Source organism: Ornithodoros turicata, chromosome 1 (genome assembly GCF_037126465.1).
Source record: "Ornithodoros turicata isolate Travis chromosome 1, ASM3712646v1, whole genome shotgun sequence".
In the NCBI taxonomy this organism is placed as follows: domain Eukaryota; kingdom Metazoa; phylum Arthropoda; class Arachnida; order Ixodida; family Argasidae; genus Ornithodoros; species Ornithodoros turicata.
The window spans coordinates 116,407,350-116,479,438 of NC_088201.1; the positions used below are offsets into that span (position 1 = coordinate 116,407,350).

Below are 72,089 nucleotides of genomic sequence, written 5' to 3' on the forward strand. Positions count from 1 at the left end.
TATTGTCACGAAGCGAAATCGGTCGTCGAGTCGTCGAATAAACAGCGACCGGTTTATTAGACTACTTGGTAGCAAAACACAAGAGTGATAGCTCTCTGAACATAACTGAGTCCAAAGAATGAATGCTCCAACTTGGAGCGCACAAGCATTTAAGCGTCGCGCCGAAAAGTCTAGAAACATCACGTGCGTTTGCCAGAGAGCAGGCGATGTGTTTGGAAGCTTCTTGCTTCTTGTTCAGCATGCGCCGGGATGAGATGTACCGTTTCGTGCCTGCCCTGGAAGTTTCGCGATGATGATTCGTGGCATTGTCCCCTCCGTAGACGGGGCATCGTCTCGATGCCGTTTCTTCTCCTTCTTTTTTTTTCATGTTGTTTCCTTCCAGCCAGTCTTCAGCGCTACCTGCTGTAGTACGGCTTGAGTCGAACTACGTGAACTATTTCAGTCCTCGAGGGTCGTCGAGAGGGAACGCTGCCCTCAGGTACCACTTCGTAATGCAGGTCTCCAATGCGTCGAAGTACTTTGTAGGGACCGAAGTACCGCTTCAGTAGCTTCTCGCTCAGGCCACGTCGTCGAATCGGCGTCCAAACCCATACCAAGTCGCCTGGACTGAAGCGTACGTCTCGTCGGCGCAAATTGTATCTTCTTTCATCGACGCGTTGTTGTTGACCAATCCGTAGTCTGGCCAGCTGGCGGGCTTCTTCTGCTCGCTGTGTGAAGTCCAGAGCGTCGTTTTCCACATCACTGGGTTCGTGGGGCAGCATCGCGTCCAGCATAGTCGATGCGTCATGGCCGTGTGCAAGGCGGAACGGTGTGAATCCCGTTGTTTCCTGCACAGCCGTGTTATAGGCGAACGTGACGTAAGGCAGTATTGCGTCCCATGTCTTGTGCTCGACGTCGACGTACATCGAAATCATGTCGGCAAGGGTTTTGTTTAGGCGTTCGGTGAGCCCGTTCGTCTGCGGATGGTACGCCGTTGTCCTCCGGTGAGCGGTGTGGCTGAGTCGAAGGATTTCTTGTGTTAGCCTGCTTGTGAATGCCGTTCCCCTATCGGTGATTAAGGCTGTCGGAGCTCCGTGCCGTAGTACGATGTTTTCGATGAAGAACTTCGCCACTTCTGTTGCTGTGCCCTGTGGAAGTGCCTTAGTCTCAGCATAGCGTGTCAGGTAGTCGGGTGCGACGATTATCCAACGATTTCCGGAATACGAACGTGGGAAGGGCCCGAGTAGATCCATCCCAATCTGCTCGAACGGCGCCGACGGCGGTGCGATTGGCTGAAGGTACCCAGAAGGTCGTACAGGCGGCGTTTCTCGTCGTTGGCATCCCCGGCAAGTCCTTATGTAGTGGTGTACGGTCTTGGCCAGTCTTGGCCAGTAGTACTTTTCCCTTATACGGGCCAGTGTCCGGCTGTATCCCAAATGACCTAATGACGGTTCGTCGTGGCAGGATTCAAGAATCTCGATGCGCATGTCCCCAGGCACAACCAGATGCCACGTAGCGCCTTGTGGTGCGTGGTTTTCTTTGTAGAGGACACCATTACGTAGGGAAAAACTTGGGAGTGATCTTCTGAAAATGGGAGGAACATTGTCGGCGCGGCCCTGCAGATAATCGACGAGTGCCTTCAATTCGGGGTCGTTATACTGCTTGGTAGACATGGTAGTCGCGCTCATTAGACCGAGGAAGGCGTCGTCGTCCTCGAGGCTGTTGTCCTGTCGCTGGAGTGGTGCACGGGACAGGCAGTCGGCGTCGTTGTGTTTTCTTCCTGACTTGTAAGTGACGGTTACGTCATACTCCTGTAATCGGAGGCTCCATCTCGCTAGGCGTCCTGAGGGGTCCCTTAAACCAGCCAGCCAGCACAGAGAATGGTGGTCTGTTACCACCTTGAACGGCCGTCCGTACAGGTAGGGGCGCAATTTGGTGATGGCCCATATGAGTGCAAGGCACTCTGTTTCGGTCGTCGAATAGTTCTTCTCTGCCTTGGTTAGCGGCTTGCGTAAGCGATGACACGTTCGACACCGTCGTGAAGTTGAACGAGCACGGCTCCTAGACCATCGTTGCTTGCGTCGGTGTGTATTTCTGTTTCGGCGTTTAGATCGAAGTGGGCAAGCACGGGTGCGGTCTGTAGACGCGTCTTCAATTCATCAAACGCCTGTTGCTGGGCTTCACTCCAGATAAACGTGGATCCGTACTTCTTGAGGGCATTCAGGGGTGACGCAATTCTTGAAAAGTTTGGAATGAACCGTCGGTAGTAGGCGCAAAGGCAAAGAAAGCTTCGAAGTCTTTCACGTTAGAAGGAACACGGTAATTTGCGATGGCCGCCGTCTTCTCGGGGTCGGGGCGTACGCCGTCGCTGCTCACGAGATGGCCAAGAAATCTGAGTTCCTCCCCAGACAACACACATCGTCCTTAGGATATCCTCGCATTCCCATCATGTCCGAAACGACAAGACGTCCCGCTGAAACTTTGTATGGATGTCCAATGGACATCTCAGCGGGACCGCATCTGGTACATCTCATACACGCCCTGCATCGGAAATGCTGGGGACAAGAGATGCATCATGTGGTGCGATCTTCACTTTACAATATCCACATGCCTGCGATAAAGCATTCAATGTGCGGTCACCGTCATTTTGATGGCGCAGCTGACGTGTAGCGGTGAAACGATGTGTCCAGACTCCAGAGGTATAACCGGAATCAGGCGGGCCAATCCGGTTGAAGAAAAAAGAAACAGAGAATAACTTATCTTTCATGAACAGATATTGGCTAAGCGTACTTAATTGTGCCGACTGTTTCCGCAGCGTAAATTTGCTTGCAGCGCGTACTACGCTTTCGGAGCGTTTAGCTGCACACAGTCCAACGACCTTGTCGTCGTACTTGGCGTTCACCCGCTTGGCCAATCCAATCCAGCATAGTTCTGTTGAACGCGGAGCGCGTAGAGGACGCGTTTTGTCAGGGAAGCTCACCATTTAAGTTAATTTTTATCTATTAATATGTTGTTTATTCATCTCTATAGCGGCGCCAAGGGTACGAGGATCTCGGAGGGGTCGCCGTCAGAAGTGACACAGCATCGGCGGAATCTGAGAATTCGTCTATTTAGAAGCGTGGTTTGTAGGGATTTTCATTGCCGACAGTGAACGCATGTAACAACATTGATTTGTTAAATGTGTCGGATTCGAAAGCTTGGACAACCCTAATTCGATTACTTCAAAGGTTGTCATAAAAATGTCTCGTTTTCGCGTCGATGTGTAACGTTAGTGATGTGGCGTCTCCCCCAGTTCGCATATGGTACAGCGTGTAATTCCCACCAAGTCTGAGCAAAGTCAACGTATGTGGGCAGTGTCTCTTCGTCTGTTGATCGCGGGGATATGAAAGCTCAAATGTTAATACGGAAAACATTTGGTTGCAGTGTGTCATCGTGGCGTTACCCTGGCATCGGTGACTGGAGCGCTCATCAAGTGCCGGCGTTCACTTTCACTGACCATGAGTTCGAAAGGTATGTCACCCCATTATTTCGAGAATGTCGCGAAGAATGGTAGGAAAAGGTCGTGACAACATAGTACTTGTTGTGTGATGTCACAGAATATACATAGAACATACACGCTCAATACATCGCACATACGCTCAATACACTCTGAAGCAAATGAGCGACTATGTAGCGCTGTTTCCTCGAGAACTGCTGGACCAGGGGATACCAAATTCCCAATAACCGAAGAAAAGCAGTGAAAGAAACCCTTATTGTAAATACATAAGTATGATTATGAAGAGCGTCAAAATAAAAACATCATGACGACTGAACTGAAAGTCCACACCTGACTCAAAACGATTGAACCCAATCTGGGTTTAGTCACGTGCTGTGTTTTTGAAGAAAGTTATAACTGTTATCTCTGAATTCGGTAAAAAAAGTAAAACCCGAAAAAGTCAGGCATAGTTATATTTTTCAGCAAATTTGCGGCAAGTATTACGCAATGTTTCTGCTAGAAAATTTGACTGTAATCAGGTTAAACAGTATGCGCAGGTGACGTGTCATTTTTCTAACAGCTGTGTCATAATTCTTCTAGGCATCGTGATGTCCAACCGGCTGCTTAAGAATGCCACACGCAGCGAAGTGGGGCACAACATAAAATCGTGGCTGAGGCACGCCAAAGAGCGCCACGACAGGGCGTCTAAATAAGTGGCAAGAGTGGAAGGACTAAATCACAGCAAAAGTGGCAGCTATGTACTGTTTTCTTGCGTGCCAATGTGGAATGCCTTCACAGTGTCTTAACTGCCTTGATGCATCAGTTATGCTGGTTTTGTACAACTACAAAATGCTTCAAGGGGTGAACATGATGAAAGAATGCGGAGTGTAACACTAGGACGGACATGCACGCACAAACAGCTTAATGTGGGTAACTTAGGCCAAGTCTCTCCTGAGTTCTTTCAAAAGATGATTTTCACAGGGAGGTAGGCCTATACAGGGTGTTTCACCAAGAGTCACAAAACATTTAACTGGCGATGTACCTGCTGGAGGACTGTGGGACTTTCGGCAATTACCTCCTCGAAATTTTGGCACCATTGAGGAAGTCTTTGGCCAATTTTTAATTGTGGGAAATTGATTTTGTCAATTGAACTACAAAAATCGCCACGCGAAAAAAGTGAGGTTCCCTTAGCAATTTTCAAAGTTCGATTGAAAAAAAAGTTGGATAATAAAAAATTGTCCAAAGCCTTCCTAAATGCAGGCAAAGGTTTCCAGAAGGTAATTGCAAAAAGTCCCACAATCCTCAGGCGAGTACGTCGCAAGCTGGAATTTATCATTTTAGGTGAAACACCCTTGTATAGTGGCTAACGTTACTCGCAGCCATCCCAATACAGAATAGCCCGTTCCATGACATGATGCAGAAGGGAGGCCATTACGCTCTTCCGTGTTGATGTGGCGGTAATATCGTTAGCCACCACTCACTAATCCTGATTCCAAGTGAGGTAATCTTTTCAAAGAGCTTGGGAGAGGCATAGGCTAACACATGTCAGTTAAAGTTGAGTGGCGTATGTGCGTGCTTGTCCGTTATAGTGTTCCTGTTAGCATGCCTTCATCATGCTTGACTATAACCAACACTCGGTTGTATACTTAGTTTTTAAGATATGGTAAGAGAACATCGCTCTGCTTTTTCGTCACCCTGCTGCTACGTTGTGGAGCTACCATGCTTTTCAGCCGCCTTTGAACCTCAAGTAAAACTTCACGGCCATTCTTACATGTAACAGCAGTGCGAATACTTGGAAAACTGTTCTCTTTTTATCGTAACTGTTCTCCTTCTCTTTTTATGGTAAAATTATTTCCCGTTTGGCAAACACTAATTGTTGTTGGAATAATATTGTACCCCAAATTTTGCTTCTACCCTTTTGCTGCGAACACATTTATAGTGCTCTTCACTAAAGGGACAGTCATGTTTCAGATCTATTTACTCATGTGAAGCTTCTGGTTTTTTGCTGCAACTGTTTTTGTGTGCCAGCTCACTGTGGCTGAAATAGCATCACCTAGTTCATGCCATATTTTCCAAACATTTACTTTTCTGCAAACGACTGTTTGCTTCAACCATTTCATTTTGGTGCCCTTTGTTAAAAGGGAAGTAATCATTTATCATGCAAGTTGCAACATTGGGCTTTTGTCTTCTTGCTTGCTGTTTACTTTAGTTTTTTTTTCTACATCAGCTGACCATGATTGAGATTGCATTAGCTTGTTCATTTCACGTTTACAAATCATTTTTAACCAACAACCCTTTCTTTTAAACTTTCCATTCAATGTTCTTCCACAGTTTGGGATATTCATCATTTCTAATGCAAGGACTCACGTGTAGTTCTTTCATGCAGCAGTTGTTCATGGGGTTTGTAGTTTTCGATGTTTGTTTTCAGTTGCTTTACTGCAAAATTATGTGTAAAATGCTCATGATGCACTAGATGCTATGCTCATTGATGTGATATTTTTCAAACCTATATAAAGCATAACGCGACTTCATACTTAACTAGAGAGAATATGTAAATATGTAAGGATTCTGGTTTTAGATTATGTACTTCAGAATGCAATTGCCATTTGTGTAAGTGGGTAAATGGCTTGGTGAATTGGCAAGCTGTGCAAGCACCTGTCCTCACATTACAAGTTTTCACTTTAAGTAACGATGCTTTACTCGTGCGTGCATGTGTTGCATACTACATCTGTTATTTGCAATAAAAAAGTGTCATTACAATTTGAATTACGCAACCGTCTTGCGTCATAATGTCTCATTTCCCACAATCAGGAAACCATCTCGGCACGCTTCAATGACAACATATTGAACGTTGCTGAACACCTAGCTACGATATAGTACGCATATCCCGACAGGTCCATAACATGTCCGTGACACGTCCCACACGAAGTCCATAGGATTGCCGTGGGACGTCTTCTAGCAGTCACCGGGATGTGACCTGGATGTCCGCGGGACATGGTGGGATATCCTCTGGATATCCCGCATTTCCCGCATGGATATCCATTGGACATCCACTGGACATCACTGTGTTGTCTGGGTCGTAGCCGAATCGACACTTCTGAGGCTTCAACGTCAGCCCTGCAGTTCTGATAGCCTCGAGGACTTGCTTTAGCCGTTCAACATGTTCTTCGAATGTTCTTGCGAAGACGACAACATCGTCGAGGTACGCCAGGCAGGTTTGCCACTTCAACCCGGCGAGAACTGTATCCATAACACGCTGGAACGTCGCTGGTGCTGTGCAAAGGCCGAAAGGCATAACCTTGAATTCGTAAAGTCCATCCGGCGTGACGAAGGCAGTCTTCTCACGGTCCCGTTCGTCGACTTCAATTTGCCAGTACCCCATCTTGAGGTCCATGAAAGAGAACAATTTTGCGTTTTGAAGGCGATCAAGCGTGTCGTCAATGCGCGGTAACGGGTAGACGTCCTTCTTCGTTATCTCATTGAGTTTCCGGTAGTCGACGCAGAACCTGAGTGTCCCGTCCTTCTTCTTCACTAGTACCACCGGCGATGCCCACGGACTGGTCGACGGCTGGATAATGTAATCTCTTAGCATCTCTTCTATTTGCGTTCGGATCGTTTCTCGCTCTTTGCAGGAGCCCCGGTACGGCATGCGGTGAATTGGACGGGCCTTTTCGTCGACGATGATGCGGTGCTTCGCAATGGGCGTTTGTCTTACTTTCGACGATGCAGCGTAGCCGTCACTGAAATCGTTGAGCATCTGGAGTAGGGTTTGCTTTTGAGTTGTATTGAGTTGAGGGTTTACGTCGAAATGTTCGGCCTCGTGTTCCGTGGTGACCGCGATGCGAGCAGTGTCCATCAGGCAAACATCCGTGGTGGAGTATTGGTCTACGATGACGGCTATCTTCGTGCCGTTCGCCAGGTGTTGTGGCTCCGGGCGAAAATTTGTGAGAAGGAGTTCGAATATTCCGTTTCTTACGGGCACAATTCCTCTTGCTATCCCAATTCCTCGTTCGAGGAGAAGTTGCGTGTTGCCTTCAGCCAACAAACAGCCAGTCGGTGCTCTCTCGCACGTAGCGGTCACAAGGACTGACGACAAGGGAGGCAGGTTGACGTGCTGAGTCATCACGGCGGTTACGTCCGTGTTTGCGCGTTTCTCCGGGGTTATTCGTGCCCACCACTTGTCTTTTGCTGTTTCCGGCGTTTTGAAAGAGATAACTCCATTTGTGAAGTCGATGATTGCTTCGTTTTCGACTAGGAAGTCCATTCCGAGTATTACATCCCGTGGGCAGTTCGGCAAGACGGCAAAGCTGACGACGTACTGGATGTCACGCACTTGTATGACTGCCGTGCATCGGCCAGTCGGTGTTACGACATGTCCACCAGCAGTGCCGATGTTAGGCTCATCCCACTTCGTTTGCACCTTGCGAAGCTTCTTAGCCAACCTACCACTTATAACAGAGTCGTCGGCTCCGGTATCGATTAACGCAATCATCTCATGGCCGTCGATGACTATTTTCAGGTTATTGGTAATTTTTTGAGCGTCGTGTTGGTGCTGCGTTGCTGTTCGTGGAGTTGGAGGAATTGTAACTTGTCGTCGGTCCGCAGCTTCACCTCCCGGAGCTGCAGTCTTCAGTTTTCCCGGTTAGGGCTGCGCCACACAGGTCGTCTTGCTGGTGACGGTGAACGTGCTCCTCCTGGTGACCTGCTGCTGTGGGGGACGCTCGGGGACAGGTCGCGTCGCGAGCCAGCAGAAGCATTCTGCTGCCGTAGATAGTCTTCAATTGCCGCGGGGCGACTACCGCGCTGGGGGCGGGGGGCGTCGGGTGAAAAACCGGGAAGGCCAAGTCGTCGGTAGGGACATCGGCGATAGACGTGGTTGGCCTCTCCGCAGTGGTAGCAGAGCGGTCTGAAGTCGGGAGTCCGCCAAACGTCCGTTTTGCGAAACGGCTGAGAGCGTGGCGGGACGCTCGGAGTAGGTTGGACAGGCCGAGGAGGCGTCCAACGGTTTCCGTAGTACGACGGACGAGTAGGTGGCACCTGTCTCACAGCGGCGGCGTAGGTTGGTCTCGGTACTTCGGCGTCGGGGTTGGCGGTTGACGATGTCTGGATTGCCTGCTGAACCTCGTCCTTGATGATCGCACCGATCGAAGACAAAGGGTGTTGAGCCTTCTCAGGACAGAGGACAGCTCGTACTTCTTCGCGTACCACCTCTCGAATCAGCTGTCTGAGCGATCCGACGTCGAAGCCAGAGGTCATGGAGAAAGCCTCGTAGCCCTGGTGTCGTTCGTTGACGGTAGCGCGAGAGAGCAGGGTCCTCTAAATGCGGACGGCTTCGTCCAGAAAAGCGTCGGTCGTGGCGGGTGGATCCCGGGACAGGGCGCGAAAAATCTCTTAATTTACGCCCCTCATGAGTCGCTGAACCTTCTTCTCCTCGGATGCTTTGGGGTCAGCTCGCCGGAAGAGCCGCAACACATCTTCGACGAAGCCTGTAACGCTTTCGTTTGGCAGCTGGATCCGTCTCTGGAGCAGATGTTCAGCGCGTTCAGCTCGTTGTTGAAAAGCGAACGCCTCGCGGAGTTTGCTTTTGATGACGTCCCAGGACGTGAGCGAAGCCTCCCGGTTCTCGAACCATGTCTTCGCGGTGCCTTCCAGGGAGAAATAGACGTTGACGAGCTTCTGGTCGTCACTTCAGTTGTTGAACTTGGCGATCCGCTCATAGTGGTCGACCCAATCGTCCACGTCGTCATAATACTCCCCGCTGAATGTCTTCGGCGACCGTGCAGGGGCTATGGGCGTGGCAACAGGTTGCGCCACTTGGGTACTGGTTTCCGCAGTCATCTTCTTCTTGCGTTTAGGGGGTTCTAATGAACCGAATTCTGCAGGCAGACCAAGCTGTCGTCTGCTTTGTCGCAGTTGGTCTTCCAGGCCGTTGGACAAGGAATGCCCCGCACCTCCACCAGAAATGTCACGAAGCGAAATGGGTCGGCGAGTCGTCGAATAAACAGCGAACGGTTTATTAGACTACTTGGTAGCAAAACACAAGAGTGATAGCTCTCTGAACACAACTGAGTCCAAAGAATGAATGCTCCAGCTTGGAGCGCACAAGCATTTAAGGGTCGCGCCGAAAAGCCTAGAAACAGCACGTGCGTTTGCCAGAGAGCAGGCGATGTGTCTGGAAGCTTCTTGCTTCTTCTTCAGCATGCGCCGGGATGAGATGTACCGTTTCATACCTGCCCTGGAAGTTTCGCGATGATGATTCGTGGCAATATTCAACGTGCTGGACATCTCAGTGTGCAACACCTGATATCTAATCAAAATCTGAGCAAGTATGGGCTCATGAACACACCGGTGTAACATGAGCAACAGTAAGGCAGACGACATGTCAACATGTTGTTCCATCTTGCACATTTGTCAGGCACATCTAAGTATTTGTGAATTTTTTAAACATTTCCACATCTTTTATATTCAACGTGCTGGACATCTCAGTGTGTAATCCCTGATATCGAATCAAAATCTGAACCAGTATTGGCTCATGAAGACACCGGTGTAACATGAGCAACAATAATGCAGAGGACATGTGAACAAGTTGCAGACCGCTGTTTCGTCTTGCACATTTGTCAGGCACGTCTAAGTATTTGTGAATTTTTTAAACATTTCCACATTTTTTATATTCAACATGCTGGACATCTCAGTGTCTAATCCCTGATATCGAATCAAAATCTGAACTAGTATGGGCTCATGAAGACACCGGTGTAACATGAGCAACAATAATGCAGACGACATGTGAGCAAGTTGCAGACCGCTGTTTCGTCTTGCACATTTGTCAGGCACATCTAAGTAGTTGTATATTTTTTTCAACATTTCCACATCTTTTATATTCAACGTGCTTGACATCTCAGTGTGTAATCCCTGATATCGAATCAAAAATCGGAACCAGTATGGGCTCATGAAGACACGGGTGTAACATGAGCACCAATAATGCAGACGACATGTGAACAAGTTGCAGACCGATGTTTCGTCTTGCACATTTGTCAGGCACATCTAAGTATTTGTGAATTTTTTTAAACATTTCCACATCTTTTATATTCAACGTGCTGGTCATCTCAGCGTGTAATCCCTGATATCGAATCAAAATCTGAACCAGTATGGGCTCATGAAGACACTGGTGTAACAAGAGCAACAATAAGGCAGACGACGTGTCAACAAGTTGCAGACCGCTGTTTCGTCTTGCACATTTATTAGGCACATCTAAGTATTTGTGAATTTTTTTAAACATTTCCACATTTTTTATATTCAACGTGCTGGACATCTCAGTGTGTAATCCCTGATATCGCATCAAAATCTGAACCAGTATGGGCTCATGAAGACACCGGTGTAACATGAGCAACAATAATGCAGGTGACATGTGAACAAGTTGCAGACAGCTGTTTCGTCTTGCACATTTGTCAGGCACATCTAAGTATTTGTGAGTTCTTTTAAACATTTCCACATTTTTTATATTCAACGTGCTGGACATCTCAGTGTGTAATCCCTGATATCGCATCAAAATCTGAACCAGTATGGGCTCATGAAGACACCGGTGTAACATGAGCAACAATAATGCAGATGACATGTGAACAAGTTGCAGACCGCTGTTTCGTCTTGCACATTTGTCAGGCACATCTAAGTATTTGTGAGTTCTTTTAAACATTTCCACATCTTTTCTATTCAACGTGCTGGACATCTCAGTGTGTAATCCCTGATATCGAATCAAAATCTGAACCAGTATGGGCTCATGAATATACTGGCGCAACATTCAACAAGTTCAAAACCGCTGTTCCATCTTGCACATTTGTAATGCACAGCTAGGTGTTTGATATTTTTGAAACTTTTTAAAGACTTTCACGCGTTTTATATTTCACGTGCTGGATATTTTAGTGTGCAACCCTTGGCACTGAATCAAAATGTGAGCCAGTATGGGCTCATTAGCACCCTGGTGTGATATGAGCAAACCTAAGGTGCATGACAAACTAAGGTGTTCCATCTTGCACCTTTGTGAGGGACATCTAAGTATTGGACATCCCTCGTACCCTGCCTGCCAGCTGCACAGTGTCTGACAAGGCTGAAAAAAACAGTTGGATGACGATACATATATTTGTTAGCATACCCAGCGGCTCCTGTCTTACGTTGAGAAACTTTGAAGAAAGGTAACACCCTTGTGGAGGCCCTTAAGGCATGCACATCAAAATAAATAAATATCATAATCATCAATTATGATACGGGCTTATTCTATGCAGAGGCATAGTCTTTGATGCAGACATGTGAATGGTCCTAAAGATGGCTTTTTTTTTGTCATAGGTCAGGGGTACCTGAAGACGCTGACGTAGATCAGCTTATCCTTGATTTTGTCATTTGCTCCAGGTGCAATAACATGAATGGAATGCCTTCGCTTATCACGTTGACAACCTCCTGCTACTTGCTGAAATGGATATTGAGAGCAGCTTCCTTAAGAAGACTATCCAAGTTGGGATGCTGATGACGAAGTGCCCAAGCCCTGAAATAACGTACCATGAAACACAGATTTTTATATGCAAATAAAAAGTTGAGCAACGAAAACAAACCTTACAACAGCTTTCAGGGGAATACAGCACCATGTGTACGTGACGGATGGGAACAGGTTCCGGACTGTGTGCACAACACATCCTGGTATTCAGCGTCTATTCCTTGGACCAAGATATCGCCAGATCCGGTTTGTAAAGCGTACATACGCTGCGTCTCTGATGTACCTGTCAATGCAGATGCATGTCAATCCTGCGTTTGGTTCCTTGCGTCACAATAAATGAAAACGTGCAATTCTACAATAGTTTTATACTCTTTGTTATGTAAGCCAGTGTTCTCCTTCTATTAAACAATAGTGCAACTTGAGAATCGCAACACACCTGTTATTGCTCAGATTCAGTGGCCGCGGTATCACCGATACGGAGCGCCGTTGAAGTTTAAAAGTTCCCGACGTGTGCGGAAATCAGGGAACAGCAACTGTTGTTTGATGCAGTCACAATCGCTAAATTCGCTGTCAGACATTACGGCGTCGCGTATGGCACCTTCCAACCCCAAACAACTGTTTCGTTCTTCGGTCGCCCAATCGGAGACCTTCCACCATAAAAACGTTGACGTTGTATGAGAGGGAGTAAATCCAGCTGGCAACTTCCAATGCCGTACTCCCGCCGTCCAAAGATGCCGTACTAGCAGACGGTCGTCTGCTAGTACGGCATCTTTCTGTAAATTTCTCGAAAACCACTTCGTTGTTTTGAATGAAACTTTCGCGACTGTGTTTCGGCATCACTCATGAATATACTTTCAGCTAAGTTTCGGAATCGCTCGATCTGTACGAGACCGTCCTTTTAAAGAGACTGTCGCATCCGGATCCATGGTTACGAATCCAATACCAATTTGTTCGGCACACTACCACGAGCTATTTGCCAAAGTTTCTCCTCTTAAAACTGCCCAGGTGATGAGAAATCGAATTTAAAAGATTGGGTTTCGTTTTGATCCTCGAAAGCGCCAGCGCCAACAACATCGTGTGACGCAAGGTCGAATCTGGCTAATCCGTGGTCAAAGTCGTCTGCCGTCAAGTCTGGGGCTTCTTTCTTTTTCCTGCCGTCGCCCGCCTTCACATGTGAGGTTCACATGTGAGGTTCACTTTCTAGTGACACGGATACTCTTTGTGAATCGGGAGAATATCTGCGCTTGCATTGTTCGCGCGATACGCTGTCCGGAAACCGATGCAGCGTTCCCGGCTGAAGGAAAACTTCCTTCGAAAACCTCGACATTGATTTCGCACGCCTAGGGATAGCCAGACGAAGCGAAAGTGGGATGCAGCTATATCACTAGCAGGTATCCAGATGAAGCAAGGAGTATTCATGCTGTCCGCGTATGCTCCTCGCATTTCGCCGATGATGCATACCTGCATGAGAACATCATGCAAGTGCAACTTGGATTGACACAAAAAAGGAAATAACAGAGACATGACGCCGTTCCGACAGTGTTCCACGAACAAATGGAGCCAGCAACTTCGACAGTAAGTCGCAATGTCTACGTACTTTCCCAATCGGATCTGTCACTCTTGCGTATGAGCACTACCTAGGAGCAAATGACGAAATCGGTACAATATAACGTACCCCCTAATCTATCATTAATAAATAGATAAATAAAATAGAATAAGTATAAGAAAGTGATGTGTAGCCTCAGACAACGAGTATATGAGCATAGTAATAATAATTGGGTGTTAACGTCGCGAGACAACTGAGATCATGAGCGACGCCACAGCGGTCGGTCTGTGGATTGCTTTTGCCCACCTGAGGGTTCTTTAACGTGCGATGAAAGCTCATCACACGGCACCCCGTATTTAACGTCCCTCGCGGAAGACGGCGTGTCTAAGCAACTTGTACCCTTCCACTAAGTTGCTGGCGTCCTCGGCCGGGTTCGAACCCGCGATCTCGGGATCAGAACGCGCACACATATGAGCATAGAAAGGGTTATGTATTACATAAGCCTGGTGATGATGTTGAGTGTTCCAGGGTCTCAATTATTATTATTTCAAAGAGCAGTGGTAGTTTACTGGTGTTGTGATTCTAATGATTGAAAGTACCATGATAAACCTCTGGGGTGATAATCGCTAAGATCAAGATTCATGCACGATACTTTTTTAAATTTAATATAAGAGTGAACATCATTAAGAGTCGGACAAAGGAAAACCCCTTGCGATTTTAATAAATAATAGGAGTCTTTGTCTTTGCCACTGCCTTCTTCACACAGGATGTGGTGACGTCATGCAGTCTTTGAGGTGTCTCAGCAATGCATTGACCGTTACTGTAGAAAAAATCAGCGGCAGAAAATGAGAGGTTGGCCGATGGTGTGCATTGTCCTGGAGGGATTTACGATGAGCATTGTTTGTGAAAAAGAGGAGTGTGTTTGTGTGTTGTGAAATAGTTCGATACTCGTTTTCTGCTTTGTTCAAGTGTTCCTCTTCACTTTTTACCCATTGTTGTCTGACAAACCTGCGACTTTTCCTGGCGTGACACAGGTCGTTAAGCAATGTCCTGACATGCCCAGACCTGTTCTGTCATGCTTTCCTTCTGCATGTAGTGCTGTATTTTTTCTTTTTTCTTCTTCTAGTTGAAGCACTCTCACGTCAATAGTGCTGCCCTGAATGGGAGTAGAGCTAGAAGGATTCTTTATAATTTTGCTATTTGTTTAGTTCAGAGAGTAGCCGCAAGGGGGACAGGTGTGTGGCTTTATTCAGGAGGAACAAGGCGCCATTATTCAGTTATCTGCCTGGCTCTCGGACGGGACGGACATGTCTCGATTAGCTCGTTGTATGTAGCTAATGATGGTGTTACTTGTTAGGATATTTTGTTTTTTCCTGTATTTGTAAATCTCATTTAGTAAGACTTTGGGAATGAAATGTTTAATTTCTACAATCACCTCTCATGTGTGGTGTTTTTGTGCAATACTTTTATCTTTCCTATGCAATCATTATAGTAGAATAAAGGAAATAATTGTGGGATTGTGATTTAATAAATAACAGGTCCCCTGTCTAGAGCTTACGTGTCCTTGAGCCACGTGGCTCCATGTCTTGGGTGATGACGTCATACCGCGACTGTATTGTTCAAGTGGACCTTGTCCAGAGGAGATGGGTTGGACATTAGTGAGAAAAAAATAGTGTAGCTCTGAGACAATAGGATTACGTCACGACCAATGAGCAAAGCCTGCAGAGGGCGCAAGGATTCAATTCTCTCTTGGACACTTGCGGATGTGGACGCGTTAATTATGTTCCTAGCAATTGTGTTGGCCGTTAGTGGAAGAGCGTATCTTCGGTGGGATTCCGTTTGCCTCTGATGGGGTGCGGATGTGTGGTTCATCACTGGTGAATGGTGTCTGACAATTGTAGTGGATTTTGCGTCGAGCAGATTTACAATGAGGGAAGGCGGTGTACGTGAATATCCTCCGATAATGGTGAGTGTATTTTTCACTCTGTTTAAGCGTTTCTCTGTGTTTGCTTTCCTCTGTTGCCCAGCGCTCGTGCGATTTTTCCTTGAGTAACAGCGCTGGTTGTCCAATCACCTGACATGCCCCAACCTGCATGCTTTCCTCTATTGATGCATCTAGCTTTGTATTTTTTTCTTTTTGGATGAGAAAGATTCATGTCGATCATTGTTGTCTTGACGATGACGCTTGTGCTACCGCACCCTTGATATGAATGGGAATAGTTCTAGAACGATTCTTAATAATTTTGCGATTAAATTAGTTCAGAAAGTAACCGCAAGAAGGACGGATGCATGATTTTATAGAGGAGAAAAAAGCATTATAATCCAGTTATGTGCCTGGCTCTCGGATAGAATGGACGTATCGTTCTGTGCTCGTGTGATTGTCGCTGTGGTGGGCTGATTTGTTGTGTAACTAATTCTTTCGCACGTGATAACTTTGTCCCCGCTTTGTTTGTGGCTTTCATGCCCGTGCATGTCTGGCGCTGGTTGCTGTTGTCCAGACATCCGCGCCATTTTCTATCTTCCGTAAAAGCTGTCAAGGGAATGAGAGTAGTGCTGGCGTGATTCTTAATAATGTTTTCATGATATTAGTTGAGAAAGTAACCGTTAGTGGGGTGCAGATGCATGGCTTTATAGAGGAGAAAAAAGCATTACAATTCAGTTGTGCGCCTGGCTGTCGGATGGAGCAGTCGCATCCTTCTGTGTTCCCCGTGACTGTTGTACGTTGTGGTGGGCTCATTTGTTGTGTAACTAATTATTTTTGTTGTTAGCTATTGATGGTTAGCATATTTACTCTTGCTTTCACAGCCTCTGTATTATGAGTGTTTCTCTTCTTGCATGTCCAGAGCTGTCCTAACCTGCCCAGACCTACCATGATGACGTCACAGGATGTCCAGAACTGGTGGTCACAGCTGTGATGCATTCCAACCTGCCTCTGTGCTCCGTTGCTCAGCGATGGTCAGCGGCCGTTACCGACCGCTTTCTTCAAGATGGCGTCGTTGATCTTCAACTAAATTCCTTCTGTCCACTCTATCTCTATCTATTTTTTCTTTTTTATGGACACGAGTTGTGCACAACGCTAAGGTGGTCTTGACACGAGTTAGATGATCCCCATTAGTGTGGTGGCTCCCTGGAGGGTGCTGGTTAATGTGGGGGGTCCCAATTAGCTTTAATTAATAGATTAATCGTGTTCAGGCCAGTTGAGCGATGTGCACAGCTCGTGTCCAGTACATTGCTGTGGAGCAAAAGGATGCGAACTGAAGCAGTGTACTTGAAAGAAACCTCCATGAAATGAAGCGAGTGTGCAAACACATGTACACTCACACGATTTCGATGGCCTACGAATTATCAAGCTTTTGTATCGTGCCTAATGAAGAACGGACTGCGTCCAAAAGCTTGTTTTTTAGTAAAATTATTCGAATGTTTCAAACTCTTTACATACTTATCATATTCACTTGTGACTGCTAGACTTTCCCAATTTTGCCTGCTAGAATACAGACAAGTAGAAAAACTCATGGATCACAAGTTGTTTTGTTTTTTGAGCTCTATTGAATATTGTATTGTAAAAAAATTGGTATCCATAGGATACCAAGGTATCCAAGGGATACCATGGTATCCAAGGTAAGTTATAACCTGTAAACGGAATATGTTATCCTTCTGAATGTTAGTGCTCTTACATGATGGCGATGGGAAGAGTCCTCTGATTGCCCGAAGAGCACATCCAGATATGTGCAGCCTATTTCTTGGGCGAAGGTAGCCACAGATCCAGCTCGCGAACCTTAGACACCTGCGTGAAAACCTATAGTTAATACTGCCATGTCATAATTAAACAGGTTAAAAGCACTAAGACACACAGTAGTGATAGATATAACAGTACGTAACAATGGGCCGCTCAAGTTACAAGCGACACGCACGATAAGATATCTCAGAAAACAATGGCAAATCATGTATCGATAGTGTGAACAATGAGTTCCCAGGTTTCAATAACATGCGCCGCCAGGATAAAGTAACTCTTAACTCAGGTAAACTATGGGAGCTCATGTGTGGATACTGTTTGATAGCCACCTTGATGCACATTTAATAACGTTTAATAACACGCAATGGCACGTAATAACAGGCAATGACATTTAATAACACGCAATGATACGCAATAACATCCGGTGACATTTCATAGCATTTTCCGATGAGGCTGACGTCACTATCCGCCGTCACCTAGGTTGGGTATCGCATTAGAGCGCCAAGTAGGTTGGTTGGTTTCTGACCATGTGTGTTTTTGGTTTCGGTTTGAAATTCCCAGGTTTCGCCAAGCGCCCTCTAGTTTTCAGGCTTTGATCGCCTGTAGTGTCAGCTTCGGTTTGAAAAAAAAATGGATGTCACCGATCGGGGTCCGCCGCCTAGGTTGGTTGCCCTATGGTTTCTGACCGTGTGTAGCCTTGGCATCCGGTGACATTTAATAGCATTTTTTCGATCGGACTGACGTCACGATCAGTCCGCCACCTTGGTTGGTTGCCAGGTAGGTTGGTTGGTTTCTGACCATGTGTAGTTTTATTTTCCGTTTGACATTCCTATGTTCTGAATGGTTGCCAGATGCCCTCTAGTTTCAAGCTTTTGACCATCTGTAGTTTCGGTTTGAAAAAATGGATGGCGCGTCACAGCATGATTTTTCCCATGACACTTTGATAAGTATACCCAAATAATGATGTATGTCAGAGACCAGACAACACTTTATATATTCCTTTTTATTTTAGCACATCAGTTTTCTACAATTTTATTTAACTAACGAAAAATATGTTACAAATTACCAGAGTCTTGCTTGACGTCATCATTGTACAAAGGCAATCTGCAAAACACAGGAAAACGAAACGTCCTGAGAATGCTTTTCTCAATCAGAACAAAGTCTAGGACGGCTCAAATGTTGATCAGGTGCCACACAACAACAACAAGCAGCATTATCAAAGAATCGGTTAACGTTTCCACTTTCTGATATGTCTCTCATACTGTGTCGTGTATTTGTGTTGGAGTACGGCTTTTGCAGTCCGATATGCCACACGGTAAAGGGAATAACCCCCTGATGACACTCTCAACAATCACTATAAAGTAGGGGTGTGCTATATACACGCATTTCCAAACTTGCGTTCCACAATGCGACCACAGCAAAAAACGAATCGAGAAACAGCGCATGACCACGTGTTTTGGTTACCAGCTGTGATGGTTTCGAAATAAAAATAACAAAAAATGGCATAAGGGCGAGGGTATACTCAGATCCTTTCAAAAGTTGCGTCGCCCATGGAGGTGTGTTCACAATTACCGGACTCGGGCAATCTTCGACCGCTAGCTTATAAGACCCTTGATATTTGTTTTATTTCAAGGGAAGGAGGGATCACGTGAATGCATCGTGGACAGCTTCTGCTTTCGTAGAAGCAGCATGTGAAATGCGATACCTTGTGCCGACTTTGACTGCGATACCTCGTGCCGCTTTTTCCAAACGCTCTTTGGGAACGCCAACCACACAAAAACGTTATCGACCTCGCAAAATGCCTTTTCGACTGCTGCATCAAGTAAATAGAGTTATATACTTGACCGTTGAATGAAGTCCGTGCTTGATAGTGTATGTCAATAAGACACAGTCGCTTTGTAGCAAGTTGCATGATCTCGAAGCGAGTGGAATACTCAAACGGTTTTACTCATTTTTCCGAGACCGTCAGATTCGTAAAACGAAGGATGTACCTTAAAACGAAAGAAAAAAAAAATCACGAATCGACTGTATGAAGCACGGAATACATATCCTTTGGAGTTTCCCAGATGACTTGATTTCAAGAATTATGCGCTAGAACTTCAAACAGCACAATATTCGTCTCAAATTGAAATGGTTCCACTAAAATGTGTCCTCTTGACTGCTGTTAAGCTAATTTTGATACGTGTTTTCCATCAAAGTATGCTTCCTGATTAGATGGTGGTATCCAGTTTGGCTTTCACTTTTAACCATAACTTATTTATTTCGATACCGAACACTTTTTCCTTGAAGTGCATGTAGCTTCTCGTAAGCAGAGCAAAATGGTATCAGCCGAAATTGTCTAATGGTTCACCGCGCTTTATACGGTCATCGAGTTTCAATGAATGTGGATACAAGAGATGCTGAAACTCGCACAAATAAATTTCTGCTCTTGAATCATCGTTAATCCAAACGGTGCAATTCCTACCAGATAAGAACGCAAGGTGTCAAATGGAACTCTGTTAGCGTCCCGATATATGTGCGGCTGACATATGGGTGATAGTGAGTATAATAGGATAAAATGGTTAAACATATAGCGAGACCGCGATCTGTAAATGTATGCGTTCCCAGAAATCCGGGACACGGTTTCTTAAAGTTGGCTTGACCGGCGTACTCGCTGCCCTCCATTGAAGCAATGCATTCCACCTGTTTTTGTGAGAATATCTGTTGACGCTGAGCTTTAGAAAGAAAAGCCCACACAAGGGTGTTGCTGTGAGAGGCCCATCGATGGTGTACTAGTGGAATGGAAGCGCAAGAGCGTCACAGTTTTGTTCCTGGAGGACTTATTTTCGCCGTGTTGGCTTCATGGCAGAATGCACTGGTGTGCTATTTTTGTTGTACTTGGCTAAAACAATGGGTTCTTCGGAAAAAGCGCATGTAGGACATGAAAGTTGAATTTGTCTTGTACGCTTTGCAACTTTGTGCGCTGTTGTGGGACGCTCCTATTTTGTTCCCACGACAAAAGAAGTATTGACAAGCTCCGTGTGGCTTGCGGAGCGTCTGTACCTTCATTCCTCGAGGGACCCCGTATGGCGTCGTTGGCTTAGTGGTAAAGATGCTGGTCCCTGCTTTCGGGGTCCGTGGTTCGATTCACGGTGTGCTGGGATTGTTTTTTTTCTTCTCTTTTTTCCTTTCTTCTTCATTTTTTTTTTTGTTGAGATAGTTTAACAGAGGTAGGTATGAGAGTAACGGCAGGGCGAGAGCGTCAGAGTTTTGGCTTAATAATGCTGTACTGGACCTATATCACACTGCATGGCGTTCAGTTTGATTTAGTTGCTATAATGCTGTGCGATAGCCTGTGCAGTTAATATGTGAATAGCAGATGACTTCTCCTTGCACTCCCACTTACTTCACCGCTACAGGAATCCCCGTTTTGCACAACACCACCCGCGTTTGTTGTAATGTAGATTATTGTCAATCGTTTAAAATAAATTTAGGACTTGTGGCATAAACGCCCTTTCTTAACTGTGAACTCCAGGTCGATGTGACAACGGAATCAATTATGTGGGTCAACTTTGACGCGCTCTAATGGTAAGGGTATTTAAGATGAACGAATTACCACGCGTGTTTGTTGTAGCGTTGATACATGATACATTTACCATAAATTTCAGACCTGTAAAGAATGCAAACATCTCAGGGAAAAGAGCTGTAGCTTAAAGGTCCTTGTCCCTGTCAAGGCGGAACTCATCAAGTTTACATTGATAGAGGTCGACCTGACACGGAATCGTCACGCGGGTACACTTTAACGCGCTATAATGGGGAAATTAATTGAAATGCACCAAGTGCCACGCGTGTTTATTGTAGTGTACATGCTTGCCCATCATTTACCATAAATTTCAAACATGTGGCTTAAACGTCCTTTGTTCCCTGTCAAGGCGGAACTCATCAAATTTCCATTGATAGAGGTCGACCTGACAAGGAATCGTCAGGCGGGTACACTTTAAACCTCTGTAATGGCGAAACTAATTCAAATGCACAAAGTGCCACGCGTGTTTGTTGTAGTGTAGGTGCTTGTCCATCATTTACCATAAATTTGAAAGATGTGGCTTAAACGTCCTTTGTTCCCAGTTGTCAGCAGAGTAATAGTGTGATAACGACGACGACGATGCCGGCAGTATTTAAGCCGTGGATGACGACAATAAAGTTGCCTTTTGGATTCAAGTCGCTGGCCGTGTATGACACGTTTCACATGGTGGCAGCGCCTTTCGAACATATACGTCATGGAGAACGCATCAGGTTCATCGCGGGTTGAAGAACCGAGCTCCACTCCTACGTCCACCGCGCCGGTGGCTCCTGTCATGACGAGTCTACTTCCACCGCCCAAGCCGTTGGATATTTCCGGTGACATGTGGAAAGCATGGAAGACTTGGAGAGCAGAGTATGATCTCTTCGCCGTTGCAACCCACCTCACCCAACAACCTAGCAAGGTACAGGCAGCAACATTTTTGGTATGCATCGGTGACGTAGGGCGGCGGATCTTTGATACGTTCGTATTCGAAAATGAGGCCGACAAGCAGAACGTTGAGGTCGTTCGAACGAAGTTTGAGGCCTACATGAAGCCAACAGTCAACCTGACCTACCATGAATTTGTCTTTGGAAAACGGGACCAGAAGGAAGGCGAGAGGTTCGACGACTGGCTCACAGAACTCAGGACGCTGGCTCGGAACTGTGAGTTCGGCGACTTCGAACAAAGGATGCTGAAAAGCCGTATAATACTGGGAGTCAAAGACCAACAACTACAAAGAAAACTCATAAGCGATAATCCAAGCTTCACGAAGGTCCTCGAGTGCTGTCGAACCCAGGAGATGTCAAAAGAGCGCTTTATGGAAATACGCAAAGAGAAGGTGCCTGACGGGGCAGAAGTAAACGGTTTAGCAACTTGCACATCCTGCGGGAATTGTGGCTACAAGGAGCATCGCTCAGGGAACTGCCCAGCACTCGGAAAACAATGCAGCAAGTGCGGACTTCGAAACCACTTCGCCAAGGTCTGCCGCGGACCGCCACGGAGGACCCGGAAGCCACAGAAGAGGAATCCCAGGAAAGGGAAGAAGCTGAACGAGGTTCGCGTAGAGACATCTCAGAGTGAGAGCGACGAAGACTACCTGCTCTGTCACGTGTCGGTTGGCAGTGTCCAAGCAGATGACCGTTGGACGACGGAGATAAGCATCGAGCAGGACAAGTTACGCTGCAAGATGGACACAGGAGCAAATTGCTCAGTGATCCCTTTGAGGCTGGTGAAGATGATCACGACGAAGCACGTCATGAAGAGCCGTGCAGCACTGAAGACTTTCTTCGGGTTCAGTAAGCGAGCTGTTGGAAAGGTTGTCCTTGAAGTGTCGACACCGCGCAAAAGGGTTCTCGAAGATTTCTTCGTTGTGGATGAAGACGTACAGACAACGCTTAGTGGAAGCCTTTGCGAAAGGCTTGGTCTTCTCAACCGAGTCGGATCCCTCGGCGCACAGACACAGAATAACGCTGCTCAGTTTGACCCGGCCAAAATGTTTGAAGATGTCTTTATTGGTCTGGGGAAACTCAGGGGAGTCAGGTATCGGATGAAGTTGCGACCCGGATCACAAGGCATAGTACGGCCGGCACGAAAGGTTCCGCTAGCACTCAGGGATAAAGTGAAAGCTGAACTCCAAAGGATGGAGGCTGATGGAGTCATTGAGAGGGTCAACGAGCCCACCGACTGGTCCAGCTACATGGTGGTCGTCTCCAAACCAGGAAAGCTGAGGATCTGCATGGATCCGGTCGACCTTAACAAAGCCCTACGGCGGGAGCACTATCCCATGAAAACTCTGGAGGAGGTGGCATCCAAGCTGGCGGGAGCAAAAATTTTCTCCACGCTGGACGCATCGTCGGGATTCTGGCAGATTCCTCTCGATGAGGACAGCTCGAGAATATGCACCATGAGCACACCATATGGGCGGTACCGTTTCACACGAATGCCTTTCGGGATTTGTACCGCGCCTGAAGTCTTCCAGAAGGCCATGAATGATGTACTGGAAGGCCTCCCTCATGTTCAAGTCGTGATGGATGATATCCTGGTGTGGGGTACCGACAAGGAAGACTATGACCAAAACTTGCAACGTCTGCTCCAAAGATGCAGAGAAGTCAACCTGAAGTTAAATCTGAAGAAATGTCAGTTTTCAAGAACTGAAGTTAAATACCTCGGACACATACTCACGACGGAAGGGTTGAAAGTCGACCCAAACCGGGTTGAAGACATCAGGGCCATCGCACCGCCAAAGAACGTACATGAGCTCCGAACGTTTTTAGGAATGATTACCTACGTTTCAAGCTTCATTCCGAGACTTTCTCACCACACATCAGAGCTCCGAGAGCTCCTTAAAAAAGGCAATGCATGGGTATGGACTGAAGTGCACCAAACTGCCTTCGAGCATTTAAAGGAAGCTCTCACCAAGACGCCAGTTCTGGCTTACTACCAGCCTGGAAAGCAAATCACTCTATCTGTAGACGCCAGCCAGTACGGCATGGGGGCCGTTGTGATGCAAGAAGGAAAACCCCTAGCCTATTCATCAAGATCCTTCACAGGGGCACAAGAAAAATATGCACAAATCGAAAAAGAAATGCTTGCGATTGTACATGGCTGCAAGAAATTTCACCACTACATATTCGGACAACACACAGTCGTGGTAGAAACTGATCATAAGCCGCTGCAGGCCATCTTCGCAAAATCTCTGCATGAGTGTCCTCAACGCCTACAGCGCATGAGACTTTGTTTGCAAGCCTACTCATTGGACGTAAGGTACAGACCTGGCAAAGAACAGCTTCTGCCAGACGGCCTGTCAAGATTTCCAACAACAGAAGTCATGGACGAAACGGACGAGATGCTTCAAGTAAACACCCTACAGGAACTTCCCATTGCAGAAAGGAGACTGCAACTCATAAGGGAAGCTACAAAAACAGATGAACAGCTGCAGCTTCTTTCCAAGTACGCAGACTCTGGTTGGCCTGTACATCGAGGGCAGGTTCCCAGCCTGACAGTGGAATTTTGGCCTCACAGAGAAGATATCCACATGGAAGATGGCATTGTTCTGCGCTCGGACAGGGTCGTCATTCCGTTTTCGATGAGGAAGTCTGTTCTCAAGCACCTGCACGCCGCGCACGTCGGTAAGGAAAAGATGAAAAGAAGAGCAAGATGCACCGTGTTTTGGCCAAAGTTGAACGATGCCATCGACAAGGTCTGCGACAACTGCGCCGAGTGTCAAGCAAACAAGCCGAGGAACAAGAAAATGCCAATGTTGTCTCATGAGATCCCGAGGTTGCCATGGGAGCGTGTTGGGCTGGACCTGTTCGCACACGGCCACAAGATGTACATAGTCATGGTTGATTTTTATTCATTCTACTTCGAGGTTCAGGAACTACAAACTGCAAACGCCCGCCAAATCAACAACTTCTGCATGAAAGTATTCGCCACCCATGGGCTGCCGGTAACTTTGGTGAGCGACAATGGTCCTCCGTTCAGCAGCTATGAGTTCAAGCAGTTCTTGGAACACCTCCAGATTCGTCATATTACAGCTAGCCCCTACCATCCGAGAAGTAACGGCATGGCGGAGCGTGCCGTGCAAGAGGCCAAGAAGCTTCTTCGTAGGACATCGACGGCTGAGGAGTTTTATTACGCACTCTTGGAGTGGCGTAACAGTCCACGCGACAGTGTCTTGAAGTCTCCGGTACAACGGCTGATGAGTCGCCAAACCCGAACCTTGGTACCCTGCGCTACGGAGCACTACAAGCCTGTTGTGGTTCCACCGGACACCGTGAGAGAAAGACTCAGCGAGATACGTCAACAGCAAAAGAAATTCTACGACCGAGGAACACGGCCGCTCCCTGAAGTGGAAAAGGGGTCAAGAGTGACCATCTACGACACGAATAAGAAAACGTGGTCTCCAGCCATCGTCGTAGGACATGCAACCAGCCCAAGATCATATGACGTTTCCACCCAAGATGGAGTTACCAGGACGAGGACCAGGGAGCATCTCAGAATGCAAGCACCCATGGATCATGTGGAGGCGGAAGACTCATCGGCTGGAGAAGTGCCAGCACCCCCACGCAGAAGCACAAGGGCGAAGAAACAACCGAAACGCTACCCGGACTGATTTCTATTAGTGTCATTTTATACGTTTATTCTCACTTGGTTTCTTGTTTGAAGAAAGGGGGATGTCAGCAGAGTAATAGTGTGATAACGACGACGACGATGCCGGCAGTATTTAAGCCGTGGATGACGACAATAAAGTTGCCTTTTGGATTCAAGTCGATGGCCGTGTATGACACGTTTCACACCAGTCAAGGCGGAACTCATCAAACTTACATTGATAGAGGTCGACATGACACGGAATCGTCATGCCGGTACACTTTAACGCGCTATAATGGCGAAACTAATTGAAATGCACAAAGTGCCACGCGTGTTTGTTGTAGTGTAGATGTCAACCATTTACCATCAATTTCAAACATGTGGCTTAAACGTCCTTTGTTCCCTGTCAAGGCGGAACTCATGAAATTTTCATTGATAGAGGTCGACCTGACACGGAATCGTCAAGCAGGTACACGTTAGCGCGTTACAATGGCGAAACTAATTGAAATGCACAAAGTGCCAGGCGTGTTTGCTGTAGTGTAGACGCTTGTCCGTCATTTACCATAAATTCCAAACATGCGGTTTAAACGTCCTTTGTTCCCTGTGAAGGCGGAACTCCTCAAATTTTCATGGATATAGGTCGACATGACACGGAATCGTCACGCCGGTACACTTTAACGCGCTATAATGGCGAAACTAATTGAAATGCACAAAGTGCCACCCCTGTTTGTTGTTGTGTAGATGCCTGTCAATCATTTACCACCAATTTCAAACATGTGGCTTAAACGTCCTTTGTTCCCTGTCAAGGCGGAACTCACCAAATTTTCATTCATCGAGATCGATATGACGACGGAGTCCTGGTGAAAGCCAACTTGGACGCACTCTATAATAGTGAAACTAAATAGGATGCACAAAGTTACAAGCATGTTTTTTTGTAATGTAGATTTTTTTATGTAATGTAGATCGAACTTGTGGCTTAAACGTCCGTTGTTCCCTGTAAAGACAGAACTCACCAAATTTTCATTCGAAGTTAATATGACGACGGAACCAATTATGCGGGTCAGCTTTGACTCGCTCTAATAGTAATTGGAATTAAAGTGAAGAAATTCCTACGCATGATTTTCGCAGTGTAGATGTATTTCAATGATTTAACATAAATTCAGGACATCTGGCTTAAACTTCCTTTATTCTCTACCTCGCCAAATTTTTCGTTCTCATGCAGCATTGTGCAAGGCCGTAACCTCCTTACGGGTTAACTCGTTCTTATAGCACAATTATGAATATGTTAAAAATACCATGCGTGTTTATTGTCATATACATGGTGTCCCAGCTAAATGTTACCATATTTTTTAAAATTATATCTATAACTTTTTCCGAGATGAAATCAATTGCAATATATCATATGCTGAAGGGCGCTCTCTAGGAAGACATTAGGAGACTTCTAAGGCAATGTCTTAACTAACTTTCGATAATTAACTTTTTAATTATGAATGCTACGAAGTTGTTCCAATGAGAACACCTGACCTCTTCGGTCACCAAATACCAAAGCCGTTTTCAGAACAAAAATCCGTTCGATAGATCGTTCGCAGAAGAAAAAATCGTGAAGGAACACCATTTCTTTCTTTATTTTATTTATTACGCATCTCTAGAGTGGCGTCTTTCGTTCGCCCCCAACACGAGAGAATGAAAGAGCACACTGTCGCCTCTTTCGTCCGTGAAAAAGATGGAAAAAAAAGACGGAAAATGCAGCTCAAGATAAGCGCAGCTCCGATAGAGTCACCCCGATACATTTTTCTTTCCGCAAGTTAACCAATCTTCCACGCATGAGTCGGCACTGTGCTCTTTCACTCTCTCGCATGGGGGTCAACGAAAGTTGCTGTTTCGAAGATGCACAATGAACAAAATAAAGAAGAAAAAAAAGGTGTTTTTTCACGAATTTTTTTCATGCAATATATCGAATAGACTTTTGTTCTGAAAACGGCTTTGGTATCTGGTGACCGAAGAGATAAGATTTTCTCATTGGAACAACTTAGTAGCTTTTCTAATTAAAAAGTTATTATTGAAAGAATTAAGACATTGCCTTAGCAGTCTGCTAATGCCCTACTAGGGAATGCCCTTCAGCATACGCTATATCTCAAATTGATTTCATCTCGGAAGAAGTGATAGATATATTTTCTTAAAAATATGGTCACATTTAGCTGGAATACCCTGCATACAGGGTACGTGAAGTAAGACTGAATGAATTTGATGAAATCCGCGAATGACTTTCTTTTTCGCAAAAGTCGTCCAATATATGTATTCCGGACGCGACCAATTCAAAGGTGGTGGCGTATAAACAAATAGTGCAGCCGTTAACTAACGTTCCCGATTAATCATTATAATTAGTCAAAATACGTTGACTGCGTAATTGCAAAGATGTAGAGCATAACCATGAGGGCCTACCATGCAAGAACCGAAATCACAGAGCCTTTTTGCGCTCTAGTAAAAAAATGTGCGAACATACAAAATAATTGAACACTATGCGGGTTTTGCGGCGATTTCTCCTCTCCCTGACTCGGTGTCACCACTTCTCAACTGACAGCAGGTTGTTCCTGAAATCATGGAACAGCCCGCTTTGTCCCTGGAGCTAGGGAAATAGCGGTGTTGTTTCTCAGTCTACATTATCATAAAACATGCCGTACTTGATTTTCTTTCCGCGTTATCTCGTTTGATCTGCACAACACAGTTCGCGATGTGATGTGATAAACGTCACGCAATAAAACTGCAAATGCATTACTGTAAAAACCTGGCAGATAACAAAAAGACAATCACCGATTCCGCTGCTTAATAAATGTCTGCGTTGTATCAGATTTTAACGAGAGAAAAAAAAAATGACGACGCTAGGAAGCGGGGGCCCCCATGTTTTGAGGAACAGTGTGATGTTAGTATCGTCAAACGGTGACAGTGAAGGTGATAGGAACGAGCGGCTGCCGAACTCGCGGCAACTCTCGACGATAGTGCATTTTCGCTCATTTTTTAAGGGCACAGAGATTGTTACTGTTTCGATTCCTGCTGACTAGACTTCTCAGGGTTGTGTTCTCCCAATTTGGAATTGCGCGCTCAGCTTGTTTTCAGGAATTATGAAGATTCATTACAAAAATAATTAACGGCCGCACTAATTACATTGATAATACACATACCGTCCACAACTATTGCACTCGAGACATTGTGCTGCTTGGGCATCTCTCTTCCTTTTGTCTTTGATTCGAGCGCCTATTTGAGCAACACCTATAGGATATGGAGAAGGCCTGTGCCTTGCGTCGCATTGGAAGGCCTGCTGTTACTATTGTGGATGTTGCCATGAGGTAAATGAAAGAACGAACGAGAAGAAAGCTCGAAGCAGGTCGCAGGCGTCCATATAGGTTACGTAAGCGTGCATGCCCGACATTATTTAGGAAGTGTTGGTTTCGGCACTTTCTTGTGCCGAACGTGACACTGCTTTCACCTCTAGATGTTCTGAAAATAAGCAGGCTTCCGCTTGTTTATTTTCTTATTTTTATTTCTCTAAGGGAGGGAGTTGATAACCGACAAGCATTCTTGATGGTGCCGGGAAGAGACTAAGACGCAAAATTTGGAATTAAACATTGAAGTGTCCTCATGATAAGGCCAAGAACAAACTGAAGCGTACGATACAGTGATCACTGAGTAACAAGGTGCAAGTAACAAAGTGAGGTGCGGTGACTGAATTCGCTTTCTTAGCTTATAGAGCATAATTTCTTTTCAGCATAATGTAGGATAATTTCTGGGCTTTTCCTCAGACGCTGTCACACATACGTCGGCACATTTCCCTCAGAAGTGTCCCCAGGACACACATTGGTCATCGTCGACGGCAACCCTATTCCCCACAGAGAGAACAAAAAATGGACGAGGTCTAGCCTTACAAGTGGCAATCACCCCGTTCCACACGCCACGAGCAGCACCCCAGAACTCTGAGCAGCAGCACACCGAAGAAAAGTTTGGCAAAGCTTATCAAAGCTGATTCATCACGTTTTCATTCTGCGCTGGGCAATTGCTGCTGATAGCCGGGCTCCGCGCGCGATATCTGATGTACAAATTCCCTTTCTCGTCTGCCCACGTCTCATTCCATCTTCCTTCCTCCTCGCCGCATACTTGTCTTTCAAGTTGGCTTTCTTACACGTTCTTCTGCTATCAGGCAGAACCTGCATCAGAGGAGGTGTCCCTGAATTCTGGTCATGACAGTCTATATCTCAGTAGGTTAGGTTTAGTAATTTCTTTGTCGATCTATAAGAAAGCATTCAATTAGATCCACATTACAATCATTCAGTTGGTAGATTCAAAACGATAGCTTTGCAATAATATCAGTATGGAATAATTATATTTGATGATATAATATAAGGTATGATATATTGGTTGGTATGCTTAATCCATCCTGGGGTGTGCTGTGCAACTTTATTTGGGATCGTATGACATGCAGGGAAGCACAAGTAAAGCACAAGTAAACATATTTTATTATCGACACCACACTCTTTATCACATCTAGGGAATAAAATCATAGCTAACTGTAATTATTCTACGACAGAGGAATCAATCCCTATAGATGTGTTGTGCAAACCAATCACTCAATTTTCTATACCACAACTATTTTTTATTATCTCAAAAATAAAAAAATCAATGCTAGCAATAATTATTCTTTATCATAGAAACCGACCACCCACAACAAGTATATCACAGCAGTCATCAAGAAATCGACAGAGACAGAGGAGTGAGACTGAAGCAATCTATTAAAACGAACAACCACCACACTATGTTACTATCTGAAAAATGAAATCAAAGCTAGCGATAATTATTTTATGCCAACGATAGAGCTTTTGGCTTCAATAAGAGGTTTTCAATCTATACGATGTCAATCAAATCAAATTCCTTTTTTTTATTATAGGCCATCTGATACTCAAATATGTAACCTCTATCCTTTTCACGAGAGACAGGAATAGATCCACCTGCAACCAATCTTAGCAATAATTATAAATAGTCAACGATAGAAACCATACATTAACAGGGGAACATGGTGGATAGACTCAATGTCTACACGCGGGCAAACCATTTCTATAAGACATTCTAGACAACACATGTAAAGAATAGGTTCTATCCCGTTTCAAGCTATACAGACACTCACAAGAGAATTAATTATTCCATATTCATAATAATCAAATGTAGTTACATGTACCAACATGTAGCAACATGTGAACGATTCGCAAGTAGGTATGTGTAAGGAATTAATTATTCCATGCTATTAGAAATCGATGAAGTGAACAGCATGCCCCAGGATGGACAAAGCATGCAAACCAATACCTTATATTACATCATCCAAGGTAATTATTCTGTATTGATATTATTGGAAAGCCATCATTCTGGATCTATCAATTGAAAGATCGTAATTTCGATCTAATTGAATGCTTTCTTATAGATCGAGAACACAGAGACGAGGGGAGAAACTACTAAACCTAAACTAGACAAATGGAAACTATCATATATTACAGATCGTGGTCTCGTTGTAAGACCTTATTTAACCTTTTTTCCCTATTATACTCACTATCACCCATATGTCAGCCGCATACATATCGGGACGCTAACAGAGTTCCATGTGACACCTTGCGTTCGTATCTGGTAGGATTTGCACCATTTGGATCAATGATGATTCAAGAGTAGAAATTCATTTGTGAAAGTTTCAGCATCTCATGTATTCACGTTCATTGAAACTCGACGACCATATCAAGCGCGGTGAATCATTAGACAATTTCGGCTGATACTATTTTACTCCCCTGACGAGAAGCTACATGCACTTCAAGGAAAAAGTGTTCGACATCATAATAAAGAAGTTATGGTTAAAAGTGTGAGCCAAACTGGATACCTCCATCTAATCAGAAATCATACTTTGATGGAAGGGGCGTGTCAAAATTAGCTTGACAGAAGTCAAGAGGACACATTCTAGTGGAATCATTTCAAGTTGAGACGAATATTGTGCTGTTTGAAGTCCTAGCGCATAATCGTCGAAATCAAGTCAACTGGGAAACTCAAAAGGAAATCTATTCCGCGCTTCATTCAGTCGATTCGTGTGTTTTTTCTTTTGTTTTAAGGTAGATCCTTCGTTTTACTAATGTGACCGTCTCCGAAAAATGAGTGAAACTGTTTGAGTATTCCACTCGCTTCGAGATCATGCAGCATGCTACAAAGCGACTGTGTCGTATTGACATACACTATCAAGCACGGATTCCATTCAACGGTCAAATACATAACTCTGTTTACTTGATGCAGCAGCCGAAAATGCATCTTGCGAGGACGATAACGTTTTTGTGTGATTGGCGTTCCCAAAGGGGTTTGGAAAAAGCCAGACGGGTGCCGGCTGTGCTGTCTGGGGTTTTTCCTGGGTTTTCCTCAGACGCTTTCAGACATATGTCGGCACAGTTCCCTTAGAAGTCGGCCCAGGACGCACATTCTCCCAGGGCGGCAGTCGTGACGTAGCCCACATACGTGATGCCGACAACGGCAAGCCCTATCACCACCCACCACCACCGCCAGACGGGTCTCTCCGCCGCAGTGTTTCGCGGCTTGTGTTATCATACAAAAAGAAGAAGAAAAAAGAGCGTGTCGGACGGAGGTATTGCATTTCACATGCTGCTCTTACCAAAGCAGAAGCTGTCCTTCACGTGATCCCTCCTTCCCTTGAAATAAAACAAAAATCAAGGGTCCTATAAGCTAGCTGTCGAAGACTGCCTGAGTCTGGTGATTGTGAGCAGACCTCCATGGGCGACGCAACTTTTGAAAGGATGTGAGTATACCCCTCGCCCTTATGGCATTTTTGTTATTTTTATTTCGAAACCATGACAGATGGTAACTTCAATACGTGGTTATTCGCTGTTCCTCGATTGGTTGTTTGCTTTTGTTGTTTGCAATGCGCAACACAAGTTTGGAATTGCGTGTCTATAGAACCCTCTACTTTATAGTGTTTGTTGAGAGTGTCGTCAGCGGGTTATTTACTGTACCGTATGGCATGACGGACTGCAAAAGCCGTACTCCAACGCAAATACACGACACAATATGAATGGCATATCGGAATGTGGAAACGTTAACCGATTATTTTGATAATGCTGCTTGTTGTTGTTGCGTGGCACGTGATCAACATTTGAGCCGTCCTAGACTTTGTTCTGATTGAGAAAATCATTCTCAGGATGTTTCGTTTTCCTTTGTTTTGCAGACTGCTTTTCTACAAGGATGACGTCACGCAGGACTCTGGTAATTTGTAACATATCTTTCGTTAGTTAAATAAAATAGTAGAGAAATAATGTGCTCAAATAAAAAGGAATATATACAGTGTTGTCTGGTCTCTGACATACATCATTATTTGGGTATATACATATCTAAGTGGCATGGGCGGAAAATCATGCGGTGACGCCATTCTTGACCATCCATTCTTGAAACCGAAACCGAAACTACAGATGGTCAAAAGCTTTAAACTAGGCGGCATCTGGCAACCATTCAAAACCTAGGTATGTCAAACCCACTGATCTCGATTGTAAAAGGCTGGATCGCGGATGGGAGCGCGAGCGTGAAGAAACCGGCCGCCATCTTACTGTACCCACAAAAGTCGCCGCAGCGATCATGGCAACTTCTTGCAATTACGATCGTACCAACCGTAGTGGCAAGGATACAGGGCCTAAATTTCTACAGGTGAGTAATTCTTTATCAAGGAATAAATAGGCGTCCATTCTGTATGTTTAGTTGACCATTATGAAGTGTTTTTCGCTCAAAACGAGCACTGGATGCAGGTTGCTTGATCGCTTTTCCGAGGTTCAATCGAGTACACTTGCATTTTACCTGGAGGCAAATGCAGTTTGAGTGCATAATATGCTTGAAAGAACATGTTACAGTACACTGGTAGTGTTGTCATCAATATATGTGCGAGCACTCGAACGCTTTTTTGCATGCATTGCTAACATGGTACACGGTGTACTCTGCGGAAGCAAGTGCCACATCCATTTCTTTGAATTACCTTCGCGCACAAGTTCGGTATTACGTCATAATGAGACCAAGATTGTCACCTTTTTTCATGTATTGGTATCGTTTTGTGCCTTGGTTTGATTTGTGACAAAGAATCCTACGTAACGGTGGTATGGCGCGGCTTGAATAACGTCTTGTGTCTGAGCTGTATCGTCAGCTTGTTACGATAATAATAATTTGTAGCGTGCCGTGCTATTTGTAGCAGTTTTTAAGGTGGTCTTCCGTCAATACAGGTTTCGTCATGAGGACTACCCAGTGAATAATCTGTGAAGTGTGATGGTGATACCACGACCTACTACTATACTAGAGACCTGGACATCCGCAAAGGTCCCAGCGCTGAGGTAGTAGTTCTGGCAATCGCCGCTTGGCTATGAGATTTTTCGCTAGTTCGCACTATTCATTACCACGTGACTTGGCGAAACCGCGGCAATGCATGGTGGACTGAGTTGACAACGACGACGAAGCAGTGAGAGAGAGAATAGCGCGTGCTTAGCAACAGCTTGGTAGCACGAAAGACGGTGGGAAGGGCGACAGCAAGATTCCCTCTCTCCAATAATGCTATGTGGCGCTTGCAGCGGCCACTACCGTAACTATCCCATGACCCGGCTCTCCCATAGGCGATTGCCAGTTGTCCAGGTCTCTAGTATAGAGTAGGTCGTGGGTGATACAACTGGGTGTACAGGTAAGTATCACGTTCCTCATCCACTGGTTTCTGCTTTACAGGAAGGAACCACCTCAGTGCACGCACTGTGGTTAGCCTCTCTCAAATTTGCACATTTTCTTACATATTCACATCAGAAACACACCTTACACCTTGGGCTCCTTCACCCAGCAATATAATAATTATAATTCTTTTTAGAAGAGTTCCCCATATTCTTTTTAGAATAGTTTTTAGTCTTTTCAATTTTTAGAAGATACAGGGATTGTAAACCATGTTTTAAACTGATGTTTTAACATTTGTCCAATGCATTTATTAAACAACATATTCATTTTTAACTGGCTGCCCCCAAACCAATGTTCGGATCTATTATTACCTTTTTTGTCGATGCACCATAAAAATTGGAATAATCATCAATACAGGTTACTTCACAGCTGCCTCGACATACTCAAGAAATGGGTGCAGAACCTGCGTAATGCCCACAAACTTTGACTACCACAGCACCTCCAGATAGTAAAGGCATATGTGTCACATGGGATTTTTAAAGGCATTCACAGTATATAATACCTTGTATGAACTGTTGTAGATCTAAGCAGCCTCTACAGTACTCAGAAATTACTTGTCAGGGAACTGTGATAATTGTTTCAGTTAATAGGCATGCACACATATGCTATAAGAAGAAATTTATTTATTGAGGATGCATTTCTCTGCTAGTGATGTTGTTTACATCTACTTTTGATCACATTAAATTTAAAATTCAGCATATATGAGAAAATATCAGGAGGGAAGTTGTTATTCATTGCTCATTCAAACCTAAAATTGAGTGCTACAAATTTAGAGAGTGTACCTGTCCATTGTCATCCCTAAAATATATACTGTCATTGTAGGAAGGTCACGAAACAATAAATGTAGTCTTTTGCGGCCTCCCTGCACGTTCATTGTGTCCTGAAACGCATAAGCGCAAGAAATAAATGTTGAACTTGAAAAATGTATACTCTCTTTACTCATCATCAGTGATCTTCTTTACAAAAGGTCCACGAGGTCCAAAATGACAAAAGCACAACTGTTTCAAGCTCCAAATTGTTCCGTTGCAATTTGCAGACCATACGTGTGTAGTGCAAGAGGGCCCTTGCACATCAAAGTGTAAGATTGGAGTCACAGTTAATGCAAAGTGGTTCCTATGAGAGACTTCGATGCTGAAGAAAATTATGCAAACTGCGGAAGGTGCCATAGAAGATCTTCAGAAAGCGTGTCTGGTCTTACAACGGTGCTACGGCGCCCCTTTTAGATGACGATGATGCTGATTGGAGTTTCAGATGTGGACCTGCATTTTTTGTAACGTGCTCCACATGACAAGCATGACAAAGCCAGTGCTGGATAGCAGGCCCCCGTCCCTAAGCAGCTTTGCTCACGCTGCAGCTGTATTCAGCAAAAGCATGTGAGTACTCGAGATGGACACTCAGTTTGGCACAACTGCGCCTGCAAATACACAGAACAAATGAAGGAAGAAACAAACAAACATAGAAGGGCTGTACTTCAAAAAGAGATAAGTCCTGTGCCTCAAGCAGGTGTCACCACTTTCTAAGTAACTTAATTGATTAAGCTTACATCACTACCTGATTAACTGTCCTAACGAGCGCGATCGAATTGCGTGAAGTAATTAAGAGCTGCTTCGGTGTGTGCATATTTGCGAGGCAAGGCACCCATGTCGTTCACTAAAAGACTCTTTCTGCGGCGATGCTTGATATAAATCATACTAAACGCATACACGGCTAAAACAACAGCTGTGATTCTACACAACGATATCTTTCTGTCATGCGGCACATCTTTTCCCGGACCTAGGCAGGTTGGTTGCCCGATCGACGGTATCCATTTTTTTTTTTTTTTCAAACCGAAATCGAACCTACAGACGACCAAAGCTTGAAAACTTGGTAAGCTTGAAAACCTGGCGCTTGGCAAAACCTGGGAATTTCAAACCGAAACCAAAACTACACACCGTCAAAAACCAACCTACCTACCTGGCGCTCTAACGCGGCAACCAACCTAGGTGACGGACTGATCGTGACGTCAGCCCGATCGGAAAAATGCTATTAATTTGCACCGGATGTTATTGCATGTTATTAAATGTTATTGCCTGTTATTACGTGCCATTGCGTGTTATTAAATGTTATTAAATGTGCATCCAGGTGGCTATCAAACACTATCGGCACATGAGCTCCCATTCTTTACCTGAGTTAACAGTTACCTTATCCTGGCGGCGGATGTTATTGAAACCTGGGAACCCATTATTCACACTATCGATACATGATTTCCCATTGTTTTCTGAGACATCGTATCGTGCGTGTGCGTGTCGCATGTAATCTGAGCGGCCCATTGTTACGTACTGTTATATCTGTCACTACTACACACCTTGTGACATAAAAAAGTAAACAAAGTTGCACAGGACATGAACACGAAGAAGCTATATACATACAAGTACGCCACCAAAGTGTGCTTAGTGTGTGTGTGTCCCTTCTTCGTGTTCATGTCCTGTGTATGAGCTAATGTTATTTGTTATTTATTATGTATAATTAATCGGTTATTGTTGTAGTTGTTATGAACTGAAAGAGTTCAAGCAGGAACTCTTACCTTAAAATTTTGAAAAGTAACATGATTTTGGTTTTGATTTGTGGTTCGTTTTGTGAAAACAATTCAGACTGGAGCATTATGTTTTTCCTGTAGTCGGTGAACAACATGTTAAATAAATTACACTTAACACGAATTATATGGTATCTTTTGTCCTGAAAATGAATTATTATTGAATTTGTGTTTCGTTAATCAAATATATCACCTTCTGCTTCAAAACACTTTTCACTATAATTGTTTTTTCTCTGGCCTATTAAATTGTTTTTAAGGAAGGATTCGAAAGATTCGAAAGAGTATACGGTATACGTTCGTAAATTATTTGCATTCATTTTGGGTGCAATAGAGCCAATGTATTATACTTGAAGCGCTAGTGAGGGGCATTGGGAGGAGATCCCACATTGGTAATTGTTTTGCATGTTTTTTCAACTCATCGGGTATAGCTGCTTTACACCCAATGCACTTCTTCTTTAATTTGGTGATTGTTACCTCAAGTTGCACCGCATCCCATGAAACAAACCCACTACGAACGCGTTGATAGTTTTCTAAGTTTTTTGAGAGCTCAGAAAAGCTCTCATTTAGTGCAACCATTATATCTGAAATATTGTGTATCTCTTGTGATGTTGTTGGTATGTATAGAATGTTAGTTCTGATATTCTCATTTACTTCTTTCACCATATGCAAAGTTAGACGCACATAAAATTGGAAAGGTATACACTGATCCTGCAACATTCGTACTAAATCAGGTTGATACAAAAGAGCATAACCAATTGGATCTTCCACATTGTGGCGTCCGTCGTCTTCCGCGAGGGACGTTAAACGTGGTGTGCCGCGTGTCGAAATTTCGGCGCACGTTCAAGAACCCTCAGGTGGGTAAAATTAATCGACAGACCCGACCACTGCATGGGCGTCGCTCATTACCACAGTTGTCACGCGGCGTAAAGCCTCAAATTATTATATTGCTATTCTGAATGGCATCTATTGAAGTATCTGAATCAAACAGACCACCATCCACTAGCATATTAAAGGGACTATGAAATCTCCCGAACCTCGACATTTTTTTTTTACTGGAAACTGTTCTTCCCGCCGAGAAACTAATATGCCGGAAATTTTCCGGGCAAAATCTCTCCACTCTGTGAGAAGCGCGCGCCTGAATTGTCTCTTCCGCATTCCTCCTCTTCCGCGCACATTTTCCTGTATATTGGGCAACTGTACGGACAGTTTTCCGACCCGCGTTACGTCACCGGTGTTGCGCAATGGCAAGTAATGCTCGCCATAGTCAGCTGAGCCCGCAGCCGCTGGCTCCAGTCAGTCGCATCTAGAAGGTCACAAGTCTCTGGTCGCGTCTGAGGGGTACAGCATCGCTGGCGTTCTGACGTTCGGATAACACGCTATAATGAACAGCTTTTTGTGTGTGAATCGTTTACCGCACTTGCGCTGGCAGGTATGACGTGTGAGCTGCACTTTTTCATCGAATGTAATCGTCTTCTGCTCGGCTGCCGTTCACAACAAGAAAGCCCAGCATCTCCGTGGCTACGACGTTTCTGCTGATGAGTTACGTGGCCTCTAGGGATTCACCGCAACGTTGTATTGGTTGTATCGTCGTCACCAATGGAAAGTGTGGTGGATGCCTGGCGTTGCAGTCATATGTACGTCTGTTGCAGTTGTATTTACGTGTTTGCAAACTGACAACAAAATAGTGCGTTGTGGTGTGTGACTTCGATATTTGGAAGCTCTCTCCCTTTGTTGCTCGATTTGTTTCCACGAGTTACCGTACAACACTGCGTAGTGTAATGTTTTGTTGTAGTTGTACTGCGTTTCAACTCGTGTTCTTCGTTATCATTACTATTATTATTCAAAACAGCTTCGCGCTTTCAAGCCATTCTGATTTACTCTGCATTTCGTGGTCTACAGACAGAACGAGTTGTTTGTATTTCCTTGAGGTATTCAATGTTGAGCACGTCGTAAATCTGAGCAGTTAGCATTAACAACAACCATGCCTACAGAGGCTCAACTGCAGCGTACTCTCTAAGGGCATACTGCACATCGTATTCATTTCCGAGAACTGTTTGTTGTTTAATACATTTCTTGTTCAACCAGGTTTCTAATATTATTAATACGTCCATAACCCCGAGACTGAGGGACACAAACTAACGACACCAACTCGCCTGCTTCATTGCCACCTTATGCTATTGTGTTACATAGGCTTGAAGTCACCAGTTGAGGTACCTGGAAACAAGCAAAAAGCCCCACTAGTCACGAACATGCCCTATATTTTGCAATTAAAAAACGAGAAGAAATTGGTACTATTTCAAATAAACTACTTTTTAGTCTTCTGGCAGAAATCTGCCGTCTTTGTAAAAGAACTGTTCAATCTGCCACCTGGACAGAGTCCTCAGCTGTGCAGGCTCCACCAAGGATGTGGACCCACTTTTATATGTGTCTAGGATGGGGGCACCGGGCTCAAACAGCTGAAATGTCGGCATTTAGTCCAAATAGTATCATAACCAATATACATAAGACCTAATAACTGTAACATCTACATATACACATTATGTGCTACACATGCATAATTTCTATGCATATGCAAACACAGGATGTATTCTGTTTTACATTGTCACAGAGCTGTATTGGCCCCAATGTTACCAGCAAATACGGGCTAAAGGAACTGCACAGGCTTTACAGGATGCCCAGAGCAAGTTGAACTGGTTGAACACGGCAGAGCACCACTGGTATGGTAATGGTTGGTAAGGTTATTTTTGGTAATGTAAAACAAAGGGCAGAGTTGTAGCACGAACAAAATCTCCTGAGGACATAGTGCATCAAACTTAGATTTATTTATTTTAGAGGTGAACTGCAGAACACTTGCTGTAGTTTTTCTGTCATGTTACCCTGGTGAAAGACTTCAGCTGCCATACACATGGGTCGCCCTGGTTTGAGAGAAGAAAATGAATAACACAGTATGCAACTCCAGTTTAGGTGAATGTAAATGGATGTCGTAATCCACCTGAGTAATGATTATAAGATAAGTAACAAATGTGTGCACCTCTTAACAGCATCCTAGCTTATTCGGGTGTAAACAAGAAAATGTCCCCCTCAATATCATATTTGTGCACATTCTGAAGTAAGTCTGCGCAACATTGGTCTGCTCTGAATACTGGGTTTCAGGCTACGCTGAGGAAGTTACCTGTTTTTTTTTGTGTTAGCGCCGCGAAGCAACAGTGGCTATGAGCGGCGTACAGACGTGGACAGATGGGGAGAGAACAGCAGGAAGGAGTGGGGGACAGGGGGGTTAGTGTGCGTCCTGGGCCGGCTACAGGGGAAACTATGCCGACATTCGTCTGGAAAGTCTTCGGAAAACCCAGGGAAAACCTCAGGCAGCACAGCCGGTGACAGGATTCGAACCCGTGTCACCTCCCAGTCTCGGCGTGGAAAGCGATCATTTTAACCACTATGCCTCGGGAGCTGGTGAAGTTACCTGTAAATATGAACGTAAAAGCAGATGAGTGAAGAGAAAAGAACGGATACATATGTTCAATATACTACGTAAATATTCTGTTAAAGTATGGTTTCTAAGATCATGCTAAACGGAGTCTGTTTTTATCAACAGTGTACCACCTGAGTTTACTGACTCGATTCGGTAACTTCTATTTTGTCTTTCTTTTACTATCTCTCTCCCTCTTGTGTACCGTAATCGGGCTCAAGATTTCAAGTCATGCAGATGAGAATTAACCCATTTACGCATTCCTGAACTATGTGATAGCATTTGGACCACACTTACTGAGAGATGTTTGTTAGCCCCAATAACGAAAAGTACTCACACTTTTGTGCCGTTTAGGCGGATGTTCTTTCCCCGGTGAGGACACGTATTGTGATGGTGCTACACCTCGATTCAAACGACACTGAGCTCGTTATCCAATACGGTGAAGAGATTCAGCGTCCCCTTCGTAATCGCAATCATGCAAATGTTCGCTGCAAACACGAGCAGTCGATGGCTCCGCACCGCCTTTCCATTCCGGCAGTCCGATTGCTTCGTGACATCAAAAGCTGTGCGTATTGTCACTGGGAAGCATATGACAATGGATGCCCGGCGAATATTGACGTGAATTAGGACAACCAACCATCCAGCATCGTCTCGGCATGTCTGCGAAAACCACAGGATGCGACTGCGATATACTGCGACGCTGCGACGATCGCCCGGAAGCTGGCGTCATGGAGATTTCCACTCCCGATGAACGCATACGCGGGATCCTACGGCACATGCTCCTGGCGGGACATGTCGTCATCGTGACATGTCGCGGACCGAGCCGTGGTCCCGCCCGGTTGCTCCATGTTTCCATGCGGCAGCTTGCCACAGCGCGACTCCAGCAGTACTCCCCTCGCCGTTCCGTTTGAATTCGCTCCCGAGAATACTCCTTGTATGACGAAGGCAAAATTTTGGTTCTAGACTCATAAAAATGTTTTCTTTCTGATGAAAGCGAGAAAAAATTGTTTCCATGGTCCCTTTAAAATCTAATTCCCACTCCGGATCATTAGCTTCCACGCCACCACCATCAATTTGCAAAGCTTCCTCCCGCTCCTCAATACGCTGTATTAATTGTTCAATACCATCATAACATAATTCCACAGCGAGGCACTAAAAAAAACAAAACAAATGGAATAGTCTCAGTTATAATACGTGAAGATAAATGCTTAAAATACTCACTCTCAGCAAGGCTAGTGGGAACTTAAGGAAAAGGCAGCACACTAAACAAAGTTTGGCGACAAAATGAACGAAACACTGCAACCACCGCAACAGAACTTGTTGGAGAAGCACTGCATGCCATGCTCCAATTTATAGGGTGAAAATGTTGTGGGGGCGGGCTCGATAAATCTGTATGTAGCAAAGCCCGTTCTTTGTAGTAAACAACCTATTGTGTACTAAGGAAAACGCGACCTATAGGAAACGTGCGCACATCCTTTCCATCACATTCCTTTTCAATATCCCCCTCACAGTCGACGACGGAAGCACGGAAGTGCTACGCTGTTTCTGAGGATGATTGTATGTATACAAACTTTTCCTCTTTTTCCCTCTTTAAAAATGTTGGTTCTTTGTTCAGATTACGATTGTCTCCTGATGGGAGACCTTCCTCTTGCCAAGACATTGAAGACACCACCCAGAACTTTCTTTATACAATATGATGAGCATCTGAGAAGCTGTTGTTGTGGTGGATTGTGGTAATTGAATCCAGCCCACTGGCTAGACAATAACATCCGACTCATCTTGGTTGCCATCCCGGCTCGGATCAACTATGAAGCCCATTGAACGATTTGTTTTGACGACACTACCCGCGTTCCAAAACAAGGTGGAGTAACCAGAGAGTTAACTCGATTCAACTCTCCTCCGAAGGCCGGTCAGGGAAGGTTCGCTCCAGTAATGACGTCATCCTTTTGTCGTCTGCTCTTTTCCGCGAAAGCACGGTATCGAAACCAGCTGAACGTGTGGTTGTTGAAAAGCCTCGACCTCCAGACGGGTTATCAATACACAACTGGACACCGAAATGGAAACACTCTTCCGATGCGGATTGTGCGACATGGTTTTTGAGGACCAGGCGAACGCCCAAAGACATGTGAGCCGGATACATTTCCCAGGACAAAGTGAGTCTCGCTGGTGCGCTTTTCTATTGTGTCTCCATGTACGTTGCTTTTTCATTATCTACTTAGCATATGTTCACTAACAGCGATAAGATTTAAGCGATTTAAAAGCGATAAAACCCCCGTGCCGGGGAACAAGTCAAAAGACGACACAACACACAGGCACAGTCTGACTAACAAGGAGTTATTATAGTCAAACCTGCTTTATATTATAGAGAATATGCCTGACTTTGTAAATAGACTTGAGTGCATGCTGTATCCCAACCACATCCTGTAACGATCCTAGAGTTGATCAACAGTATCTTAAATAAAAATATCCTGAACCAACAACGCCCTCTTCCGCAAGGTTCCCAATCGCACCCTCAGCATGTCTAGTGATTTTACCTTCATCAAAAGCACAAGACTTATCTTGCGTCCCTCCTGTTCGAATCTTCCAAAAACTTCTCGACTGGAGCAGTTATCAGCATTGAAGGCACACTCACGCACTTGGACCCCGCATTTTTTATACTTAAAGCTTCACGATATAATAAAGCACCGCCCTTATTACTCTTATGTAAAATGTTTGCCTCATGGAATTTAGCAACACAACCCTGGTTCCAACCAAGTTTCCATACCCCCTGCTAACCGAATAACGATGTTCCTTTAACCGAACATTAATGGACAGGGACGTTTGCCCAATATATTCACGCCCGCAACTAAACGGTATGCGATAAACAACCCCAACTGTACAGTCCACAGACCGATTTTCATGACTTATAGAGCACTGAGGTAACTGCTCCTGATTTACCTTCCTAATCAGTGATCTTAAGCCGGGTTTTTTACGAAAGACTACTTGAGCTGTGGAAGGAAGGGACAACACGACAGAACTCTGTCACGAATTTCCCGTCTTTTCGCTCAAGCTCAGACTTCTTTCAAGATGAATGGAACAGGAGGCATTTGCGTGCTTCGCGATACGTGTACTATCAGAACCGCTTCATCACGCTTTAATTACGTTTTTTGTTTTAGCCGCTAAGCTCACATTCGACTCCGACGCCGCGGACATTTCCGTGACCCAAACCGTGCCCGCCCACCACCTCAGTTCTAGGATTCCAACCAGCAGCTTCCACTTTTTGTATTTTTCATCTTCTGTCGTCATGATGTTATCATTTTTCTTTTTTTATTTATTTTGACTGCCAAATGCAACGGGATGTCTCCACTTCATGCGTTTGGGTTAGCTACGTGAATCCATCCTACAAAAAGTTAACAAATAAATCACGACAATGTCAGCTGCTTTTTCCCTTTCATTCTCCAATTAATAGACGGGATTAAAAATAATTCTGCGGTGTCTTGGAAGAAATATTACCAGACAAGCAATCTCTGAATGTAACTGTACACTATACACAAATGCTGAAAAAGCCAAATGCCCACTGGGCCGACAAGACAGAGTTCAACTATGTCCGACGGGGCATGGTGACTCCTGTAAACAGCTCACAATACATTCCCAGTCGTCGTTATCGTCGTTTCTGTAAAATAAATCTGATGAGCGCGAGATATGAGCGGTGATGACACCGACCTCCATCTTAACTTGGTCGGAGTGCCCCATGCATTCCCAAAGCTACTCGACCGGTCGCGTACTCTGTGGTCACATGGTACAACTCAGTCATGTGACCTACTCGACTCGATGGTTTGTTTTGGAACACACCCTTATCCGTCGAACATCCACATCTCAGGAACGCTACAGCAGCTGCCTACCAGTGAAGAGCTCGGCGATCGTCGACCCACACAGCTTCTTCGCCGCATGCGTGACCTTGCCGGTAACCGACAAACAGATGATTCCATTCTGCGTGAACTGTTTCTTCAACGGTTACCTCACAACGTCCGAATTATTATTGCCGCCGCGGAAAAAAACTAGCCTAGACGACTTGGTAAAAATGGCTGACAGAATTTTGGACTTCGCTGGTACTCCCACCCTGGGAGCCGTAGTCACAGTCGCTTCTCGTCAGACTCCGTCACTTTCCACTGACACGGACATTTTCTCCGTCGTGGCATCACTACACCAGTTGCATGATGTGGTCTCAGCCATCGTGGGCGAGGTGGCCTCTTTGGCACGTCATCGCTCCCTGTCCCCTCGACGTGACTTTCGCCGACAACGCGCAATTACGCGAGGTAGGCATCGTTCCCAGTCGCCGACTCAGGATACGTACTGTTACTACCATCGCAAGTTTGGCAACGCTGCACGTAACTGCCACACTCCTTGCTCCTGGCCGGGAAACGAATCGCTGGGAAACTAACGGCTGGAGTGGCTAGGGGTGCCAACAGCCGACTCTTCCGCATAACCGACCGCATGTGAGGTTCTTGCTTCCTCGTTGACAGCGGCGCCGACGTCAGCGTCATTCCCCCGACTCCCATCGATAAGTGCCAGGCAAGATCCAACTGCACCTTTCAAGCAGTCAAGCAAACCAAGATTGTTCCATGCGGTCAACGCCACCCTGGACATTGGTCTTCGCAGAGTCTTCCGGTGGGTGTTCACTATAGCTGACGTGCCCTATGCGATTTTGGAGCAGACTTCCTCCACCACTTCGGCTTACTTGTGGACTTACGTCGTCAGTGATTGACAGACAATGCCACCTCCTTGCAGGTACGAGGTGATCCAGCTCGCATAGCTGCGATCATCCCCACTGTGTTTCTTCCACTGAAAACCACGTTTCTTGAGATCACCAAAGAGTTCCCAGCGATCCTCCGCCAGTCACATGCCCGCCCCACCATTGCATTACGCACCACATCGTTACGAATGGTCCACCAGTTAGCGCTCGCCCAAGACGGCTGGCCCCCGAGCGCCTGGTCAGCGCGAAGAGAGAGTTTGAACATATGCTTGAACTAGGAATAAGTCGACCTTAGTGTGATCCGTGGTCTTCTGCTCTCCACATGGTACCTAAGTCTACTCCAGGAGACTAGCCACCCTATGGGGATTACCGTGCCCTCAATCTTGTCACGGTCCCTAACCGGTACCTGCTACCCCACATTCAGGATTTCACTGCAACCCTGGACGGAGCAACCACCTTCTTTAAGATAGACCTTATCAGGGCCTCTCATCAGATTCCCGTCCACCTAGCAGTCATTCCGAAGACCGCCATCACAACACCTTTTGGCCTCTTTGAGTACGTCCATGTGCCATTCGGCCTCCGAAACGCCGCACAGATTTTCCAACGTTTCATTGACGAAGTGCTGCGCCGTCTTGACTTCGCCTTCGCCTACCTGGACGATATCTAGTCGCAAGCCCATCCCCACAAGTACATCGCACACATCTTCGCCAACTCTTTGAGCGACTTCAGGACTACGGCGTCTCCATCAAACGCCGCGAAGTGTGAGTGCGGTGTATCATCGATTACCTTCTTGGGCCACATCATCACACCGCAGGGAATCAAGCCCCTACCTTCCAAAGTGCAAGTCATCCAGGACAATCCCACACCTACCTCTCGCCGCGGACTGCAATCATTCCTCAGTCTGGTGAACTTTTATCGACGATTTGTTCCCCACTGTGCTGCGCTGCTCCAACCTCTTTACGACATTCTCGGCAGTCACACTTCAAGAGAAGCCGCCGCATCCAGTCTCACTTGGACACAGACAGCACAGCACGCGTTTCACGAGATCAAAAGCGCCCTAGCAAATGCTGTCCTACTTCACCACCCACGTCTCAACGCTGAAACGGCCTTGCTCATTGACGCCTCCACCGCCGCTGTTGGTGCCGTCCTGCAGCAGAGACAAGATGGCGAGTGGAAACCCCTCGTTTTTGTTCCAAGCGTCTATCACCAACTGAGGCCAAGTACAGCACGTTCCGACGCGAGCTTCTTCCTGCGTACCTTTCTGTGAAGCACTACCGCCATTTCTTGGAAGGCGGCCCACCCGTTCATTCTCTTCACAGACCATAAGCCGCTCACATTTGCGCTACAAGCAGCGTCACGCAATCGCTCCCCTAGGGAAACTCGTCACATGTCGTATATTCTCGAATTTACTGCAGACGCACATCACATTTCGGAAGAACAGAACGCCGTCGCTGACGCCGTTCCCCGCCTAGGCGTCAACGCCTTGCACACGACGCCAACTGTCGACGCCAACGTCGACATTTGTCGACGACGCCATGGGCATAGCACGACATGAAGATCTTGAACTTGCTGAACTTCTAAGATCAACTTCTACTTCAACATCCTTCCAGCAAATTTCCCTTCACGGCTCGTCTAAGAAGCTCTGGTGTGACACGTCAACAGAAGTCCCTCGACCGTTCGTGCCCCAGGACTTTCGACGGCAAATTTTCAACGCCTTTCACTCCTTGGCCCGTCCCGATATTCGCGGCACGCAACGATTGATAGCAGCACGCTACATATGGCCCCGCATGAACACGGATGTTCGCTAGTAATCACGAGCCTGCCTTCAGTGCCAGCGGTCAAAGGTACATCGCCATACTATCACGGCGCCAGCAAAATTCCTCGCATCTGATGTCCGCTTCGCCCAGGTCTACATTGATCTGGTAGGCCCGCTGCCAATACCGTTATCTCCTTTCTTGCATTGACCGCTACACCCGTTAGTCAGAAGGCATACCGATACCGGACACTGCCGCTGAAACTGTGGCGCACGCCTTTCTCGCCACATGGGTATCCCGTTCCCTCGTCTCTACCACAGTAACCACTGACAGGGGACGTCAGTTCGAGTCTGCCCTTTTACGTCAGAGGTGCAGTCTGCTGGGAACTCGCCACATTCGGGCAACCGCCTACCACCCGGCTCTAACAGGATCGTAGAACGTGTGCATCGACAGCTTAAAGTTGCTCTGCGGGCTACAGACGACAGTACGTCCTGGATCGAGTGCCTTCCCCTCGTACTGCTTGGCCTCCGTGCAGCTGTCAAGGACGACCTGTGCAGTGCGGCAGAACTTGAGTGCGGCTGTTCACTCCGCCTCCCTGGAGCCTTCTCCGCGTGCTCTTCACCACCTGTGCCGGACCTCGCATCCTACATCCACCTTCTCCGCTTGGTGTTTAACGACCTCAAACCCACACCGCCACGCACAGCCTCTAGAACAACGCTATATCAGCCCCGACCCCCCCAAAGCCTCACACGTCTTCATCCGCCACGACGCAGGAACAGTCATCGTTGCAACCACCTTACAACGGGCCGTACAAAGTCCTTGACCGCGCGGATAAGTTTCCTGCTTGGATCTTCCCCGCGGGCCTGACACGGTATCTATCGACAGCCTTAAGCCTACTTCGACACGATCCCCGATGGGATATCACGACCATCCACAACCTACCGGTCGCCGCCCAGTCCCCGGATCATTCCTTAGCCTGCCACGCCTCAACGGAGCGTCCACTAGGCCCCGCACACATCCACCTCATTACCCCAGCACACGGTGACGGAGGGGGAGCCCTTGTAGCGACGTACAGATTCCGGTCATCGTCAGCGCGTCAGCATCAACATCGATGCACGGCTTATCGCAGTTATTGCAACCGATATCACGTGGTGCGCCAGGTGCGGTGGGTGTGTACCGAGTTGTGGTGAAGCGCTGTATTTGAAAGTTGTAGTCAGTAAAAGGTTCACGTCTCAACGGAGCTGTTTCAATGAGTCTCACTCCTTTGCCTACCCTACAAAGTTATTGTCAAATAAGGACACAATGCTTTTGAGAGGGGTAATTCTTACAAAGGTGAGAATCAAAGAAACAAACAAAAAGTCCACAGTGTGAGCTGTAAATGCTTTGAATGCATTTCTCACAATACTGGTCAACAGGTAGACCTAGCAGCTCTTCTTTAATTGATGGTAGACCAAAGCTGTCCACATAGATGTACTCGTCATTCTTATCTCTCATGTATAATTGCCAGTGCTCTCCAGGACCATGAGGTGGGTGTGTATTGATAATTATAAACCCTGATTTTGTTAAACTGTGTACCATATCAATTGTGAAGGTCCCACGATACATAATCAAGGTTTCATGGTTCAGAGAAAACAATAATTTTAGATCAAACACATTCATACTTAGTGCACTCGAACAACAAGATCACCATCCACTGATAAAATTTTTGGTGGGTGTTTCACTGATAGGTATGACCGACAGTGCGCAAGGTAATGGTGTAGTAAACTACATCTCAGTCCTGCAATTGCCCTTGTTCAATGGATTAAAGTAGGAACCAATACTTTTGTCAGCACTCAAGTTCCAATGCACGATAAACAAATTTGATTTATATGTTTGATAACTTAACTCAACATGTTTTTCATTCAGTTGATGCAAGAATTCATAGTAGCTAGCTCTACACACATCATTTTCCCAGTCATACGATAGTTGTTTCCGTATCCATCAACTGATAGTGTTACAGAAGTAACGCTAAAATGCTCAAAACAAAAGGGGCTCAATTGTAATCGCCTGTAACTTGTAATCAGTGCAAACTAGACATACAGTAAGTTCATCAGGGATTATATCTGGGAATAAGTTTTCAAAGATCGAATCTTGAAGGCCTGGTGAAAGAGAGCTGACTGCTTTCTAGTCCATGCATGATGTAACAGGCGGGCGGGCAGGCGATCACCCGCGCGGGTGATGATCTAAGTGCTTTTCGATGAGCCACCAATGACGAGTTGCTAACTTTGACTTTGCATGCTACAAGTGGCGCGCTGTGGATTTTAAATTGATGCTTATGAGTTACATTGGTGCCAGTTAGCAATCTAAAGCTACCCGCATTATGTAGGGCAATCACTCGAACCCCCACACCAGGTAACAAAAGCCACCCTTGGTTTGTGAGGTCTGCGTTAACTGTCATGACAATTTCAAACACCTGCGACACCTTTGCAACAACAACTTTATTTCAGGATGATGGGTGGGGAGTTTCATCGCCGAGGCCGATACTCTACCCCAGTGCTGGAGGAGAAGTGGGGAATGAAGTAATGGGTCCCGTTAAAATGAGGATCGAAGTCCTGTGGCGTCTAAAAAGACGAAGAGAGCCTTGAGGGCAGAGCGTTGGTTGCGACACCTTTGCAAATGAAACGGCACAATGCTTTCCTGATAGCTTTATAGCATAGCAGCACAGATAGCATAGATAGCATCTTAGCAGAGCAAAGGCTCCCCATTCGCCTTTCTTCAATACCCAGAACGTGGGAGCCCACCATACCTTTAACATTGTCTTGCCAACTCACCGGTCACCCATTTTCTAAACCAACCCTACCTTGGCCACCTGTTGAATAGTTTATTAAGTGGTGTGGCTCCCATTGTGCTCTTTGCAATAGATTAAATTGGTGCAAAACCCAACATGTTACTCAAATATTCTCAAAGATCTATAATTACCCCATCAGCAGGACTGCAAGTGCAGCAGTAGTGTATTTTCATTGTATTTGAGTATAGCATTGCTACCTAGCGACCGCATTACGTGGGTAGTATTTGTTTATTCCACGGAGGCCAGAACCCGATTGCCAGCTGCCTAGCAGCTGCTCACGAGACTTGCTGTCTTCATTCTCAACATCGCTGCCGGTGGAGCTGCAGCGCCACTACAATTTCCCCCGCCTTTAAGAATATCCGTAGCGCTTCGGTTTACAACGCGTGCGAGTTGGATATCGAGCTTCGAAAGTCCTTAGAGAAGCAGGAGTGTTTTCTACAGGAACTGCAGCGTCTGCTGTCGCTGGAACAGGGCACTGTTCATTGTCGCCTTCAGTTTCAGTCGTCTCAGGAAACGGGAGAAGGAAGCCTTCAGAAGCGTTGTTTCCTGGAGACTGCAATGAAGTTCTGTTCTCTTGGGGGACATGCAGAAGCATCATCAGGTAGCATCCACATCCTAACGGGTCTACAGGTCAGCAATCATTTCTCTACTTGTAAGATCGAATGAAAGTTCATCGTTGAACAGGCCCCATGGTGGGGCGGCTTCTACGAGCGACTAGTAAGGACTGTCAAAACTTCCCTGAAAAAGGTTTTGGGAAGGAGGCTTCTATACGCTGAAGAGATGCGTACAGTGCTAACTGAACTAGAGGCAGTGGTAAATTCACGTCCCATCACTTTCATTTACATAGACAGAGCAAAAGGCACCCCTCTTTCATGCTGTTCATGCTTTTAACGCTTTTAATCATGACCCCTCTTTCTCCATCGCTTTTCCTCGTGGGAAAGCGGTTGACATAGCTACCAACGCCCAAGCGAGACAAGATTACTTCTACTGAAGCTGTGCTGCACGACCTGTGGACCAGTCGGCAAGAAGATATTGCGCACTACTTGAAATGGTGGCGTAAAGAATATTTAGCAGAGCCTCGTTCAGCTCATGCATCCAAAACAACCAATTCTTCATCGTCAACATCACTAAAAATCGGCGGCGTTGTTATCCTGCACGATGAGCATCGACCACGTCAGGTGTGGAAGTTGTGCAAAATCAAAGAGCTATTCAGCGGCAGGGACGGTAAGGTCAGGGCGTGCAACGTACGGTTACCAAACGGGACCACACGTGGACGACCCATTCAATTCCTTTACCCCATGGAAGTGTCGGACGTCTCGAAATGAGCAATAACTCATTTGGGGGGAGTATGTTGGGACTTTGTTAGTTGATTGTGTGAACTTTGTAGCATAGTCGTGATAATGACGAAAAGGAAGGTGGTGGCTCGCGTGCGTTGTGTGACGTAGTGCTTTGTTGGGCTCTTTTGGTTGGATGGATACGAGCATGTTCAGTTTTGGAATAAAAGCATTCAGGAACAGTTGGACGGGATCTGCTCCTTTGACGCTGCTTACGTCTCTGATAGCTTGTAGAAGTGTCTCGTAATAATTTGGTGGAGCTTGGACTTCCTCCAATGCAACTATTACTTTTTGTCTAACAACACCAAAATTGAATACAAATGGATCTCCTATGCATTGTATTGTATTTTCTATCAATTTACTGGTGTTTAGTTTGAGGAGCCTCTTGAGTTGTTCCATGATAACAAAGAGACGTGGGACCAATAATGTGTAGACATTGTTTTACAGAAGCGATTTAGTGTGACACTGATAGAGTGACATGGAGTGAATATGATTGGGCCATATTGTGTATTGATGGTCAGCTCTTCCTTTAACAACATCCTTGAGATAGCTTCCTCTCTCAGGTACGTGTTGTGATGCGATACTTTAGCACCTACAACGTGCCAGCCTTCTATTGTGGACGCACTAATGGTTTGTTGCAGCTCTTCATCCAAAAACATGACAGATTGAATTATTTGAAGTAGTTGGAATGTGTATCTTCCATCAACATAATCAAATGACACATTGAATTATTTTTAAAAAATCCTGCAGAGCATATTCCAAGGTCGATATCACAACAACTACAACTGCCTTGCACAGCTGAATAATGCCTCTAGAAGTAACATGTATAGTACTATCGTTACTATGTGGAACATTGTAGAATATATTAGAGATAGTTCATGCAGACCGACTTCATATCATTCATTCAATTGCAGTGGTGCATTCAGAGAAACTGTTAAGTCATTGAGGCTATTGTTTGGATACATATCAATACAATTATTGGATAGGACATCCATGTAAAAATCAGAGCTTCACGACATCTTGCGTGGGAACTCAGAAATAAATTAATTAACATACCCTAGCCGTTTGACTTTATAATGAGTCGCACCACTTCTTTTCCTTCGACTTGCTATGCGTTTGAGTGGGTATGGGTTGTTAGCCCTTTTTACTACACGTTGCCATTCGTTGGCATAGTAAGTTGGATCGTCCATGGGCCCGTGCTAACCTGCTATGTAGAACACCGGTGGATCCGAGTTCTTGTATTGCATAACCATGTCGACAACAAAGGACCAATGCCCGATGTACCCCTTGCCAAAATTTATCTATTCATGAGAACACGCACCTGATCACCGACTTTAAAAGGTATCTTTTTACTTGTTTCCATTTTTACTAATTAAGTCTACTAATTGAATAGTTCAACCTCATTATTTTTATCAACGTCATTCGGGACAATCTTAATAGCTGAGTGGTATGACGAATTGTAGTCGTCAATGATCTTTGGGAGAATCGCAATGTACTTGTGGTGCGCTTAACTTGAAGAATAACCATAAAGTCTGCCTTTAATACTTCTTATTGAACTTTCAACGACCGCACATTTGAATGGGCATTGTAAGCTACAGAGGTGAATGACGTTTACACCATATCTTCACATGTTTGTCGTAGAATTCCTTCCCACGGTCAACTTGCAGGTGATTTGGTGTATTCCGATTCCTGTACAGATTCATCAAGCCTTTCTTCACATCTTCACCATGCTTGGTCTTAATGGGTGCAGCCATGAGCCGTCTTGATAAACAATCTATCACAATGAGTATGAAGGAAAATTCTTTATTTGGTTTCTTGTACTGTAGGAATGAAATCAGGTGTGTTTGGTGAAGATTGTCGATATGCAGTGACAGGGTCTGTCTTCTCGTAAATCTACGTCTTCTTTCTTTGTAAAGTGTATAGACATCATCTCGCTGTAGTTCTTCGACTGGATGCCTGCTTTTTAGGGATGTTTCATGCTTTCTAGCATCGGGCAACGCCACCCAAACCACTGTTTGGGTCTCTGTAACTCATTTTTCTTCAGTGATATATTAATCTGATGATGATCAAAGCAACTTCGTTCTTTCGGGGAATTTGTATTTTACCAGAACATACGTTTGCTTCCTTTCCTCTTCTGATGTATTTTGTGTGGTTACAAAAGTGTATAACTTTTCGATACCAAGCAGGCTTCTGTTTCTTGTGTGCATACAGATGCAACACCAATTCTTTTATATTAGAACCAACGATTGTTTGGATGTTATGAATGATTTTCTCCTATCATTACAGGCCAAGCTCCTAGGCACCGTGGAGACTGCATGTCTTACTCTTTTAAAGTTGGCATTAGCAGGAAGACAATTGTAATCAAATGATCACCCCGGTGGAAGTGACTCAGTGTGTTTTTTTTCTTCCTGTACTGACTTACAGTGAACCCTCGTTAATATGCCCCCCGTTAATCTGACGTACTTGCTTTACGACTGTTTTTCTCGGGGACTGTTCTGCTGGCATGTAAATCTGTCTCGTTAATATGACAATCCATTTATCAAACTCTGACCGAGATTTTTGTCACAATTAGGGTCAAGCACAGTCATTATCTTCCAGCTGTTATCACCATGTGACATGACCCTCAGAGTAGCCCCTGGGAGAGACTATCTCGTACCTTGCTCAGAGGGTCACACGTGTTAAAGTAGGGCGTCTAGATTTGGGATGTCCGCTGAAATCGCTGTTATCGGGATTATACCACTCTCGCTTTTCGAACCACAGAAGTGCTTAAAAAGGCGGGGACCAGGTCGCACTGTGCTATTGTTCATATAAGAATGGAAAAGGGATTTGGCAGTCAGGATGAAGAGCGGCATTACTCGAAGGAGGCAAGCGAACCCTATCAAAAAAAAGCATAGAATCCAATATGCTTCAGATATGAGGTTGAATATGGTTGGATTGGGTCCCACATATGGTGAATGATGTTGTATGTGATACCAGCGAAGACAGGAATGAGTTTGTATGAGGTCTCAAGTAGGTCAAATGGGTCACAAAGGTATGCACATTGGACCCTCACTGGGGACCTGTACGAGGTCGAAAGATCACAAAAGGGGGTTTATGTGATCACGTACATACCAAAGTCATGGGAGGATTTAGAGGTCAGTTCGGAGGGGGGGATGTGGGGGGTCTTCAAAGGGGAAAAGTACAACCTACAGGGCTCGCCCTATACCTGATTTGAACTCGTCTTGGTAGGGTGGTGGTCCCCCCCGACCAGTGTATGTAAGCTCGTAGAATCTCTGAGAATGTGGTGCACCTTCCAGCTCCGACAAGCATGTGAACCTGATCGACTGCTTTTTACATTAAAATTCAGTGTGCATTGACATGCCTACTGGCAATAAAAGGTCACTACATATGTGAAATGTACGAGTATTCTTATTTATGTCTCAATTTCATCATACACTGTATTGTACACTACAAGCCGTGCAACTTATGATACGTACGAGCCTATGGCGCGACATAGCAGGTTGATTACAGAACACTGACACAGTGGAGTGTTCAACTGTTGAGCTCCATATTTCTGCTCTATGACTGTGTTTCTTGTGGTCAGGTTGTTGGCTATGCAAATGTAGCTTCTTCAAAACGCGGTTCAATCGCTTGTTCTTACATGCAGCCTCTACAACACAAGACCTTGAGACGTGTACATGCTGTACTTTTGATGTACCATGATGTACCGTAATTTCACGCGCATTAGCCGCACTGCAGATAAGCCGCAGGACGCCTTTTTAGGAACGTTTTGAAAATTCTCTGTTAGATTAGCTGTGGGCAATACGAGACTACTGATTTGTGTGACAAAGGAGACCATAGAGAAGGCCATAACCCCTGTGGTCCATAGTGTACAACAAAGGAGGTCAGCTCTAGAGTTCTACCAAGATCGGATTGTGCCCTTGTTGGGCGTTTTTCATGGATTGATGGGTCAGTGGTCTTCCAGAAAATGGGAATGCACCAGGAAGATCAATCTACTCGAATGTGGACCCATCCCTGTTACGCACTGTTCGTGCTTCGGCAGGGCAGTGCTGTTCCAGAGACACTGCTGGCCCTTTCGTTAAAAATGGGGTATGGAGAAAATACCAGGAAAAGATAGTCATCAGATAACCCGCACCGCTGGATAAGCCGCAGAGCGCCCCTGAGGAAAAAAAATCGCACATAAGCCGCGGCTAATATACGTGAAATTACGGTACCTCAGTCACTTTCCAATTGATTTGGAATGGTGGAGATGTAATACATCCCGTAAACCTCCATGAAAAGGCACACATTGGCGTCACATGGCTTGCACAAACACAGTCCGGCACTACAGTCACGAACAACATGTATATGGGAAAGTGAGGTGCTTGATACTGTTATTAAGTCAACGATAAGCCAGCAGCTTCTTTCTCCTTCACACAGAACTTCCAATACCTTTGCGATCCTGCCGGACCTCTTTTGCGTAGTGATAATGACATAAGAAGTGCAGGTTTTTTTTGGTCGAGTGTAGGACTTTGCATGAAACGTTGTCCCATTTGCCGTGGCTCTCTCAAACACATTGCATGTCCACCGTTGAGTTCCAAATTTTTCGTTTATGAGGGCACTCTCTTGCGGTGTGAGTGTCAACACAGGTGGGCTACGGAAAGATATCTTCCTGATGCAGTCACTTGAACACAGGGTAGGATCAGTTATTTTCGTGATTTTCACGCAAGCAGCCTTTGCAGCATCAGACATTAGACTTGTGTAGTGTAGATACCGCACTTTCTGTTGAAGGTAGTAACGCTCCACGATTTGCAGAGGGACTCCTTTAGCTGCGCTTATCAGTCTCACGAGCCTGCCGTTCATACTCTCGAAAGGGAAGCAAGAATGTGCCCAAAGTGGACCCATCTTCGAAACACATTTTGGCAGATGCAGTAACTGGTGCATGTTATATGTCATAAATCCTTTGCCGTATAGCTCTTGAGCATTGAACACAAATCGTACTAGAAGCTCATTAGCACAATCTATGTCCTCCTGTGAGACGGTTTCTTTCAGCAAGGTAAATATTGCTTGAGGCAAAAGTTCAAAATGCCGGAGATATCTTGCAGGAAGAGAGCCTTTTAGCGCAAGTGGACCATAAAGCAACAACCAGTTTTTCCATTCATTTGCCTTCCAGTCTTTACATTCCCTTAGAGATCGAGGTAGACGGGTAAATGAAATTGGTGGCCTTAACTTTAACAGTACGTTCTCTATGGAACACATTTTTGATGGGCCCCCAATATAGCAGTCTCCTGACGTGAACTGGAGCCAGCGTTCAGTAAGCTGCCTAGTCACACCTAACAGCACAGCGTGCATATAGTCCACTGATATCCCCCAAACAATGTCGAAGTTGGGCACACATGCTAAGGCCGTCGGTCCTTTTACACCACGGGAATCGCTTCCACTCTGCAGTGCTATTATCCCGTCTTCTGATGTCCCTGCAGAAGTCCGTTCCTCAGTTAAAACTGCATCCACAGGATACTTCATTGTACCTGCATAAAAAAGATGGCAGAAAGTATTTTAAGGCTCTCCTGCTGTCGTAACAATGATGATAATTCTAGCATTTCACTAGAGCATACTTGCAACAGAAATGCATATGAAACTCGATTCCTTGTGTCATACCTAAGTACCTCCGAATCTGACAATAGAAAGAAAACGTCCACCGTTGTTTTCCTAATCAGAAACCATGTTGAAACTTTCCAAGATTATGTATTTTTAAACTGTCATTGGTGAGGAAAAGAAACCACAACGATAATGATTAGGCTATATTTGATGGAATAGGCTTCACTGATTTTCTCTTGCAGGGGCATCTGCGAGCACTTTCTTATGCCAATACTTCGTCTCATGAGTTTCCTGCTTGGCTCTTCATAAAAAGCACATCAGCTTTCAGTGAAATTTCATGGCCATAGGAAAGAAATGTGAGCAAAAGTATACACAGCTTTGCACGAGGCAGTACGTGTTATGCAATTTTTTACTAAACACCCCCTTCGCTTGATAATTTCTGGAATTTTTGGCAACATTTGTTCAGTTTTTATGGGTGCATATCTCAGAAGCAGAAAGGAGCCGCCCACCATTTCCTATCCTTTAAGTGATATTAGCAGAACACTTTCTAGTGCAACACTATATTTAGATATATGACACACACTAATGTGATCGTATATGCAGTCATACAAACATTTTACCTTCTATGGTGACTCCTTCATGCAGGCACCAGGTGCATCCAAATCGGCCGTTGTACTGCTTACAATTTGTAACGGCAGCCCTTGCTGGAGAGTCAAAGCATCCGTAAAGGACGTGTACGCCTGAGGTCACCTGACGGCCAGCCCATTCCCATGTTATGTCTGGGACACTTTTCACAACGTCAATGAACTTCTTGAGAAACAGTTGCATCCTTGGATGGGTTTTCCCAAACCATAGGCCACACATTATCACGTTCTGCCTCCTCAGTTTTGCTGGGAGCTCATTTACAACTGCAAGAATCGGCCAAACTGAGAATTTTGAGGATTTGAAGGTTGGACTTCCGTCATTGTTTATCAGGAGGGTGAGGTCGTGTATTCCAACTCTGCATTTCCTGGTTAGAGACTGGAAAATGCGACCATCCCCAATGTCTTCCATTGAAAGTTTAGAGGACAAGCGCCGGTCTATAACGTGTCCTACTGCACGAGAAAAAGTCTGCACAACGGATCTGAGTTGCGAACTTATGTCCATAATAGTGAAGAATCCATTGACAAGCGAGCCCATGCCATTACTGTTGCAGCACTCAGGGCACCTGTTTTTCTCCTGTCCCTTTGGCCGAGAAATTCGTTCTTCGAGGTAAGCGTAGCAATATTGGCAATAAAAATGGTAGGTGTGACGAGGTGACATCCACAGCTTCCGGAAGTGGTATGCCGACTTCGGTAGACCCCATCGGACGCCCAGTAATGTGTCCAAAAGCTGCACAAGGCCCTCTAGTTGTTGCCAGCAGACACATGTTGAAAGCAGACCATGTTGAAAGCAGACACATACGCCATTATAAGCACCATTACTTCTGCCTTCGTAAGATTAGGGTTCGCTTGAAATTGCTGGCGTGAAAGGTCGTCCAGTAATTCGAAACACGGATCAGATTCCGGAAGTGTGTCTCCACCCTCCGGCCCTTCATTATCTCGCTGGACGGCATTTTCATTTCCGTGGGAACGTTGCGAGAAACTGTTATCGTGTGAGGTTTCAGGAGCACCGTCGTGTTCTTGCGCTTCCGTTCCTGTCCAGTCTGTGATATCTAGAAGATCACTGGGTTGAGTGGGTTCCACGTCGGGATTCCGGTCGCACGCAGGACCCCTTTTACCTTCTGTTTGAGCACTGCCTTCGTCCAGTTCGCAAGTCTCACTGTGAGGCCAGACAACACGAAATGGTCCGATAAATGTTACTGAGATGTCACATTGGGGATGTTGCGGACATCCCAGGCATGTTCCAAACACAGCCTAAACTTGTCCCAAAAATGAAAAAATGAGACACCGAGAAATGTTTCAGGGAGATCCTGTGGATGTCCCCGAGGGATGTGCATCAGACATGAATGGGACATCGCTGAGAAGCCCCTCCCCCTCGTCCCGTCCCCCTTTTAGTGCTGTTCTTTCCACTTTTTAAGCTATATAATGTATTATAAGCACTGCAAGCAACATGCACACACCTTGAGTAAACATGACAACATTTTATTGTTCCTTTGAGTTACATTCGTCATCATCCAGCATGTTGACTATTAATAAAATATCACAGTTCGAACAAATACAAACACTTGTACGGGGTTATAACTGTTCCCTGTAAACACTAAAAAATCCAAATCAGAGGATAGCAGCTGCCGCTTCCAAAGAAATTTAAAGCTCCAAATAGATTGTTAAAACTGCCCTCTGTAAAAACTGTAAAGAGGTTCCCAACCCGAAAAGGGTCAAATGGTGAGGTAGCAGAAGTTTAAGCTCATTATAAGCAAGTATGGGCATTCTAATATGCAACTGCAACATTCATGAAATCCCTTCTGCATCACACCGCAGCGTCGGACTTTGATAATGCAACTTGCAGCAAGAAAAGGCAGTACAAAAGTTGAAATAGGATGCTGTAAGCAACGACAGGTACTGAAAATTTTACCTGAAATTTTATTATGTTACCTCGTAGAGGCGCATTTCTGGTTTGGATAACTGAGGAAGGAGAGGAAGCAGAGGCAGAGGTGGATGTATGGCGAATACGGCTGACTGCAATTCAATAGAGAGTTTTAATGCACCGTACGCTATCGCCTTTGCGTACATAAGGAATAGCGTGGTGGTTCTGCGCAATGCGCGAAGCTCTCTCTGTGTCTTGCGCGTGCACAGAACCAGCAACGCTACCTCTTGCGTACGCAAATGCGGTAACGTACGATCCACTAAAACTCACTTTTCATACAGAGGAAATGAAATGTACAGGTAAATATGCAGCAATGTTATAAATGCAAGACCTACCACAAGCCCGTAGACTATATCAAAAATTCAAACAAAAATTCAGTGAGTGTGGAAGGAAATTGTCCGAACGAAACAACAAACAAGGGTCCAAACTAACAAAATAGTACAAACTGGAATGCTCCTGGTACAGGTTGTGGCGCAGTTCGACTGCACTTCTGGTCTGGGCAGCCGAAGGAAGAGCAGAAGCAGAGATGGAGCGAATGCGGCTCACTAGCTGCAAGACAACCATACAAAGGGAGTTAAATGTACAGGTGAATATGCAACGATTACAAGAACGCGAAACCTGCTCTCAAACATGATGTGGCAGAGTACAGGCCAAAACTGATCGTTTGTCAGTGGAAGCCCATTGACGTTCATAATTATCGCAATTTGGTCTAGTATTTGGCTTAATCCTTCCAGTGCGCACCTCTGACCAAACCGAAATGGCAATATTTTCCATCTTCCATTCCTTCCACACCGGATGCAAAACGTGGGGTTCGTAGCAACGTCCTTGCACAAGCTGGGAGATCGATAAATGACGGCTGCGTCTTCAGCAATTTCAACAGTTTTGTCAGACCTACATATGTGACACAGACGATGCAAGCTCCCACAACCTCGGCCGCTCTTCAAAGTTAGCATGCGGAGGAACACTGGATGGGGAAGCGTGCATCTCAGTTGCATCTGACTGACGTAGTAACGATGGGGCTGCACATGCAATAGTAGTCACATGACAGTGCAGTTCAAGAGTGCGGAAAGTTTAAATATACTTACTTTTGCTTGCCATTGCTAACGACAGTTCCAGCAGACTCGCAGACAGGCATCACAATAATGGACGCCCGAGTGGCCTCCTTCCCGCCGCTTTCCGTACTGGTCATCGCCGAACGTCCCAATGTGGCATCCACAGGGCGATATCGCGGATTTCAAATGCTGCGTTTCAAACGCACATCCTACCAATGTACGAAACACATCGCCTGTGGGACTGCGGATGTTGGGACCTGTTTGGGATGTCCCTACAAAGTTTCGTGTTGTCTGGGTGACGGAGGAACGTCCTTGGCTTTCACGCTGATTTCTTCGTTTTGTTTCGTACGGAACTTCAAAAGGCCGATCGGGTTCTAGATACCTCTTTGGTGTGTTGAATTCATTCATTTTGTTGTGAATAGAGCAACCAAAAGACGCGGGAATAATCTAGACGCAGAATGATGAACCGGAAACGGAAATGGTCAGATTCTATACGGTAAGAACGAATGATACGTACATGACTAGAAAATCAAAAGTATTTGAAAAAAAAATAGTGTTGAGATCACAAAGACTGGCTTTGAATATTCTTAATTAATTCGTGTCCATCCTACTAGTTGATATTCTTTCTTCTGTATCCAATCGCTAAGCCAAAATCCATGATCCGGGCAAATCCAACGCCAGCCAGAGCGGCATATGGGTACTTTTGGCGGTTGCGAGTTGCGATTCGTGAGCGAGTTCTTCGGGGAGCTACAAGTACTCTTTTGTGCGTTTTGTGTCCTTTAGTTGACATTTGTAGCGTATTCACGAAATAATGTCCACAGCGTCTTTCTGCTCGGCTCCCTCATGGTACGCGTCCGTCCGTTTCATGTGTGATATGAAGGGTCACGTTGTTCGCGTCCGAGACATAAATAACTTTTATCCCGAACACCTCAGTGACTTCAGCAAAACGCGACCATACGCCGTAAAATGGATGTCCGAGAAAAGCCCTATGGAAAATAGGCACTACCAGGCTCAAATACTGGGTTTGGCAGGTAAGCCATTTTGTGTATAGAGTAATAGTAGCAACCATCGATGTTCAAACGTTCAAACCTTGGATCTTGCCTCGTATGTAACAGAAACGGAAAAGCAGGCAGAGGCGCTACAGAAGAAACGAATAGCTGTACCGCCGCCTCGAATGGGAAGCGAACTCGATGTGAGCGAGGAATCCTCATCAAACGATGAACCCGCTGAAACGGCGAAGCTCGTAAGTTACTCTCTTTGCGTTTGATGTGTATCTGCGCCAATATTAGTATTGTGAGTGTCAAGTGTGATATGGATTTTGTTTGTGTAGGTCCGCCAGGCAGGTTGGCATGTAGCTTGGGGTTGGCTAAACGAAAGGAATAGTAATCTAGTGTCGTTGGCGCCTTGCACACATATAGAGAAATGGCGGGAACATTCCGAAACTATGCGCGTCACGTACCTTATATATTTTGAAAGTATATAGACTGGAGAATCAATTACAGTGCCTAATTTGGAGTTCGGAAAAATTAAAATAATATACAAAAAGCGACGTAATGCAGAGTGGCATCTGACGGCGCTTCAAAATGTTGAATGCTTATACTGAATTTGATTGGAACACCTAACTGAGATTTCCAGCATGGGATATCTTGGTATTTCGGGTTTGTGGCTTCGGGTTTTCTAGTTGTATGCTCTTGTATTCAAGAGTTGCAACAAAAATGGGCTGTTACGCTGCCTGGACAATGTCCATGTGCCATAATAAATGCTGTTTTGCGTGCTTAACATGCAGTGGTAAGAAAGGGAAAACAATAGGTAATCAGTTCATGCAAGTCCGGTTGGCAACTTCACAGTATGTAACAGTAGGAAATGAGAATCAAAAACAAGTTTGGAGGCATTCAGTTTCCTCTTTAAAGGGACGGTCGCGTACAGCCGGGGCGATTCCAAAACAAAGCCCAAACTATCATCAGTACTGTACACATACGACCGTCAAAGTTTCATTCAGACTAATGAAGTCATCTTCGGGGAATTTGCCAAAACATAGCTTAATCGCAGACGACTAAACGTGCGCTTCACTTTTATGCAATGTCACACATGACATCGGTCTGCAGGAAGTCTACTGGGCACAAGAGCAAACGATTTCCGCATCCAATCACGGACTTTCCTGCAGGTTGACGTAGCCGTTCTTATTGTTAACAGTTCGGATACAAGTGGGATTATTGTTAACAACACAGATCGCGGCATGCTCTAAAATCTTTATCAACTCAATTCGGTCATGTAATAACCATGAGGTACGAGACTGTCCCTTTAACGTAGTTGAGTGTGCAGCTCAATGTGCTGCGAGATTTCTTGACGTTGCTTCTGTCTCGTTTTGGGGGAATGTAACTGTGTTTTAATTTGATGGTGTAACACGATACGTGTATGTGTATACAGCCATACTGGAGCATGATTTTAAGTTTTTCACAGATTGGTGACATGGTGTATAGTGGGTGGCACACATCCCATTCTGTGATCACTTGAATTTATGGCTTCAGTCAAGAGGATTTCAGTATATGCTGTATGCAGAACTTTTCATAATTTGCAGCAACGTGCAATCTTGAAGAAAAGGACAGACGAGGTGAAAAAGAAACTTGAGAGGGACGTAGTGGCAGAGAGTAGGAAGCGGTATGCATCAACGTCAGAGGACGATGAGGGCGTGGTGGCTGAGAGCGAATTGAAAGAGGCGAGACAAGAGGTGAAAACACTTGAGCAACGTGTAAAGAAGCTTCAGGAACAAAATGATAAGCTACAAGCTGCCCTTGTATCTGGGGTGCTCAATTTGGGTAAACTATCCTGCCATAATTGTCGGTCATATGCTGTAAACGTCATGCCTGCAGATGTTCTTTGTTTTTTCCAGAGAAGCCATCTGGCCATCAGTCCCGTGCTGCCCAGAACCTTGAGCCATTCCACAAGGTTACTAATTTAAATACTTCCTTTCGCCAGGTATGTAACCCTGTGTTTCACGCATAAACAAAGTATGTAAGTGTAATCATTGCAGTATGTCAGTCAAAGCGCCGAGGAGGAAGATTTTTCCTTATCTGAGAAATGGAACGAAACGGAATCCGTGACACAATTGGAGACACCTGACACATTGAAGGAGGGACCATTAATGGTGGACCACAGTCAAAGCAGTAAGCCATCAAAGGAGGCTTTTCTTGTTGACAATGGGCAGGTATGGGCAAATTCAACCTTGTTTATTGTGCAGTAACACTCAAGAAAACTTGACTGGGTGTTCCATTTGACTCCCCTGTATTCAAGTGATAACTTTTTTGAAGGTTTCTTATTCAGGAGGGAAAAAACATAGAGATAAGTGGGGTACAGTAGAAATAACTGGCAAAGTGATGTTTATTTTTCTCAATTATGCATTTTCTCCTGGGTCATTCTATACTAAACGTGACAGGCATTGTGCTCGACCATCTATTGATTTCTTTCAAATATATTGGGGTTGATTGCTTCCATACAGCTAGTGGTCTCCCAGCATTTTTTATTGTTTTTTTTGCGCCATGGTTGCCTCTCCAAGATTTGGAATGGGGCATGTGACATACCAGGTGAAAAAGACAACCTAACAAAATAACGATGAAAGAGGAAAGTCACTGAAAAGGTTAGCCAGCTGTAGGACTCGAACCCACATCTTCTGGATTGCCGGTCAGAATAGTTCTCTTTTTTTTTTTTTTTTTTGCAAATTCCAACCAAATCTCTTCTGAACGAAGGCAAAGCACAACACTTTAGAGCAAAGACCCGTTGAAGGCTGATCGACACTTTTTATTCATAGAGTAGTCCCAGTGCTCCTACTGAACTGTGTCGCCTGACTAGGCCGTTCTCATTGGAACCTGAAGCTTCCAGGTGATCTTAGTAGCTGTGATTTGGGACATTTCTGGTGTTTCTTCACTGTGGGATCATGTGGTGTTCCTAGTGTCTGTTCTCTGATGTTCCACAGCAGGATCCTGATGCTGCACTGTTGAATATTATGAGGTCTCATGCATTCAACCGTGTGATGTGCTTCGTTCGCCTGCACCCTCAAAAGGCACTAAAAGCTGTGCATAGTTAAGAACCTCAGAGGGGAAAAAAACATACTGGACAGCACAAACACTTTGTTTGCATGTGTCCTGTTTGTTTTTCTCTAAGCGTTCTCAACTATGCACATCTTTTAGTGTTGTGGGGCGGTGCTGCGATACGGGCACCTCACAGGATCGAATGTGTGAAACAGCATCATGTTCAACAGTGGAGCATTAGAAAACACCATGCGGGGGTTCTGTTCAACATGCATACTTGAATGTGCAACATTCAACCAACATGCTCTGCTCACTATTTCTTTACTTAGCTTTTTCATTTGACACTAGTGATCATATGGCACCGTCACTGTCTTATGTGGCAGTGAGAGCGTAAAGTTTGGTTTTCAATCTCAACTGAACACTGCGAAAACGTCTCAGTTTCGATACCCACGGGAATTATTTGCGAAGCCAATTGTTATAAAGAAGTCGCATTAATGACCTGATGATAATTGTAAATTGTGGTTTTCACGGTAACACCATATAGTGTGCATACTCTGGGGCATTTTCTTTTTCTTTTTTTTTTTTTTTTTTGCTCAAGGATGCAAATCATGCTGCTTCACTTCCATATTTGTTTGCCAGCGGCAGCAGTGATGCATCTTGGGGGTAAACCTGCCTTCTGGTGCAACACTAGGTATTTGCGAGGGCGATCAAGTGCAATTTTTTTTCGCTGCCAAGACAGAGCAGTGTTTTGTTGAAACTTTGTAGAAAATGTTCAAGGGTAAATGCAATCAAATTAAATGCAACGAGTCTCAAATTTCACCAGGACCTCCTCAGTGTGCAAATGACGGCTCAATGCGCAGTAGAAAGCATTATTTCCTGTTTGTTTGCTAAGCACCCTTTCAGGTCTGGGTGCCTCAAAGTACTTCTAACGCATTCTACGCCTCCTAGACAACAGCACTGAACAGTTTAAATGGGTCTGAAAAATTGCAGAGTTCATTGCAAAATTCAAAAGCTTCTCGATTTTTTAGTTTTCGATACAGTGTTTTTTTTTTTTTTGGTCATGCAGCGAAAAGCCTTTTATGTAACAAGTAAGCCAGGAGAGCATTGCCTGCATGAGAACAGTCAACCACAACATATTTGAAAAAAAAAAAGATGATGGTCCAGTGCAATGTCTGGAACGTTTGGCACGCAATCACCCTTCTCCTTTCGTTTGCTTCAGTTGTGGTGTGGGAAGACTATAACTGCACATTGTTGCAATGCAGCTTGTATAGTAATGGCTTTCTACCCATAGTGTTAGCCGCAGTGTTGTAAGTCCTGTCGTTTCTTAGATTCATCTAGGGAATGAAGTATGGCTGCCATGCGAAAAGTATGAACACCTACTGGCAATCGGTGATGAAAAGAAGGCGGTTAGGGACGCTGCCGTCTGTATTTTCTCTACTGCTGGGCTACTGGACAAAAGCATCACTGGCCTCCCGTCCAACAGATTTGTTCAGAGTGGGGCCGTTGGCAAGGAGTGCGTTGATGGAAGAAAACTCGTTGCCTTGTACAGTATGTTCTTCTGTTTATCTTTATTGTAAGGATCGCCAGTGCCCACTGTAATATTTCTTCGCTTCAGATTTTTTCGCTAAGTACTGCAGTACGCACACGATCCAAAAGTCTAAGAATGAGCAGCAGCTGTTCGTAAGGAACGTACTTCGTGCCAAAATAAGAGACCTGACAAAAACTCGCAAGATACAAAAGATGAGAGAAGCCCTGGTAAGTACATCAGTAGCATGCATAGTCTTCTCTCTTGTATTTATTGAGGCATGAACCAGGAGCTGCAATTTGACTTTTACCAGCAGCATGACTGATCGGATTAAGGTACCCCACTAATTGGTGGTAGCCAAGGTTATGCTGAATAATGGGAGGAGGTGGGTTCCGGTTCCACGACAGGCTGTGCTGCCTAAAGTTTTCCCTGGGTTCTCCGAAGACTTTCCATGCGAATGACGCCACAGTTCCCCCTGAAGTCCGGGACACTGACTGTGAGGACTGTGCCCAGAAGAAGAACACTCTCTTTTCGAAATATCGGCAGTTCTCGTCATGAAGCAACTGCCTTCGTACTTCCCTACTGGTTCGCTGGACTTCTACCCGTCTACCTTCACATAGCCTAGCTGCCCATCTTTTCTGATGACTCTTTTCCCATAATTTCAACACGGTGGAACGCGCTCTGGGATTCTCTGATGTCTATTAAGCGCTGGATGATTAGAGCATGTATTTTGTAGTTGTAATGCTGCTCGATGTTAATCAGCAGAATTTTGAGGCACAGTACACACAGGACTTGGTTGGTGTCTAGGTACAAAGAGACCTTTCTCCTTCATCCTCTTTCTTTTCTTCAAATGGCACAGTTAAAAAGGATGTCTTCCCCACACAACAACGGCGATGTTGACGTTGGTGCACGTGCCTTGGAGTGAATAAAAGAAAGAGGGCGAAGGAGGAAAGTTGTCTTGGCACCTTGACGCCAATGAACTCGTGTGTGTTGTGCCAGAGCGTCCGTTTATCTACATCATCACTTTGGGTATGTTATTCATTCATTTATTTAAATGTCATTGATAGCTTTTGTGAGCTATCCACAGGCAGATAATTGGTCATCTGCATATACTCTTTATAACAGTGAGTGCGAACCACAGTTTTAATTGTATTTACCAGATTAACATTAATTAAGTGCCGAATTATTCAGATGTTCCTTTATTGTGTACCGTTTGAAAGGAAAAAGCTTGTTTTTAAGCTGTCTCTAAAGGCACGAACTACTACCTCTACTGTGCATATTTGATACAACAAAGAAGGAACCTGTTTTGATATTACACTGTAGTTTTTGCAGTGTACGGTTTACATCCTCGTTTGTCCTTTCAATGGGGCGTTTTTTTTTCTCGTCCCAATGCTAGCGGATGAGTTTTGCATATAAACTGTGATATGATATCTAGTCATCTTTCCAATAAAGGTTAATAAAAACTCATTACTTCTCTCTTCTGTACATCCTGGGGTCACGATATCTGGAATAGCTGTCCAGGCGAGACCACATTAAGCCACATAGAGTAGACCACATTAAGCCACATAGTGGACCCCATTAAGTCACATAAAGTAGACCACATAAGTGCTGAGCAACATCTAATGTGACCTCAATGAATAGGAACCTCAAAAGGTCCAATAAGACCTCAATATGATCTAATAAGGCATGTCTGAATGAGACCCACTGTCATAATCACATGTGAGGTGATCCTTTTGGATCGCATACCTCATTTTTTTTATAGGGAAGCCCTACAGGCTGCCTCGTTATTTTTAGAGCAGATAAAGGTTGCTAACGTGTCTGCAGTTGATGATGCTATTGTCCATTTAGAAAAATTAATGACTGAAAATTGTTTGACATAGTCATTGTTAAAAGAGTTTTCACAAAATAAATCATAATTATGTCGGCTTTTGTTGTGCGTAGCTGTCTGTCCGGTGCGCGGATGGTGCATTTCTCATTAATATGACAATTTGCTTTATGACAAAATCTGCGGGAACGGCACTGGTCATTTAACAGGGTTCACTGTAGTCAGTGCCGGCTCTGATTCATTAGATGGTCTCTGATGGCTTTTTATAATGTATTACATGGCTGTTAACATTCGTTTAACTTTAATATAATCAATTTCCTTGATTCCAGAATTGATTCGATAGGAGTCAATACCTCGACCCTGCTAGCCACTTTTTGGACACTTACTGTTTTCACTAGAGTGCGACCTGCAACACCACCGAGCACACGTGTGAATCCTGTGAGCAGCAAAGGGAGCAGAGGAACTACCCTGTGTGTAAATATGTTTGAAAAGGACTATCATTGGACGACGGCGTTGAAGCGATGTCATAAACCGCGTGACATCGAATGCCATTGACTTCTTCACTTTCTTACTCTCTTGTTGGCTTGTGTGACATGTAGGAGTAAAGCTCCAAGTAGTTTTAGACTGAGTCTCCCTGGGGCTAACTTGGGGCATTGTTGTGGATGCAACGCCGTTTCTGCTCAACGTAATTAACATAGTCCTGCCGAAACTCGGGAACAGGAGAACAAGGCATCAACAGCATCGACCGAGCCCTTCAGTAATGCCTAATACGAACGATCCGGAGAGGCTTAGGAGCAAGCGTGGAGCAAGGACAGCACAAGTCACGAAGCTTACTAACAATGCTGCCGTGGCATTTCAGGACCACAAGAGTGCCCCAAGCTACATACCAAATTTCGCCCAATGATGGGCCAAATATGGCAAGCCAAACTGGCCATCGATGGCGCATGCTTGGCCAAACAGCACATTTCCGGTTTCGTTCCTTGGCCAAAGACTCCGCCATCATTTGGCTGGCCAATCACTGCCCAAACACATCAATTATTTAATGAAATCTCATTAGTACACAGGCAGTGACACGCTATAAATTAACCCGTCGCTCAACTTTATTTGTGTTTGTTATGGCATGTATAAATGTGTGTTATATAATCATTCGTGGTTGGATGCTTGCTTGCTTCTCTGCGAGCGACCCCCATTCCGATCGGCTACAAAATACAGAAATTTCTCTACTTAATTTTTTATGGTGCCGTCTGTAGAACCCTTAAAGTTTATACGCATGGACCCTGAAAGAAAGAGATGCAAAATACGAGTTGTGAGAAGGCACGAGAAAGTGCTCATTGGCAAGAGACTGCGTATCATAGTTGTCAGCTAAACACGATGAACAACGTCCCACAGATATATTCAGGGAACTTTCCTACGAGCAACACAATGCAGAAATCAAGTAGTGAAGAAATCATTTGAACAGTCATTTCTTTTTTGGTTTCTGCAGTTTGCCAGTGCAGAATTCAAAGACGTAAACTGGGACAGAGTGGGCCAGCAGATTTCAGAATATCTGTGTGAACCTTATCCTTTGTTGTCTCCTTTTCAAAGCAAGAGTTTGCACATTTCCTGTCATTCAGCAGGCCAACCTTTTTTTGCAGAATGTACGTAAGGAAAATACGTCAGGAGGGTTTGTAGGCAAGTGTGAACGTGAACTGGTGGAAGCCTTTGAAATGAAAAAGGGAAAAACACTGTCATGACTGGTCTGTCAGTGTCCCCTCTTAACAGCTTATGGAAAAGGGTAACTTCTTCAATAGGTTTAATATTCTATTACATGTTGGTTATTTTTGAGGTTTGAAGAGCTCAGTAGTCACCGTTAAAATACTTTAAAAAAACTATTTGAGATGTTACCTATTCGAAAACAAATGAAGTTCTCCACTTTGTGAATGAACATCTGGGATTGTTGAAAATGTGTCTGGCAGCATTCAGAAAGTCTACAGTAGGAGGAGTTTCACGGCCTTATCAGCCTCGTACCTCACGAGTTCAACACTCATAGGGTATTGCCCATAACTATAAGGTATTGACCAATCAATTTTGAATTACATGTTTAACTTGTGAGTACCCTAGTGCATAACAAAGAAAAAAGGTACACAAACCTATATCATCTTGATGACATTGGTCAGTATCGAGAAGGAATGATGTTCTCCTTGCGAGCCCTTCCAGCTGCACCTTAGCGCCAACTGGTTTGATACAATGTCACGCAGTACAGCCCTCACGGCACCCCTCTCATCGCTGCCACCTTTCATAGCAAAGAAGTTTACCTACAACACACAATGGAAAGTCACATGCTGAAGAAAGCCACTGGTAAGTAGCTCCACTTGAAAGCAACGATACCCCTAAGAACACACTGTCGTCCCTGAGATATCCGACGGTTATCATACCAGGACAAGCAGGACGTCCGCAGGAGGGCGAAATGGGTCCTCAGGGTATCCCTCATATGTTAAAATGGGACTCTCAGATGTCCTTACGATATCCTTTTGGTTGTTCCTAGGAGGTCATCAAGGACCAATGTAGAAGAGTGTGATGACACAGCAGGGACATAATATAGCATTGTTTTATTTAACCTCATTTCTTTTCGTCAGAAAGCACACTCTGTCATCACAACTTCTGTTTCACTGATTACTCCCAATTCATATTGACAAAATGCCGCATAAAGTGCGGTACTTTCCATAACGGGAATGAGCTCGGTGATTTGAAAAGACAGAAATCTAGAAGGTGACAAAAAAAGAAAAAGTCTTGCCCGGAGTACAAAGACCCAGAAACCCACTTCGAAAGGTACTGGAATTCCTTTCCACAGAAAAATCAGGCACTATACCGGGTGTTTCAGTTAAATCCCCGGGCTAAATAATTCGCGAACCGGTGCACCAATCGAATAACTTTCTTTTTCACAAGTATCTGTCCAATACCGCCTACAAGATGCGCACCGCGTGAATGAGCGGGAGGCGCTCATTATTTAAATAAAAATTCAAATGAGTTTCGCGAAAAAAGATAACTTCTAAAGCAGGGCGCCGTCGGCATTAAAATGGGTACTATCCCTTCTGGGACCTTCAGTAGATACCTTTTAGAGAAAAATCTGCAACCGAAGCGGGTCATTTGTTGCAGTAGTTAATTGGTTTCGCCTTACATATTTTTGTCGCGGCTGGTCGCGGTGAAGCGCAAAAGGACGCTCTTTCACTCCTACGTCCACCAATGAATTACATCCTTACACCAATGAATTACACCAATGAATTACGTCCTTTTGCGCTTCGCCGCGACCAGCCACGACAAAAATACGTAAACCCAAACCAATTAATTACTGCAATAAATGACCCGCTTCGGTGGCAGATTTTTCTCTAAAAGGTGTCCACTGAAGGTCCCGAAAGGAGTAGTACCCATTTTAATGCCGACGGCGCCCTGCTTTAGAAATTAGCTTTTTTCACGAAACTCATTTGAATTTTTATTTAAATAATGAGCGCCTCCCGCTCGTTCACGCGGTGCGCATCTTGTAGGCGGTATTGGACAGATACTTGTAAAAAAGAAAGTTATTCGATTGGTGCAACGGTTCGCGAATTATTTAGCCCGGGGATTTAACTGAAACACCCGGTATATTGTTTGTTATGCGACCCTCCGTAGGTTGGAGAGTACTGCTCGCTTCAGACACAAAACGAAGGGTGAGTTATTGAAGTTTACTTAAATTTTGCAAACACACAATACTCAAGCGAGGAATTGTTTGAAGTGTCAACTCTCAAGCAACGCGAAGTCTATGTTTCCTATTTCTTTCGGTTTGAGACATTCGGGTAGGACCTTCAAAAGTCAAAAGCAGTGCTATAGAATCGCGCTTTTCTGTCTTTCCGTTGTAAGTGCTCCAAGTATCATTGACGGACACCTTTTTTGAGGAAAAGAAATTTTACGTAGGACCGCCCTCTCTTCTGACGAATGTCGTTCAGCCCCTGGTATCGGCCCAGAAAACAAATGTATCACTCAATATTTGCAGAGTCTTAGTCAGGAAAATTGAACAAGGTGACATTTCTCATCCCGAGAGCTACCTACCGGGACTGCCACAGGATGTACGCGAGTGATTCTTCACGAACAATCTGCGAGTGTCATCCTCATGACATTCTGGGAATACATATCGAAGAACGAGCACACGATGACACTCTGAGGATGTCCTGGGGACCGTCTGTTTTCTTGGGGACAAAGCAACAAAATACAACAAATCAGGAATCGAAATGTATATGCTTATTTCCAACTGCAGATTAAGTGATTTCCGGAATATAGCAGGCACTATAGCAAATTCAACTGGCCTCTGTAGTGCAAGTACACTTGATCCAGCGCACATGCTACAGTGGCTGTTTCAGTACAACACATATTAAGTATGTTCCATAGGTTATGTCAAACTGTCGTGCACTGCGGTGAACTGCACTAGAGTGGCCAGTGGAACTCAGTATTATACATGGTGTTTATTCTTAGACTTTACAGAATGTTTACAAATAGATACGCCATCACATACTAGATACAAACTGCACAACGCACTGCGCACTGCACGTGATTTTCCTACTGTCCAAAGGACGACGTCATCTGCATACACGGAAAACGACACTTTGCAAGGAATTACTGATTGTAGGCCGGCGATCACCACATTAAAGAGTGTCGGACTGAGAATTCTTCCTTGGGGGACACTTTGATGAATAAGATG

General features: G+C 45.0%; 1 protein-coding gene across 1 annotated transcript; it reads left to right on the plus strand.

The window, feature by feature from the left end:
• The first annotated feature begins 21,471 nt into the window (after positions 1-21,471).
• On the plus strand, positions 21,472-25,371 carry LOC135383954 (uncharacterized protein K02A2.6-like). Its single transcript, XM_064613229.1, has one exon. It carries the CDS (start codon positions 21,472-21,474, stop codon positions 25,369-25,371), a length of 3,900 nt encoding a protein of 1,299 aa, XP_064469299.1.
• Positions 25,372-72,089: the final 46,718 nt, after the last annotated feature.

Excerpts from the sequence above, each read along its gene's own strand:
- LOC135383954 (XM_064613229.1), top strand. The coding sequence starts at position 21,472 with ATGGAGAACGCATCAGGTTCATCGCGGGTTGAAGAACCGAGCTCCACT.